General features: G+C 41.0%; 3 protein-coding genes across 3 annotated transcripts; 1 reads left to right on the top strand and 2 right to left on the bottom strand.

Annotated features, from left to right (window-relative positions):
• Positions 1-22,464: 22,464 nt before the first annotated feature.
• On the bottom strand, positions 22,465-54,189 carry dchs2 (dachsous cadherin-related 2). The gene is made up of 20 exons (XM_084931773.1): positions 51,943-54,189; positions 49,470-49,661; positions 49,151-49,382; positions 48,270-48,506; positions 45,403-46,425; positions 45,126-45,313; positions 44,042-44,141; positions 43,231-43,388; positions 42,095-42,938; positions 41,665-41,904; positions 37,802-37,936; positions 33,790-33,999; positions 32,346-33,206; positions 32,152-32,265; positions 31,364-31,575; positions 31,126-31,277; positions 29,645-29,775; positions 29,213-29,499; positions 28,585-28,726; positions 22,465-25,996 (listed from the first exon to the last, which is right to left on the bottom strand). Exons 1-20 carry the CDS (start codon positions 53,671-53,673, stop codon positions 23,400-23,402), a joined length of 9,786 nt encoding a protein of 3,261 aa, XP_084787899.1. The 5' UTR covers positions 53,674-54,189; the 3' UTR covers positions 22,465-23,399.
• A 426-nt stretch (positions 54,190-54,615) lies between these two features.
• On the top strand, positions 54,616-58,683 carry LOC146385805 (uncharacterized). The gene is made up of 5 exons (XM_084931772.1): positions 54,616-56,509; positions 56,601-56,801; positions 57,039-57,244; positions 58,038-58,178; positions 58,350-58,683. Exons 1-5 carry the CDS (start codon positions 56,373-56,375, stop codon positions 58,556-58,558), a joined length of 894 nt encoding a protein of 297 aa, XP_084787898.1. The 5' UTR covers positions 54,616-56,372; the 3' UTR covers positions 58,559-58,683.
• Positions 58,220-64,115, bottom strand: plrg1 (pleiotropic regulator 1). The gene is made up of 15 exons (XM_084931771.1): positions 63,960-64,115; positions 63,650-63,756; positions 62,605-62,741; positions 62,338-62,391; positions 62,160-62,253; positions 61,932-62,022; positions 61,748-61,846; positions 61,544-61,636; positions 61,094-61,243; positions 60,698-60,799; positions 59,872-59,974; positions 59,660-59,768; positions 59,113-59,252; positions 58,832-59,025; positions 58,220-58,737 (listed from the first exon to the last, which is right to left on the bottom strand). The coding sequence occupies exons 1-15, from the start codon at positions 63,966-63,968 to the stop codon at positions 58,678-58,680; spliced, it is 1,542 nt and encodes a 513-aa protein (XP_084787897.1). The 5' UTR covers positions 63,969-64,115; the 3' UTR covers positions 58,220-58,677.
• Positions 64,116-72,089: the final 7,974 nt, after the last annotated feature.

Below are 72,089 nucleotides of genomic sequence, written 5' to 3'. Positions count from 1 at the left end.
AGCATGATAGTTCCTCTGGGGTGATGAACTTCTCATTATACATTTGAATTTTCAGCATCATGTCATTTGCTTCTTAGGAAACAGCTGTTTCACTATGCTGGTTAATTTCTTTTTTTTACATCTTGATTTATGCTTTTGATTAAAAGTAAGTCAAACAATTTCTGCAATTTCAACACTCTTTTTTTAAAACAATGAAACAAAACCTTTGCAGTGGCACATGTTACATATTGCCTCCGTGGCCCAATGACAGCTGCAGCTGCGCAGTGCTGTGGGGGTTGAGGATTACACTTTCACCAGTTTAATAGCACTATGATGGATACATTTAACATTCATCCAGTGCCTGTTTGTTCTCATGCAATTCACCTATTCTTCATAGACAATATCCCACTTAGAGTAAGTGACCTAAATGCTATGTAATTTTTTTAATTTGGTTGAACTAACAAAGCAGGGAGACTTTTGACTTTGAAATTTAACACGATCATTAGCATAAATTCCAGAGACTTGTTTCGTAACCTGTTTCAGATTCTTCTCTTTTTAATTTTCTCTTATCACCAGCAAATTCAATTCAATTCAAGTTTATGTATATATCAAATCGCAACAAGAGTCACCTCAAGGCGCTTTATATTGTAAGGTAAAGACTACAATAATGCAGTAATAATACAGCCCCGCCATGCACAGACACCCCCTTCAGCAAGCACTTTGCAAAAGTGGACAGGAAAAACTCCCTTTTAACAGGAAGTGACCTACGGAAACACATTAACTTAAAGCCCAAGTGTGATAAGTATGGGTTTGCCCTGTGCTGATAGTAAATTTCAGTGGCAGACGTTAGTAAATCAGTTTGTGCACTTGATTTAAAATTTCTCCTCCCTTTTTTTGCACCTTGGGAAAGGAACTCCCAGAAACACATATGCATCAGGGTCAGTTGTAGTTCCCAGCTCTTATACACACTCTTGTCACTGCGCTCTCTTTGTAAGTATTGACAGTACTTTTTTTTCACCAAAGTGCAGTTTGCGATGGCGCAACGCGTTACTAAATCTACCCCCAGGGCCACTAAACAAGATCAGATTTAAGCAGGCTCATGATGCACTTTTGGCCCTCATATGCAAACCGTTATGGGAGATATGCTGCAGAATCGCATATGTAAAATATGTGGGCGAACAGACAGAGGAATGTATCGTCAGGGCTTCATCTCAGCTTTGGAAATTACAAGAACCAAAGTCTTAAACCAAAGATTAACCAGATCCAAAGGGTGGGGGATGGCCTGGATCAAGTCTAACAGTGTTTAAGGGTTTATCTCTCCAAACACAAAGCCTCTATTACAAATGCACTTTCACAGACATTTAAGTTTGGGGGCTCAGCGGAGACGTGAGCTGAGCGTTACCCCAGCAGGTTCTCATTACAACTCTGTGTAAAATCGAGAAGCAGCTCGTCATCCCATCTTTAAACTCGCCCCCATGCTTTGACTGTTTTTACTTAACAATGCTCCTCTCATTTCTTTCATTTTTTTTTCTTTCATAAAGACTCAAACTACTGACAGATATGATCACAGACTGGGGCAAAGCTCAAAACAAAGTTGGACCCTAGGGGCAAATGTTTCGAGACATCAATTTATTGACTGTTTATAAGACTCGTCTTAGTGTGAGGAGCATCAGCAAACTATGATGCAAACGCAGGCCTGCTGTTTTTCATTTGGTATGTTTTGTTTTACCATTTCCACACAGACAGGCTCATACAGCTTCATACATTAGCTTTCAGTAAATGAAAGGACAGGTCTGCTAATCATTTATATATTTTTGATTGTCAACAAATCTCATTAAAAAGCCATAAACAAAAACAAATTGATCCAAGAATGAAATTTGCAGCCAAAGGCAAATCAAGTTTCCTTCACTGTGTCACTGACATCCATTACTGTCTGTCTGAAACAGGAAACACATGAATGAGGCACAGCGCTGCACCAGGTGACATGTTTTTCATTATAATGAACAGTGGCTCCATGGTGTAAGTCTCCCCCACATATCCAGCTATAGTCAGTGCTCACTGATACACCAACTGTGTGTTGAGTTGAGGAAAAAAGTAGTCCATGTCATGCATGCACGCACGCACGCACGCACGCACGCACGCACGCACGCGCACACACACACACACACACACACACACACACACACACACACGCGCTCCTGCCTTTATAGCAGAGCTACTGTGACCTTATAACAGCAATCAGCCTCACTGATCTTCTGATTCGGGACTCCTAACTGTTCCACTCTCTTATTTTAAAACTAAAGGCAACAATGCTTTTGAGGTTGGAGCACTTAAACTTTCAAACTTCTTCAGCCTATCAGATCAGCTCAATCTGTGTGTTTTTATTTAATGACTGCAGAAAACTCATTTTTATAGTTTAGTGTTTCTTTGATCTTTCTCCTGTTAATTTTGACCATAATCTGTATCTAATGTGTGTAAGGTGTGCTGGACTGCATGTGTCTGTATTTAATGTGTGGCTTTTATTTATTTATTTATTTTTTTGTGATGCACTTTGTAACCACGGGATTTAAAAAGTACTATACAAATAAAGTTATTATTAATAATAATGATAATGAATAATTTTGCAAGCTGGAGTCTTTATTCATTTTTACCGAGATGGTTTTACTTGGTGTTAACTGTGAAACTACAAAATATGTTTAGTCCACTACAAAGCCTTGACTGATAACCTTTACTTATATTCGGAGGCACCAAACTGAGAATCAACTGTACGGCTCTGAACATTGTCTTGAAATGCACTAATGAGCGTGTCAACTTGAATCACTCTTTTTCTACACAAACATTTGGGAAAGAATTCATCCCATCCAAGAGGAATTAATCTCGTTAGAGCCCCTTGAGTTATATAGATCGTGCCTGCTTGGCGTAATTGATGTTCCTATTGTACAGGTCTAATTGACTCAGTATGGGGTTTCAGTGCAGCAGCTGGGACACAAATACCAGGCTTTGGCATAACCAAATCCATATTACAGATGCATGCATTGCACAGAAAAATGGGCAAATACGTGGAGGGTAAGAATATTCATTTGTATTTGTGTGATTTGACCAGTCGTTGTAGGGTGATTAAAGACAGCAATAACTCCACCATTTATGGAAATACATCTGTTTTTATCAGAATGTCAAATTAGTGTGTATGTGTATCCTACTCTTATGTCTGTAGAGTATCACCCAGCAACAGGTGTTAGCTGAGTTCAGCTAACCATAAGATCTGTTCAAAGGTTCAGAGTCTAAAAGCTTGAGGCTGAAGCTGTTGATTAGGAGCAGTACCTTAAAATAGCAAAAAAAAAAGGAATTACTACCATAGTCGTTGTTATTCCTTTACAGATTAAATAATCCAGATTTTAAAAAAGTTGCTTTCAGCTGTTTCTTTATTCATAAGGGATCAACCACAGCAGGTAGCAACACATGCTATATTTGTTAGATTCTTATGCCAGATGTATGGCCTTCCTGACACAACCTCACAAATGAGAAAAAATGTCAAAATGTTTAACTACTGCTCTACTGAGGACTAGTATAGAATCATGTAATTAGTACTTCTCACATGCTGGGTAAGAAATAATAACAGTAATAACAACAAAATGTTTATTTTTTACAACCAAAAGCACACAAAATATATATTTCTGGATCAGCACGGAGAGCAGGTCTATCTGTAGGGTCTCTCTCTTTGACCACTGACTCATACTGAAACTGGAAGACTCACACCGTGAAGGGCTCTGATGGAATATTTACAACTTAGACCAAAGTACAAGCAGCTTTGCGGTGACAGAACTGCAGTCACTAAAGTGCTTTCTAAATTACATGTACAGAATTTTCCATCCATATGGTGGAAAGCATCATAAAGTCCTGCCCCTCTCCAAATCACTCATTCCACAAAAGTTAAACCCCCTCAAAACTTCACTTTTTTACTCGCAAAACTTGAGTGCAAAATAATTTTTTTCTTATCTTATCTTATCAATAGCCACCATTTACTTGTCAAATCGGTTACAACGACAAAAGAAAGGAATGAGGTAATTTTAAATAGTGGAAATAATAATGCTTATTATTTTGTCCTTCACAGTTTGAGTCAGTTAAGAAATACATTAGCAGCTGACTTTTTTGGGTCTAGCTTCCTAAAGCACCTTGCATAACAATAATACTGTATTGCAGCTTTTTCTGAAATCGAGGCCTTTAAATTGTCATTGTGCTATTGTAGAAAGAAATCGCCTCCAAACAAGTGGTGACCACAGGGCATAGTGTTGCAGAAATGAGTGATAGCCTTCTTTGTTCAGCATCTTTTATGTAATGATGTTTTAAATCTTCAGCACTTTCTCTCTGCACTTCACGAAGTTCATTTTAATTTCTTGTGACTATGTTTTTTAAAAATCTTAGCACATTTAGCTCGCTCTTCAGTACTGTGCCCAAACCTGACTCTAGGTAGAGTTGCTTGATAAAAACATCTCAATGAAGAACTTTTTTGTTCCTTAGCTTTTTATTGTGAGCACTTTTTTAAATATGTAAAGTGTTTCCGAATGCATATATGTTTAATCGAATTCAATATTTTGATAAAATTACATAATTATAGGATGTTAAGTTGCTTCTTACAGTTCTCCAGTACACAAACTAATTAGTATGCTGGTACAAGTCATTGATCATTTGCCATTTGACAGTTTGGGTTGTAAAATATAACCTCACATTCATCACAGGACTTTGAGAGGCGGAAAACAGACATTTTAGTGATGGTGGCAGTAGGTTAGCAGCTGACCCACACTGACCTCCGGAATACCAGACATGGGCTCAAGTGTAAATAAAGGTATGGCATTCATTCACAGTTGTGACACCACAACAAGGACACATTTCATAGCTGAGAAAAATGAGATTTTACCCAGAATGAGCCTCAGCAGGACTTAAAAATAGTACCTTCTTAGATCTTAAGGATTAGAGAAAGTAAGAAGCAGGCAGAGGCTGCTAATGAAACACTCTTGATTAGCTGATCATCAGTGACTGTGAACACCTTTATAAAAGTATTCAGCGAGTATTCAAACCCTCCTAGAATGAAAAAGACTGTTCACAACATACAAGACAGCTGCCACGGTCTTCCCAGGAGAACTTCAGTCAACATGTTAAACTTGATAAACATTAAAATTCATGACAGTACGAAAAAAAAAAGTATGGTTTGTTTGGAAGGGTTGCCAGGAGAAAGCCTCTTGTCTTTAAAAAGAACATGGCAGCAGAGCTTAAGTTTGCAACGATTTATCTGAACAAACCACAAGACTTTTGGAACAATGTCTTTTAGACAGATAAAAAAAAAACAACGGAGATGTTTGGCCATAATGCACCAAATACAGCATAGCAGCAAGCACAGAGTCAGGCACAGTGGTAGAGGTGAGTCACTGAATCAACTTTTCTGTATACCAAAGTATTCTGGAGTCAAATGTACGGCCATTTGCCTGAAAGCTAAAACTTGGAAACAGGATAATGATCCCGAGCACATCAGCAAATCTACAACAGAATAGCTGAAAAAGTATCAAGGTTTTTGCAATGGTCCAGTCCAGACCTCAACCTGATTGAAATGCTGTAGTGGGACCTCGAGAGAGCTGTGCATTAATGAATGCCTGCAAACCTCAATGAACTGAAGCAACGCTGTAAAGAAGAGTAGGCCAAAAGTCTTCCACAATGATGTGAGAGACTGATAAAGTCACACAGAAATTGATTACTTTAAGTTCTTGCATCTAAAGGTAGTTCTACAAGCTACTGAGCTACGCTGTGTACACACCGCTTCCTCAGTTTGGATTCATTTTTGTTAAATGAATAGTGATACGGTGGAACATGACATGTGCTGTTATTCCTCTCAGTATTTAAGTAATTTTCAAACTTGGTAATGACCAGATGTCCTTTTTATTTTGTCCTGATACATAAAACATTACAAGTAAAAAGAGGGTTTACTTTGTTTTTCACGTAACTGTATTTTAATAGTTTTAAAACAAATTACGCCTAAAAGTTTAAATATGTTAAATATGTCTATTTTTAAGCTTATGTATCAGCGATCCTCTGTGCCTAAAAGTGGCTCAAAACCATGAAACAGGATTGGACTTGCTATTTGCTCTTGCAGTTTGAATACAGGGACAAAACCATTAAATTATAAAGATGTGTTAGAAAAACATACATTGTGCCAACATCCGCCCAACTTTTTTTCCCTGCCAAAAACTACAGGGAGTATAAACAAATGATATACATACAAATGTGCTGTAGAATAACACTTAAAAGCAAAACCACGTGAAGCACTTTGGCTGATATTGGTTTGTTTAGTTGATTTTTTTAATCAGTTTTATTATCGACATAATATTCAAACGAACTGTTACTAGAAGTGTGATGGAAAAGTGACTCGGTAACTCATGTATGTTGGAAAATAAAGGTAACACCTGTAACGCTTTTATTCTATGAATATGTAAGTGCTGTATAAATGGGAAATGGTTCGCAAGACATTTTACACAACACATAAAACAGTATCAGTGAAAAATGTGACAAAGTAATGGCAGGTTTAACAGTGACGCTATGGCACAAGCATCAGGGAAGCAGTCATGCATTGTGTCTGTTTTCTTAATAAATGAAGATTTAGATAAGGAGCTTTTCCCTCCTTTGGCATCCAGGTTTTTAAATTATACATTGTAGCCCTCAGTTTCAATGATGGTAGAAAAAATGTAAACATAAAGACCATAAATAGAGAATGAAGAATGCAAACAGAACTTAACAACCTAAATATCTTATGTTAACAATTCATTTCGATTTTAACCATGTTTTCCTCAATTCCACCAATAGTAGACAAATTAAAAAAAAAAAGTAATAATAAATTTAGCAACTGAAAAATGTAATAGTAAATACACTTAAAATAAAAAAAATAAAGAAAATTAATATACATAAAAAGGCCAGTAGAGGTTAACTAACCTTATTAGTGTGACGCACATGTACTGTGTGTGAAATACTGATCAACTGCTCAATAATTATGTGTCTACGTGTAGTTTAATAATTACATTGAATGGCTTTTTTTTTTTTTTTGAACTTTTATTGCCAAAAATAACAAGGCAATTCACATCAACAACATGACCTGAGACCAAATCTGCAGCATATAATGGTGAGGGTTATTCAAAAACTTAATTTAAAAGAAAAAACATATATACACATATACATATACATACATACCAATACCTAAGCACAGACGTTAAGGCTTGAGTGTCCTTTCAAGATATTTTATAATTAGTCTCCATTTTTTCTCAAAGGTTGGCACTTTTAGTTGTAGTTGAGCTGTTATCCGTTCCATCGTATAGACATGTCTACAGGGAGTGCAGAATTATTAGGCAAATGAGTATTTTGTCCACACCATCCTCTGCATGCATGTTGTCTTACTCCAAGCTGTATAGGCTCGAAAGCCTACTACCAATTAAGCATATTAGGTGATGTGCATCGCTGTAATGAGAAGGGGTGTGGTCTAATGACATCAACACCCTATATCAGGTGTGCATAATTATTAGGCAACTTCCTTTCCTTTGGCAAAATGGGTCAAAAGAAGGACTTGACAGGCTCAGAAAAGTCAAAAATAGTGAGATATCTTGCAGAGGGATGCAGCAGTCTCAAAATTGCAAAGCTTCTGAAGCGTGATCATCGAACAATCAAGCGTTTCATTCAAAATAGTCAACAGGGTCGCAAGAAGCGTGTGGAAAAACCAAGGCGCAAAATAACTGCCCATGAACTGAGAAAAGTCAAGCGTGCAGCTGCCAAGATGCCACTTGCCACCAGTTTGGCCATATTTCAGAGCTGCAACATCACTGGAGTGCCCAAAAGCACAAGGTGTGCAATACTCAGAGACATGGCCAAGGTAAGAAAGGCTGAAAGACGACCACCACTGAACAAGACACACAAGCTGAAACGTCAAGACTGGGCCAAGAAATATCTCAAGACTGATTTTTCTAAGGTTTTATGGACTGATGAAATGAGAGTGAGTCTTGATGGGCCAGATGGATGGGCCCGTGGCTGGATTGGTAAAGGGCAGAGAGCTCCAGTCCGACTCAGACGCCAGCAAGGTGGAGGTGGAGTACTGGTTTGGGCTGGTATCATCAAAGATGAGCTTGTGGGGCCTTTTCGGGTTGAGGATGGAGTCAAGCTCAACTCCCAGTCCTACTGCCAGTTTCTGGAAGACACCTTCTTCAAGCAGTGGTACAGGAAGAAGTCTGCATCCTTCAAGAAAAACATGATTTCCATGCAGGACAATGCTCCATCACACGCGTCCAAGTACTCCACAGCGTGGCTGGCAAGAAAGGGTATAAAAGAAGAAAAACTAATGACATGGCCTCCTTGTTCACCTGATCTGAACCCCATTGAGAACCTGTGGTCCATCATCAAATGTGAGATTTACAAGGAGGGAAAACAGTACACCTCTCTGAACAGTGTCTGGGAGGCTGTGGTTGCTGCTGCACGCAATGTTGATGGTGAACAGATCAAAACACTGACAGAATCCATGGATGGCAGGCTTTTGAGTGTCCTTGCAAAGAAAGGTGGCTATATTGGTCACTGATTTGTTTTTGTTTTGTTTTTGAATGTCAGAAATGTATATTTGTGAATGTGGAGATGTTATATTGGTTTCACTGGTAAAAATAAATAATTGAAATGGGTATATATTTGTTTTTTGTTAAGTTGCCTAATAATTATGCACAGTAATAGTCACCTGCACACACAGATATCCCCCTAAAATAGCTAAAACTAAAAACAAACTAAAAACTACTTCCAAAAACATTCAGCTTTGCTATTAATGAGTTTTTTGGGTTCATTGAGAACATGGTTGTTGTTCAATAATAAAATTATTCCTCAAAAATACAACTTGCCTAATAATTCTGCACTCCCTGTAGTTTTCAGAAGCCACTGGGCAACTGTAGGTGTTTCTGGTTTGAGCCAGTGAAGTGTTATCATTTTTCTTGCAGTCATGAGGAGGAGATGCAGGAGAAAGTGCTGCTCATAGGAGAAACCATCAGGAAAGATATCCAACAAAAAGATCAGAGGATCCATTGGGAGGTTGACTGACAATATGTTTTGTATAATGTTCTTGACATCCATCCAGTACTGTTGTATGTAAACACATACATATGCGTCTGGTCCCCCACAAACCCACACCCTCTCCAACATTTATCACTGACACTACTTTTGGATAGAAAGGTTTTCAGTGGAGTTCAAAAAAATCTTAATTTAGTAGTCAAATTCCTTCCACATTTGACTACCCACCCCTCTATGGCAGCCACAACAGACACTCTCCCATGTGACATCATCCAACATTATATTGAGTTCCATTTCCCATTGTTGTTTTATATGATAGGTATTATCAGACATGTCAATCAGCAGTTTCTGGTAGATCAAAGACACTTGGTTTTTCAATGTACCTGACTTTTCAAGCAGTTTTATAAACTGGTTTTCCAACCTGATTGGTTCTCTTCTAATATTGTCCCAGTCTTTATGCTTTGTAATGTAGTCCCTTAACTGTAAGTATCTATAATGGTCCCCTGGGGATAAAGCATATTTAGCTCTTAGCTGGGCAAAATATTTAAGAGTATTTTTTTCAAACAGCTGATTGACTGTAATCAATCCTTTCTCCGCCCACCTCTCAAAACTCCGATCTGACAAAGATGGAAAGAACTCAACATTTCCATTTATGGGAACCGCTCGAGACATGGTCAAATTCCCTTTTAACATTTTTAACACTTGGTTCCAAATCTTTACGGTGTGCTTGACCCATGGGTTAGTTATTTGAATCTTTTTCCGTTATTGTGGGTTGAGAAATGGGAGACTCCGAAGGGAGGTACCTGGTAATGAATACTCTTCCATAGATACTGCATTTCTGAATCATGAATAATCCAGGCAGCCATTGATTTTAATTGAGCTGCCCAATAGTACATTCTGAAGTTGAGCAACTTGAGATAAGCAACCTGAGGCCCCCTTTTTCCTTTCCAGACATTAACATTTTGAGTCTGACCCTTGGTCGTTTATTCTGCCAGATAAAGTTAGATGTAGAATGGCTTTTTTTAAAAACTGAAAATGTTAGCCTATCTTCAGAGGTCAGCTGTTTTATATTTCCATCTCCTGGTAATTGTTCATGGCTAATAGCCTCAAAGTGACCATGTCCATTTCACGTTTTGGAGAGACAAATCATGAAATGGACACGGTGGACAGGGGTCTATTACACGTTTTGCCGTGGTGCCGGGTTGGGATACCGCTAAATGACTCCAGTAGAGTTTTGATAGTATCTTAATATTAAAACTATAATCGACTAAAAATAGTTTATTTTTGAAAATCGAATATCTTTATAAAACAGTTAAATATATCTCATATGTGTCTGACGGAGGTGCACTGAATACTCACAAGGTCACAGCACAGCAGCTACGCTACTATATCAGCTGCTAACCAAGCTACGACAGCTGAAATTGTCTTCTAATTTACAAACATGTCTAAGCAATTATTAAAGTGTAGATGGATGTTAAATTTTTGGTTTTCTGGGTTTTTTATTGGTTTTTATCGTTATTTTTTAAAATCGTTTTTATCGTTAACTCTGTTTCCCCGGGTCTTTCCCTGTGTGTTATCAGTAAATCTTCTTGTTGGTACCGGCACTGGTTTTATTTTGTTGTATTTATCCGCGACACCTTAAAGGCCAGTCCGTGAAAATATTGTTGGACATAAACTGGTCCGTGGCGCAAAAAAGTTTATTTTGGAGACCCTTTCCAAAAGTAGACGTTTTCTCCTATATGGACGTAACCTGTAAAAGTCCCAGTGTTGAGTAGTCCAACGGACCCACCAGACAGAATCACCAGGCTGTTTATTTTTCCTCAGTGCACTCCCAGAAGAGAGCATGTTAGCCCTGACTTAGAGTAGCACCCCTACCTTGTGTCCATGTATGTGTGTGTGTTTCAGACTAATGGTGTAAGGAGGCAGATGGAACAAGCCTGAGGCGGTGCATATTAAACCTGCAGAGCCCTGCTGAGACGAGGAGGAAAAGACCCCGAGTTAGCCGAAAATGGGGAGACACACCACTGCACACATTTAAAGACTGGCCTCACATTTGCTAAATGATAGCACCCCTTTAAGGCTGAGGGCTTTTCCAACCTCAAACATCCAGTAAAACAGCCTCCTCATAAGTTCTGCTCCAACTGTTCGACATTCTGGTTGTTTTGTGTTTTCTGCAGTATCACCACTGCACCAAAAGATGCTACGTGACCAGAGAGAAACCATAGTCATTCCTGTTTTTCACTGTGATTTATACTTAAATGCTATCCACATAATTTCTTGACAGTCCTGGCTAAATTATGGCAATGGATTCCAGCGTTGCTGCCAAAACATTTCCTTGGCTCTGCCTCATTCTGCCAGAAGTTACGTATGCCCTATCAGATGACACATTCAGCCCATACAAGACTGAAAATAACATTTATTCTAATCTATTCCATGCATAATGTCTACAGCTAAAACTGCAAGCCAAAAGTGACAAACTTGCTCAGCGTCAAGATAATAGTAATGTTTTGATTGCCCCATTTCTGGAAATAAATGTTATTTTCTGTTGCTTCATCCAGGAATCAGAAAACAAGATATCCAACGGCTTAGGCTCTCCAAATATGCACAATTGCATACAAGTTCAAGTCTTTCAGCATTTAGGAAACCGCCATCTTTATGGACTGCACACAGTCGAATCTATCAGCCAGCATTAGTCTAGTATAATGGCTTGAAACAAAGAGAAACTACATTCACATTTTACTGAGATTTTAAACCTTCGCTTGAAATAATTCCTTCAACTATCAATTTAACTATCAAAAACTCACTCTATGGCTGGGTTTTGTCAGGTCTGCTTTGCTTTTTTGCATCACTCCTGCATTAAAACAGTGCAACGGTGGAATAACAGATAATATCTTCGTTATTTCACTGTATACAAATAGACGAAAAAATGTGGCTGTTAATAAACACCTAAAAGAATATATGACGGGCTACTGGAATAATTAACAACACTCACAAACACTCAAAATAAAAAATAGAGTTTTTACGCAGTCCTAATGCTCATCAAAAATATCTTCAGCTTAACTACATTAAATTATCTGCCCTTAAGCTAATTGTCTATGATATCTAAGACTTTTATTTGTAATTATTTGCTCTTTATTTAAAGGCGACTTGAGCAAAATTCCATCGTGGTTACAAATTTTGGTGACCGTTAAGTTATATAGAGGCAATGTACATTGCACATAGCGTGTGAGACAGACTCAAACAGCGAATGTAACATCGCACTGTGATGAAGAAACAAATATAATATACATTAAAAACAAGAGAATTGGAATTTAAAATCTTTTTAAACAAACATATATATATGTGAGGCAATGTGCGCACAAAGTTTCCTTGAGTGTGGCCGACCTGTTATGGAGGAGATGTATAAATCCTGTTTGGTTCCTATTCTTGCACTTTTGTACTACATCTTCCTTCTATGTAAAGGCTGCACACACACAGTATGTATGTCTTTGTTCGTGTGCTGTATACTAAAATAAAAAAGCACAGACAGAGACGCATTCCTTGTACATGCCAGTCAACTAAACATGTTTAACTGCGCAGATGCATTATGCTTCTACACTCTCCGTATTATCCGCAAAGTAAAGGGATAAAATGAACTCCACATGGAACATTGTTCCTTCTCTTGTACAGCCCTGGCTACCCCCAAACTCCCACCCCTTCCCCCACCTCATCCACACACACACACACACATTTGTGAGGCTTTCTCTAAACAGTGTCTAACATTTTCTACACCTAATTTTGACCCTAAAACTAAACCCTCACCCCTTTGAGGAGGTGTGGAAAAGTAAGGACCAGCCACAATTTGTCATTTTCCAAAATGTCCTCACTTTGATGGCGTAAACCTCAAACTGGTCCTCACACACACCAACTCCCACAAACACACAAACATAACACACACACACTCTCTAACCTTAATGACCACTTCTCCACTTCTTCTTATTGCTCAGCTAAACTAACCATGAATCGTATCTTTACCTTACATGTAAATGGTTTGGTCCTCATAAGGATTATAGATTCCCATAATGTGATTGCGTAAACATATTCATTCCCCCACAATAAGGCATTTCTGGACTACACACACACACACACACACACACATACACTGATTAATTCCCTCTGTCTTACATATCTGTGTCTTTGGATTTTATTATTTAATACCTCTGCCATTCAAACGTCTCTATGCGGCACAGACACTTATAAGCCCAACAACAAAAACTGACGGGTCTCTGATTCTGTTATCCTGAGCTAACCAATGAGTAGTTCTGTAGTCAGAGAATGAACTCATGGTACTTACCACCTGTGTTTATTTCACATGTTTGTTGTGGCTGGATTGTGCGTGTGAGTGTGTATAGAGGATGGTAAAGTGACCCAGAAAACAACTTGGGTAATGCCCACCACAGGGTAAGAAAAAAATCTTTGGCTGTGTTTGTTCCAGTCTGTCGGCCTGTCCTTAATTTATGAACGCTCTTGAGGAAGGATATAGACAAAAAATCCCTCACATCGGCTATCCTTTTTTGAGCTCTACTGACATAAGAAAACAAAACTGGCACCACAGGAGATTGATGTTTGTGCCTGTGTCATTTGCTACCTGTATTATTTTTAAGTTTATCTTCATGTCACTGGGTGAAGGACACCCAGTGAAAAAAGAATATGGCCCAGTTGGAAAAAACTTGACCCTTAACATTGTTTGATCCCTTTCATCCTCTTGATGTCTGCAAAGACAAAAATGGACCGACTCTTTTTGGACAAGAAGGAAGGAAAGCTGTCATTGCCGCCTCGTCTACACACCGTCAGACACTGCCATTTGAACCTGAGGCTGGGACATAAATCTCCACCCTCGGGCCAACCTTGACATTCTTTTCCCAGATGGTGCCTCCCCTGCTGTGGACTCTGCTCCATAGGGTCCTGGCATCTCAGATAGATCCATCCATCACAGGACAACCAGACTCTTATACTGGGAACAGAGGCGCACCAGGGAGCACCTGCCCTTAGGTTTTCACCTTGTGGCTAAAACCACCCCCAACAGTCCCAGGCGCCCCCCTTCCCCCACTGTTTTCCTGAGAGGTTAGAGGTCATTTGAGGGTGTGAGACAACTTTGCATGTCCAGAGACACTCTTTTAATGTGACATTCACACTTAAGTCTGTGGTTGAATCTATTACAGCTTGTATTACGGGCACGTTAGAAGCTGAGATTTTATTAATGTTAACAGACGGCCACACAGGCTACAGAAGAAACAGAACCTGAAAGATAATCACTGCTGGAGTCAAACTGACTGCATGCAAGGAGACAAAAACACACATAAATAAAAAAAAACCCACATGGAAAAGCAGATAACATTTAATTAAATATAAAGGAAAGCTGAAAAGTGCAGGTCATTTTTCTTTAGAAAGAAAAAGAATGCTATTTTTTTTTTCACTCCAAACAGCTTTTGCAACAAAAGAATCATACTCCTCCCACTTTTTGTCCATCTGTTTTATATATTATAGCCAAAAAACATCACTGATTTGATTGGACCCAAATGTGACGCTTGAGGCTCCTTCATACATCCAAAGTCTGACCCTCCCAACAAAGCTCCTTTTCCCTCTCCCCACTGGTCTTGTTCAAGGGGCTCCAATCCTAAATCTCTCTCTCTCTGTGTGTGTGTGTGTGTGTGTGTGTGTGTGTGTGTGTGTGTGTGTGTGTGTGTGTGTGTGTGTGTGTGTGTGACACAACTTCTGTCACAACTCCTGCAGTGACAGTCTGTGCAATTTTAAAGTCATCCAAAGACTTCTGGTACTAGTTGCAAATACTCCTGAAAAGTTGGCTTTGAAAATCTTAGTCTAAGGTAGATTCACATATAGACATTTTATACACATTGCACTGAAAGAACAAAACTAGCAGTGGAGCCAAATAGCAAAACTCCATACTTACACTCTCTATGTTGAGTGCATTAATGTTTACACTCTATAGACACTCATCAAGCTACAACAAACGAGAAATAAACACAGGTGGTTAGTAGAATGACAAAAATCAGAAATCCAAACAGTTTTTTGATCTGTACTGACAAGAAGCTATATGCTTCAAGCTAACCTTTGTTTTCAGGCAGTGATGTTTACGTGCATGAAACGGTTTTCACTGTTAACAGAATTATTGTGTGGGGATATTTTCAAAAAGCTGCAAATGATCACAACTAACAGAGCAATAACGGTTGGATTTGTCATACCTCATAAGCTAAGCACTTGCTGTGTGTCGAAATATTGCGAAGTTGATTGCAAAATCAGTGCTGCACCAAAACCCTCCTTATTGTTGCTTTGGTTGCTAGCAGATTGTCGCAGTTTCCTCTAGTTTGCATGGAAGATACTCTGTGCAAACACTTGCTAACTACTAGAGGTCGTAAAGGTTGAAAATTCTTCACAGTAAAAGCTGTGCCTCAGTACTACAGCCAACATGTTTGCCAGGGCGCAGCTTTTACTTTGAAGGTAAATGGACTCTGTTTCTAGTTATCACTTTTTAACAGTTTTAATATTGTTCAGGCAGTATTTAGTGAGTGCTGGGAAACAAGTCTGCGTGCTCCATGAGATTTTTTCCATCCGATCAATCAGGGTATATACATTTTCCCCTAGCAACCTTTGCTTTCCAGAGAGTCACCGACTGGGGACTGTGCCTGGGGCTTTAGCAGTCACTTTCCCAGTGCCTGTCATCAACCACTTGTCAACTGGTCAGCAAATACACATTTTTCTGGTGTTGCAAGATGGGCATGAACTGGTTTCTTGGCTCCTACAGTGTCAAAGTCATTGTCACATCCAAAACAACAGGCAAGTTAATGTCACGTGATTGCTAAACCTCAATAGTGTAGTGTTTTAGCTAATCGAAAACTTCAGCCGCCTAAAATCCTTATAATGGAACTCTGAAAAATATGTGAACCAATACAGAAGCATAACTGAAGATTATGGGTAAGTCTAAAACCAAACAAATCAATTTAAAACATAAAACAATCCATCTATATCTTTTACTCAAAGCTATAAAATACCAGCCTCATTGTGGTGCTCAAGAAGTTTTGAAGATGATTGAACCTTTATGACTTTTATGAATCAATGTAAACTAAATTTCTTTACCAAATGCCTTATGGACATTTCTATATATACTATTTTAGGCTGTAACTGGAAACAGACTGTACTAGAGAAGGTGATTGGAGTCCTCATAACAATCAATGCAAAGTGCAACATTTTCCTCTTAAATAACATAGAGTAAAACTATCACTTATTTTTGAATGGAGAATAGTGCTGCTGTTTGTAAGGAACCATTTCGTATATTTAAGAGATATGGATGTTTTCTCTAAAGAAAGTTTACTCAGTTCTCCATGCAATCCTGTGAAAACTCCCTTCTTAACATGAATGTGCAGAACAGTTCTAGTCTGTTTCTGCAGTTCTGCAGCGTGAACCCCATTTTCAACCTCTTGTTCCTGGCTCTGCTCAGCTATCCCACATCATGTCTGTATGAATTTTCATCAGGAGCAGGCACAGCAAGGCACTCTGGTGTATATCGTCCTGCACACTTGTCAAACATCTGAAAAGCATCGAAAGGATGTTCCACATGTTTCCGATAAAAACTGAGGTAAATATGGGTACAGAGTGCAGCTTACTTGTTCTGTGATTAATCCTGTATGTAAATAGCATTGCTATCATTTGTTAAGATTATAAATGTCTGTGGTAAAATCTCTGTATTATAAATAAATACTAAACGGCCCTCATTAATAATTAATCACGATGATTAACTTTTCTTTTGTCACCTATCAAATGCGTTGAAGCCTGTAAATAAATCATAGAATGTGCACTTAGTGTGACAATGTTTATGTAATCTTTCAGCAGCACAGCATGGATGAGCTTATAGATTTGTGGAAAAATATATCTAATAGATGCTGCGCACATGTTAATTGTCTGAATTTAGTGTCCCAGTGTGATTGATGATAGTGAGGACGATGATGTCTATTTTCTTTGGCACAATGTTGACAAAGTCCAAACAAAATCCATGACAAAAACACGTTCTCTCTGCTGCTTTGAGCTTATTAAAGCTCCTAGTAATCAGCAGGGTCAACAATTATTACCATTCTGCAAAAAAAGTTTAATCAGTCCCTCCCCAAAGACTATAATACACTAGTGCATCTAGAAAAAAAATAGAATATCGTGAAAACGTTTTTATTTTTCATTTTTTAACTGAAAAGGTAAACTTTCATATCCTCTATATAAATGTTTAGTTAAATATTTAAAGCCTTGGCTTTATTCTTGTAATAGCTTATGAAAATCACAAACAGCAGTTTGAGTTAAATATTATTTAAACAGTGTAAATATTGTGTGTCTCTCAGTCTAGTTCAGTACACAACTGCAGTCATGGGGAACACTGCTGACTTGACAGCTGGACAGATGACCATCACTGACATCCTCCACAAGGAGGCCATAGAAGGTCATCGCTGAAAAGGCTGGCTGTTTGGAGAGTACTGTAAGTCATATTAATGGAATTCTAACTGCAAGGAAAAGTGTGGTAGGAACAGTAACAAGCTTCACACGCAGTGCATTAAGACGCAGACAGTTTCAGAAAAAGGGGGTAACACCGTCACATCACAAATAGCACAGCAAAGCCACTCCAACAGCAGGAGCATCCTAGCTTGGTTAAAAGTGGACTAGTGGTCACGGGTCCAAAGCTTTCAGATGAAGGTAAGTTTTGCATGCTAAAGCTGCCACCAAAGAAATCTGGGCATCAAGAACATCTTAGCCGTTCCCAATGAGCTGGCCACACATGGTCTCCATGCCACCCAACACTGTTCACCACGAGTGAACTTACTTTTATAAAGATTGATGTTTCTGCATTGTAGATAATTTTTGGATTAGTCTGTGAAAATACTCGAATAACTTTGTTAGTAGCTTTAAATTAAGAGGAAATTAAGAGATTTGGGGATAACCAAAACAACAATATTTATTCATTCAAAATCTCCGTTTCATATGATATGACTGTGGCAAACAGGCACAAATTGGACGGGACTGTCGCAAATGCTGGAAAAAACACTGATAGACAACAAACCTTGTTTAGATAAACTGTATCATCGTGCCATGTATTGTGCTAATGGAGAACACTCTCTTTATTGTGATTTTGAGCTAATGCTCTCAGGATGATGTTACAGATGCTTCTCAGTAGTAAACACATGTATTAGGGATCATTTATGCCAAGTCCAAGTAATGGATATAGTCTATATTTGTGTATTATAAAATTACTGTTTCACAATATGTACTAGTATCAGCAGTAGTATAACTAGCATTACAAACTTTGTATTTTTTTTTCTTTAAATCCAATGTGTATGGCTAATAATATAAAGTATCAGAACCCTATGATTACATTAAACTGGTCCTTGCTCAAACTTCCTGATTAGCTAAACACAAACACAAACATATTTGTGAGGTAAAACACACAAATATGCCTCGCAGCATCCTGTATAGTGTCCTATATACTTGTCCATTAAATCGTGATTGTTTTGCCAAAAGGAGAAAAAAACCCTAACAGTCATCAACACCTTTAATGATGAGTATGTAAACAGTTTAATTATAACCTCAGCTGTATTCCTGATTGCTCCTTGACGTGAAACAGTTTCTCAGCCAAGTTGAAGTAACCTAAATTCTTTCAGTGCATCATAGGGCCTCAAGCCCCCTGTGATATGAGCCAGAAACCACAATGCAAAACTTGTTTAGAGGCCAGCATATATCTCAACAGAATGCAAATAGAGATAAATATGAAATCCAATCCAGGAGGAGAACACAGCTGGGTTTTATTTGTCAGTGCCTCTTATTCCAGTTGATCAGGCCGAACGAGCGTTTTTCTTCTTTTCTTCCTTTTCGGTAGGAAAACCTGGTTCAGGAGGAATAGTATTAGCTCGACCTGATCCGACAATAGAGGATCCAGTATAAGCTCATAGTCTTATATAAGTTGCCTTGCGTTGGTAGTTGTGGTGATGCATTTGTCAAAATATATAAACGACAAAAAAACCCTCCATGTAATAAAAAACAAAGAGCTTTGTCTCAGGTCCTGAGCTCAAATAAAATTAACCGCACAAAATGTTTCCTACCCAAAACACAGCTCAAGTTTCTTATAATCACGTATCCAGAGGAGCGCATCAGAATTAGGAACATTTTATGCCACCCTTAAATCATCTTGTAATGAGCAATAAAATGTACTGTGCTTTGCCTTCAGTCTCACCCAAAATACACAATAAACAGACTTTTCTCTTTGTGCACACCAGGAAACATGTCTGTTTCTGTAGCTGTTGGCAATATATATATATGTTGTTTTTACATGAGGCGATAGGCTTTTAATTTACACTTCAACCATCTGCACGTTACAGTGAAAATTAAAGAGTCACTCATTGAGCTGAATGCATACGTCTGACTTCTAAGAAGGTAAAGTTTGCAGAATTACCACCTTTGTTCAGGGAGCAATGCTCCTGGATCCCAAGACCCAAACATCCACCGTTCAAAACGTGTCAAACGGTGTGACGGGACAAGACGATCGGCTCTTTGAAGGCGAAACTGTTTATTGCTGCTCTCAGTGACTATACTTCAAGATGTGCTAAATGTTTGTTGCGAAGGAGTGAGCTCAGATGTGTACATAAGAGAAGTGTCTGAAGTGGTTGTGGAGTAGAAGAGAGGAGGAGGTTTTAGAGGCAGCTGTGGCTCTCTCTTTGTTTAAAACAGACTGCCTTCGTTTCCAGACCTCTCGATGGCCGAATCTTTGGAATTTTCAAATAGATCGAGTACTGCGCTTAATGACGCACAGCAGGAAGAAGTCAAGAAGAATCTAATGGCTGTAAAACATATGGCTCTTAAATCAGCCTATAGCAAGTCTTCAATTAACATGTCAAAAGCTGACTTACTTGCCTGACAAACTGCTACTACAGCTTCTATGGGTTATGGTATAACAAAGTCTCCTCTCAAACATAAAACAATAGGTTATTGCACAGAGTCAGTCTGGCCTTTGAAGTTAAACAGAATGAGACTATCATTGCGTCAGAATCTGACTTTCAGGCCTTCAGTTCAGTAAGACGATGCCGTTTTCTACACTTTCTAAATTCTCGCTGTCATAACTAATGGCTGTGAAGATAGCAGCACTATTTATCACTGTCTTTTGCTGCTTAACATTACCATGACTATGGTAAATATGACATGAAGTGACACAGGGTGGCTGTAGCTCATGGGATAGAGCGGGACATGCCAAAAATCCTTGGGAAAGATACTAACCCCAAGTTGCTCTCTCCTAACAAATCCATCGTTAGATAGAAAGCACTTACATAGAAAAAAAAATGCTTGTATGAATGTGGGAATGAGGCGAGTTGTCTAAAGTGCCTTAAGTGCGCAGATAAAATAGAAACGTGCTGCATAAGGACCAGTTTACCCAAGTATCACAAAAAATGTGATGCTCAAAAAGAGTCGTAGTGACGTAAGCCTGCTGAAACTCAAAGAGTGTTGCCAGACCGCACAGACGCTAGATAACAATAATAGCAGATAACATGATAAAAATAGACTTTGGCGTATGCTTATTGGAATGCTTTAGCGAGCGAGTTAAACCAAGTAGATTTGTCTTTCACATGCTGGACGCCAAACTTCTAGCCTGCAGTTTGTGAGATATTTCTGATTTTTTAGACCACCTTTTCAGCAGGACACCCCGCATTGTAACACACAGTCATAGTCTATGTGCCTCACATTTACTTTGTTGGGATGTGGTCCCCCTGTGTCCACATAAACATTTATGTAATATTTTAGCACACGGTGGATAAACAATCTGAACAATCTGGTCATGCTGATGATTTAAGCCAGCCTAATATGACGTTAACATTTCTCAAGCATGTGTTCAACATTATTCACAAACCTCTCTTTCTTTCGTGTAAGTACTGAAACATCTTAGTGTGGTTGAGACTTCTTGACCCTTCTTTGTAAACGTACTCATACCTGACTGCCTGAGTGATGGGCAGCGTTTTATAAAGATCCACTGAATAACTCTTAACATTGGTGCAGGGACTGCTGAGCTATGTGCTGAGACACACAAGCTTGCTTTGCCAGATCACCTGATATAGTTAGAGATATCTTTCATCACTGTGGTCCTGAGGCCAGAGACCCACTGAAATCACAAATACAGAAGAGTGAAAAGCTTGTCAAAGCCCTGCGATGTGCAGTAGAGAAGCTGGCTAAGTCAATAAATACTTATACATCTCTCACTTGGCCAGTATAGTTCAAGGCTCGACTGTTTATTATCTTCTGTGAAACTATCTGATAAAGACTTTAGCTCTTCTGCTTCCTCGGCTCATATGTTGCCCAAAGGCAGCACACTTGGATTAACAGCAGACCAAGTGGAGCCACGTTGAACCACTTTCAGATCATTTAAACAAGACAGGAGAGATGTGAGGTCTCTAAAACTTGAAATAAAAGGGGAAACATAACAACAATAACTCATTATTAAGGTTATAATCCATCGGTAAGTATTAGGTTGAAATATACTAGTGATGATATTGGCTTTCCTCTATTTTAATCAATTTGTTTCATAACCTGAATTAATGTTCACATTAGAAGAGCCAGACTCTGATGTTTTGAGGTTTAATTACCAGGCAAAGATTTGCTGCGGTTATATATTTGTAAACCCTGGAAATGGTTGTGTGGACAATTGAAATACTAAAGGACTGGCAAAGTAACTCCAATCATCCTTCTGATGCTCAGTTTGAACTTTAGCAGGTCATCTTGACCATGTCTACGTGCCTAAATGGACTGATTTGCTGCCCTTTGATTGGCTGATAGACACATATTTGCATTAAAAAACAGTTTAACAGGTGTACCTAACAAAGTGGTTCGAGAGTGTACACATAGTGTTGGTCTATAAAAAGCATCTATACAGGATGTAAATGTTTACATCAGGATCCTAAAAGTGAAGAATAAGAACAGAATCTGTGATAGCGCTGCACACCACCACAAGTGTTTACATAGTTTGAAAACCTTTATCCCATTTTTCTTATGTAAAGTATTATCAAAGAATTTAACCTCTTGTTGCTGTTCAGATGCAAAATATTGAAGCTGACCATGTGAAAGACCAGATTCATGAAAAGAAAACCATCTGAAGCGTAAAATGCAATATCCTGGGAAAACACATCATAAAAGTTTAATGTATTTGTTGCAAAAATGCCTTTAAAGAGCTGTTTTATTATTGCCCCACCACAAGAATCCTGTCTTTATTAGTGGTTCATGTCACTGATTCTCAGTTACAGTGACAAAAAAATATTTTTATCACTGTGTAATGAGGAAATACGTACACATGCAAATCAAATTACCCAAAAGAAACTCGGAAGCACAATATGACAAAAAAAAAACCCAAGAGAAACTTTTTTATTACAAATTATTTACTTACAAATGTTTTAATATTTAGATTATACATTTCTCTGAAAATTATACCTAAAGTGCTGTTTATTAACAGGGTGGCCAAAGTTTACAGACAGCACACAGAAACAATCATGAATATATATCATGAGAAAATGACATGAGCTGGTTCATGAATAGAGAAGCAGAAACGGTATAATCTGTACAAACTTCGTACCAGTGAGGAATTCCTGAACTGTATTTTGGTTTTGAGAGATAGCTGCACTAACCCAGCCTTTCTTTTAGCTTCAAAAGTATTGAAGTATTAAATTGAAGGAATAAAATGTATTCTGTTTCTCACTGGGATTTATTGAGAGATTATATGAAAAGGGGAGGCAAAAAGGCCTGGATTCAAAATACCATTTTTTATTATTCCAGGAAGCAGCTAACATAGCTAACCGCAGAAAAATATTGCCTTTCTTTCGTTATTAAAGTTAAATCAACCATGAAAAGGTTTCCATTTAGAAGCTGCAACCAACTGCAATAACAAAGTGTTTCATTTTCTGCTCATATACATGTTTACAATAAAACATTCGGTAATTAATTGCTGAGTAGAACATCTGCTCTTTTTCAGACATGTACATAACAAGAATATAATGCAAGACAGGTTTCAGTCCGAGTTTTCCAGATATTAATTTAGTATTTTTACTGAAGTGAGTTACGATTTCGCCCGGAATGCAAACCACTACAATAACTTCAATAGGATATTATTGTGTTGTATTACTGTATCACCCTTTAAAACCCTACAAGTGGACAATGGGGCTATTATGGAAATGATACCAGGAATATATCTGAATATCAGCAAAATCACAACCAAACTGTGCAGTGTCTCCTAAAAAAACTTCAAAAGGTGAATCGTAAATGAAAGTGATGTCACTTAAAATTTTTGGCTATACCTGTATTTCTGCCTCTAAAAGGCTAGCAGTGAGGGGTCCTGATTCTAGTCTGATCCCCCCAACTCCAGTGTCTGAGACAACTGGTGAGGCACTGGGGGTCCTTATAGTGAGTGAAGACAGTGATGGGGAGAAATTAGGTGTCATAGCTGAAGGGGTAAGTCCAGTGTTCCTGGCTAAGGGGGAATAAGCATATTTCCGGTAAGAGGGTCGTCTGGCGATGCTTGGCACACGCCCCGGCTTTCGTGGAGGAACGGTCCTTATGCCCGGCTGTGCTACCCCTGTTATAAGAGGTGGTGGGTACATGAGACAACTCGATTCTGCTGCTAAGTCCTCACGGCCACCTTGAAGTTCCTCATCAGGGAGCATCCCAATATCAGTAAATACGGAGGCTAGAGTCTGGAAACGGGGTTCCCAGTCCAAAAGGTAGTCCCAGCAGTAGCTACCTTGCAACTCCTCGTCTAGAAACACCAGTGAGGAGAGAGAATCTGCAGAAGCCTGGGCTTCAGAAAGGGGGACGAACCCTTTTATCCCCATGTTCTCCTTTAAATCTCTCATCCTGAGTATTCCAGGAAGTAGTCCCTCACCTCCTCCTTCCTCTTTGAAGTGGTGGAGACTTTCTGTGCTGGCTATCCCTGAGACTAAACATTTATTGACTGATAAGATGTGCTCTGGTCCTACATCGATAGAACTGCATGAGATATTATCTCCTAGTAAGGCAGAGTCTGGGATCTCTGTGGACTTCTGGGCAGATTCGTTTCTTTTACGGCAGGGGTATTCGTTGATCCACTTGATCTCCTGGTCCTCAGCTGTCTCGCCTTCCGCTGAACCTCGCCCGCTCGAGTCTGATGGATTATATGGGTTTGAGATGTCCATTTTAGTCACCATGATGCTTGGGCGTGTAATGTCATGCAAAGACATGGAACTTTGTGTTTGGTTATTATGTCTCGTGAGCGAGCTTGTGCCATGGCTCAAGTGTGTAGCAATGGCAGCAGCCTTTCTGATGGCTGCATCTTTGAGCTTACATCTGAGAACCAAGCTCACAAAAATGATAAGCAGAAAGAGAAACATGATTAATGAAACAGTCAAACTGAGCATATGAGTATCCAGGGGGACTCCAGTTAGTGCTTCAGCTGAACTAGAGATATTGACAAAAACCAGGCAGGTTGTAGTCCTGGAGCCTAATCTGGGACTAGCTGCAGAAACAACCAGTTCTACCATGTCCTGGCTGCCTGCCCTATGATACACAGGACCAGAGACAAAGATAGCCCCAATTGTTCTGTTAATGGAGAAAAAAGGTGATGAATTCACAAGTGAGTACTCCACCACCCCGTCCACACCTCCATCATGGTCCATTGCCATCACGTAACCGACCGTATCACCAGGCTTGACGTTTTCTGGCAACAGAAAGTGATACTGCTTCTGGGTAAAGACCGGACTAAATTCATCCACTCCCTTGATATTTACTTGGACTCTCACTGTAGCAGCTTTGTCACCTTTATCTCTGGCTTCCACTATAAAACAGTACTCACTTTCTCGTTCGTAGTCAAAGGTTTGTCTGGTGTGAATGTCGCCTGTCAGGGGATCGATAGCAAAGGCCTCCTTCCTCTCTGGGTTACCGCTGCCATAGTTCATGAAGCAGGAGGACATAACAGAGTAGGTGAGCTGCCCATAAGGGCCTAAGTCATTGTCAACAGCGTGAACAGAACATACATGGGTAAATGCAGGGAGGTTCTCCAGCACAGAACAGTTAACTGTAGGAAACATGAAATATGGGGTATTGTCATTCTCATCCAACACCGTGATGAAGACAATCGTAAATGCCACTTTATGGTTTTCAGATGATTTGCCACCATCCGATGCTCTGATGGTGAGGATGTATTTCGAGTCTTTTTCATAGTCGAGAGAGTTGTTGACTACTAAGAGGCCAGACTGAGGATCAAGCTTAAGGTGACCTTTACTGTTCCCAGAAATTATATCATACCGCACCAGGCCATTGGTTCCGAGGTCGGGATCGTGGGCACTGACCTGGACCAGTTTGGTACCTAACTGGCTGTTTTCACTTACTTGTGCATGGTACTCTGTGCTGGAAAACACAGGGACATTGTCATTGCAGTCTGTTACAGTCACCATGACGACGGTAGAGCTGTTCAGTGGAGGCATTCCTCGATCAGAAACGCTCACTGTTAATGCATAGCTCTCAGTAGTTTCACGGTCTAAAGCGTTGCAAAGAACAAGCTTTCCAACATTTTTAATCTGATTCTCAATCTGAACCATTTTTACTTCCAGACAGAATCTTTTCTCCTCATTTCCCCCGGTGATGGTATAGTCCAAATAGGTATTTTCAGGGCTCCAGTCTTGGTCCTCTGCAGAAAGAGTCAGCAGGGTAGTGTCTATAGGCGTGTCCTCCGGGACGGTGAGTGTGTATATGTCCTGGTAAAACGAAGGTTCGTGGTCGTTGGTGTCCAAAATCAGCACGTCTATGGAGGTAACGGTGGAGTGCACAGGATCTCCTCCATCTCTTGCTTCAACCAGAAGATGGATCAGGTTGCTGTTTGTGATGGCCTTTAAGGGCTTGTTAGTAAAAATAGACCCTGCAAAATAGAATATATTCCCATCAGTTAATGAGTTTCTTTAAAGGACCAGTTGATATTGTTGTATTGATAATGGTTCTAACATTCATGACTGTCACTAAAGGCAGTAACAGTCACAAACAGGACTATTAGCATATAATCATAGGCTTAAAATAAAGGCTAAATTAATATAAAGGCTTTATTCACATCTTTGTTTTTCAACAAGAGGATATAACTTTTATTTTTTTTACAAAACATGCAAAATATTGCAAAACTCTTCAACTCTTTGGAAGTTTAGCCCATAGTTTAGTGCTTTGGTTTTGGTTTGGCCTGCAGTCTTCCCAGCTATGATCATCTATAACAGAAATATATTGCTGCATCTAATAATGAGTTTTAATATATATATTGGCAAGCACGGGAACAAAGATAAAACTTCAGGTAGTCGGTAAGGTGACTCAAAATGTTGTGGATCCGAATGTCTGAAACCACATGTAAAAACCGTAGTGTTTTCATGACCAACAAATCTGGTAATAATCAGATATTTTGACAACCCTTAAAACAGAACATAGTGAAACAAGAGCACTGAGAGCACAACTCCACCGAAGGCCAGGGGCTAAACTAAAACTTAGATGTTTTTATTACAACATGCTGACGTCAGCCTGCTTTCATTACAATATGACGACATCAGCCTGTTACGGTGTCTTTGTGACATCACAAGGCGTTACATTGAAAACCTAAAAAGTAAGTTGTACAGCTCCCTCCATGCCCTTTCATACGATATATTACTCAAAATGGTTACTTGAAATTATTTTTCAAAGGTCAACTTTGATCTTTGGCGCTAACAACAAAGGTCAAATGTTTAGCCAACCAAGGCAGTCATGTCACCCAAGGTCTAATATGAGGTTGTGGAATTTGAAGACGATCTATAAAAAAATGTGGGTAAAATAAAGTTTTACTGACTTTAGTGTGACCATGAGTTGGAGCTGTTTTTGGTATCTACCCCTCCTCCTCTCGGTAGGGAGAACAATAGAATATTTTTGTAAAGCAAGATTTGTTAGACGAAAAGTAATCAGAAGATCACTACATCAAGCCCAACGGACAGAAAACTTCATCACAGATATAGAAATGACTAAATCAACACTACAAATCTGCAGGGAAGTGTAATCTGTAAAGCACCCATAGTGATTTCTAAACAAACTGTTCTTCTCTCAGCTTATGGTAGCAACCGAAATGTGTATACAAGAAAACAAAGACTAGAAATAATGACTCTGCCATGGAAGAAAAATCCACAGTGCAACATGCTGGTGGGAACTTTCAAGGGGTTTTTTTTGGTTATTTTGGAGTTGGTCACTTTCCCTGAATGGACTTCATCTGACCCAGGAGGAGCAGCACAACACCAGATGCTTCATTTTTCTTTGTGAAGATGGATTAACAGACTTAATGCAGCAGAATAATGATCCCAATGCACACTGGATATTTCAAGAAGCACTCGGAGACTAAGAAAGGTGAACAATCCTGATATGAAAAGAAGCTCTTTTTGAACAGTTCATGTTGAAATAATATCTCAACAAGCTAAAGGGGGTCCACCAAATGAAAATAAATACATGGTTATATGGTCATTTAGACCAAAATATTCTTCACTGAATTCAAAGACCTGGCCTTCAGTTTAAGAAATATACAGTTGAAGGATTTGCTCCTCTTAAGATCAGTGTATTGTAACAATCTATCAATTTATTAAGGGTTAAATCAAAACTGCCGTGCTGACTGGAAGGGCAATTTTCTTGGTGAAATGCAACAAAGTGTCTGTTCATCCAATTTATTATTCCACTTCAGTGCCACTTAAGGTTTTCTACAGGATGATTGCATTCACTCTGAGGCTCTGCTCTAACAGAGACACACCGTACCACAGAAAGCACCATACTCTGCAACATTGCTGCAAATTTCCATTAGTGCATCTCACCACAAAACAGGGCAAATGCATTTCTCTGATATTAAATTTGGGGTTCAAATCTGGTAAAAGCCCATAAATTACTCTTAAGTGAAAGAGAACTGGCCAGAACTGAGGGGAGCTGGTTTGGTTTCAGCTATGTAGGATTTATCTTCTTTCTTGGGTTTAGGGATTCTTAAAAGGGAGATAATAACACAGGCACGGCTCATCCAAAGCACTCTATCTTGCTGACTTCTAATTGGCTTTTTTTCGCTCTTGTCCAAGAATCTCACTAGCACAAGACTTCAAAAATATATTTCCACATTGCTAAAATGCTACTGGCAGAAGAAAAAGTCCAAGTATCATTTCCTGCTGTATCCTGAGGTGCTCCCAATCAGGTTTTCTGTGTGCCGTTGGTTAAGGCATGCATGACTTTAACTGTGCAAGTAAAGATACCTTCAATGTAGAGAGCAACTCCTAAATATAGAAATCATACCACCAGACAGTCATAACGTTTGATATCAGCAGAGTATGAGTATAGAGTATAGTAACTCTGGCATACTTAGATACTGCATGTGCCATATACATGTGCGCATAGAGTATAGAGTAATCTTTTGCTGTCAGTGTTCATACATCATGTATGGGAGCACTTTCCCTTTTCATGAGTTGCACCGTTCCTTACCATCCTCTGGCTGGATGTAAAAGCCTTGCAGGGGAGATGAAAGCAGTCTGTAGTTGATCTTGCCATTGAGTTCAGAATCTCTGTCGGTAGCTGACATGGACATGACAAACGTGTCTGCTGAGACCAGCTCTGATAACTCCACCTCCAAGAGAAAAACAAAGAGCAAATCACATCTGCAGAAAGTTTTCTGAATCTACTGAAAGATGTATTGGGTTTTTACTCTTTACATATTCCACCTCCTTTTCTAACTTTCATTCAATTAGGCCATGGGCTTTTAGGAAAATGATCCAATCCAAACTTTGATGAGTTATTATATATGTGGTGCTGGTATATGGTATATAAGGTGCTGTCCAGAAGAGCGCAGGCCTCTGCTAGAGGGGGGAATATTTATTATCTATCTATCTATCTATCTATCTATCTATCTATCTATCTATCTATCTATCTATCTATCTATCTATCTATCTATCTATCTATCTATCTATCTATCTATCTATCTATCTATCTATCTATCTATCTATCTATCTATCTATCTATCTATCTATCTATCTATCTATAGGGGAATATTTTGAGTACCACATAATTAAGATTATGCTTTCAACCATCTGACTGAAAAATCTTGTATCTGCACCTGGTAGGAGTCCTGGGTGAACACTGGAGCGTTGTCATTGACATCGAGCACTTGAACTTTAACCTCTCCATTGGTCTGGTGAATTGAGTCAGATGCCCAGACCGTCAGAGTGTACTCTGTCTGCTCCTCATAGTCCAGGGCTCGAGTCAGGGTAATGACGCCAGTATACCGGTCGATAGCAAAGGGAATATTGGTGCTGCTGTTGTCTGAGAAGCTGTAGGTGATAGTCGAGCTCAGGTCAACGTCATTTGCAGTCACTTGGATCACCATGTATCCTGCTGGCAGATCTAGGCAGAGAATAGCAGATTGTAGTTTAAACAATGAACTTGGATTTAAATCTTGTCCTACAAAAACTGTAAGTGTTGATGTACTGAAGAGATTCTGCCATTCAAAGAAATGGAAGAGCAGTGCATTGACAGGAGTTAGGCTTACTCTCAGTTATAAGTACAGGCTCCATGGGGGGAATGGCAGGGCTGTTGTCGTTGACATCTACCACTTGGACCCTAACGGTGGCGGTGCTGCTCAGTGGAGGATTCCCCCTGTCTGCTGCCTGTAGAACCAGCCTGTAATGTAGATAGGTAGGAAATAATACAACTGAGCTTTAGTCAAATTCTCAAATCCATTTTTCAGCTGAGCAGGCCTGTTGACTCAGAGTAAAACAGAGTTTCTTGGTTACACCCACAATCACAAAGATATAATCCTTTTTTATTGTAACCTCTTTTGTCTAGTAAGGATTTTTTTTTCTCAGGAGGAAAAGTTAGTCAAGTCTTATTCCTTTCTGCCTTTCAAAGAAATGGAAGACCAGTGCAGTGAAGAGGGTTAGGCTTACTGTCAGTTGTAACTACAGGCTCCATGGGTGGCTTAATTCAGATTTATTACGATGTCTTGGCCCCTTCTTGTAAGAGAGACAAATCAGTACTTTGTAAAAAAAAAAAAAAAAACCCTGCTGCTACCTTGAATCCTGAAAATCTTCACCTGTAGTCATGGTAGAAAAAAGTACGCCCTCTTTCAGTTCTAAAAGTTTACAAATAAAAATAAAATAAAAATAATCTGGTCCTTAGCAGGTCTTAAGATCAGATAAATACAACCTCAGATGAACACCAACACATTACACCATATCATTAGTTATTTATCAAAACTAAGCCAAACAGTGTGTGAAAAACCTCAGCACACTCCATCATTCAGTAGCTTGTAGCACCACCTTTGGCAGCAACAACCTGAACTAATCGTTTTTGTATGACTTTATCAGCCTCTCACATGGTAGTGGAGGAAATTTGGCTCATTCTGCAATGTTTTTTCAGCTTATTGAGGTTTGAGGTACTTTGTTTGTGCATAGCTCTCTTAAGGTCCTGCCACAGCATTTCTATCAGTATGAGGTCTGGACTTTCACTGAGTCATTGCAACGCCTTCATTCTTTTCCTTTTTAAAATATCTGACTGCGAGGTGCCCAGGTCCCAAATCATCACACCTCCACCACTGTGCTTGACTATTGTTTGTGCTAATATGCTGTGTGTGGTTTTCACCTAACAAGACATTTGCTCCGTCCAGCAGACATTGTTCCAGAAGCTCAGGAGGCAGAGTGGGTGTAATATGCCCCGTTTTGTGATTTATCTGATATTGTATTTATCTGAGCTTAAGACCTGCTAAGAACCAGATCATTTTTATTATATCCTGATATGTAAAAGCTTAGAAATGAAAGAAGGTGTATCTTCTTTTCACCAGGACTGTAGGAAGATTGTAAAATGCCACCAAAATAATTGCTGTACTACGCCAGTTAAAATGCTTTAACATTTACGAAGAAGTGAAGTAGAAGAAACATGCAACTGTAGCTGATTCCATTTTGGAAGTAGAATCAATTTTATGTGTGCAATAAAGTTTTACTCAATATTTTTTATTGAGCAGTTTGAGCATACTTGTATGATGGAGTGATCTCGCGGTCCAGTAAAACATTGGTCGCAAGGATTCCTCGTACAGAGTCCAAAATGAAAGCTCCATTAAGGTTACCAGAGAGAATGGAGTATTCAATCTGGCCGTTCATGCCGCTGTCAGCATCGGAGGCAAACACCTGTTCAAAATATGAGAAGCGGTCAGTATTAGAGGGATCACTGCATGCATCTCACATCAATGAGGGCGTTAATACCGAAAGTTTACCTGCATAATGTAGGTATTGTGCACTTGGCCCTCCCAGACAGCTGTCCTGTAGCTGCTGTGTTCAAACTGTGGTGCGTTGTCATTGATGTCCACCAGAGTGATGGAGACCCTGCAGTGAGCTGTCTGCAGCCCACTGTCAGCCAGCACCACCAGCTGGATGTGGGGGTTCACCTCAAAGTCCAGAGAGTTATCCTTCTGCACTCGGATTTCACCTACATAAGACGGTAACATGAAGGTAAAAGCTGCACTCAAAAGGAAGTACAGCTCAGTTAATATCAAGCCAATAAGGTTTATTTTTAAAAACACAAATCATAGAAATCATAATCTTAATTGACATTTTACTTCACGCCCTTCTGTGAACAGGGCCTTTTCCTCTTTGGCCTCTTTTCACCAAATAATAGAAAAGTCATGGTAAAGTAGTGGAAAGAAAAACACAGCTTTCAATCTGACAACAAAGGTGTCGACAGAAGTACTTTTAGGTTCAAGTTTTTGTGGTGAACGTTCAGTCCAACATCAGTATGAGATTGTGTATTTGACTTGGTGTGTCTGCATGGTTACTTTATGTAGACGTGAGTCAAAAAAAGGAATTTGGGGGAAAATATGATAAAATCATATATGGTTTTGAAATACTTATGTATTAAAAAATGCAGAAGGACAAGAAAAGCTGATTTTTTTTTGAAAAGGGGTAATTTAGGGATAATACAAAAAACTAACAGAAAATCTATATTGTGGGATTAGACGGTTTTATTGGTTAATAAGTTGTATTTAGAAATTAACATTTTAATTACCAGTGTGACGGTTAATGGAGAAAACCTGGTTCTCGTTGCCGCTAAATATGGTGTATGTTATTCTTTGTCTGCTGCTGCTTTGGTCGTTGGCCTCCACCTTTGCAATCCAAGTGCCTTTAGAAAGAAAAAGACAAAAACAATGACTGAGATGTTCAGTGGTATCAGTGAAAACAAGACAAACAGATAAAACGTACCAGCTCTGCTGTTCTCCTTGACACTGGCGTTGTAGACTTTGCTTGTGAACTGCAGTCCTTCGTGTTCTCCCTTCAGATGGATAAAAACCAGGCAGGTAGAGGTCAGAGCAGGATGTCCTCTGTCTGAAACGACAACTTGCAGCTTCCTCCCAGAGAAACCCGCTCTCACTCGTCTTCTCAGCGAAATCTCTCCAGTCTCTGTGTTGATGTCAAACAGATTCTCTTCGTCTGATAACGCATAATGTATCGTCCCATTCTCACCCTGATCCCCATCTGCTGCTGTCACTGTGGTAACTATCTGGTTCGGCAGCGTCCTCATGGAAACCCACGCGCTGAAGGGAGTCTGCTCACAGACCGGCATGTTGTCGTTCACGTCCTCCACCTGTATGGTGACCGACGCCAAAGAGCTCAGCGGTCCCTGAGTGCATCCATCGGTAGCGACAGCTCTGAGGCTGTACTGAGCTCTGCTCTCTCGGTCCAGAGACCTGGTGGTGCGGATCGCTCCCGTGAAGGCGTCGATTAAAAAGGCCCCTTGGCTGTTATCATCTGTCAGGGAGTAGGTCACTTCCCCGTTAGACCCTTCGTCAGGATCCGACGCACTTACACGCAGGACTTCAGCTCCAGCGGAGAGGCCCTCGCTGATAGAGGCATGATAGCTCTTGCGGGTAAAGGAAGGGATGTTATCGTTCTGGTCCATCAGCACCAGATGGAGCTGGGTGAAGGAGCTGAGTGGGGTGGGGCCATAGTCACGGGCCTGGATGGTGAGTGTGTAATTCTGCATTTCCTCCCGGTCAAGGACCTGTGTGGTGCTAATGGCTCCGGTGTGACTGTTGATGGTGAACCGACCTCTGTAGTCCTCACCTGCAGACAATCAGAGATGACATCAGTGGAAAGGAAATAAAGGATAATTCCACTTTAACTTTGGCCACTCGACTCAACAATGCACTTTTGATGTCTTGAAAGCAAGCAGTCAGACATTCATCCATTTAGAATTTTGCTTGCTTCATTTATCTGAAGGTCAGACTAAATGTATGCTGCTAATGGTCTCTCCAAGCAGAAAAATTATATGCACACAGCTCAATATTGAACCAAGAAGTTAGCAGATAAGATGTGCTTGTCCCTTCACTACAGACAGTTTGTGCAAGTCTTTAACTGTTAAATAAATGATATGCTCTAAAATACTGGACTACCCACAAGTTACGCACCTACAAGAGCTGCTCAGACTGCATCAGCACTCAACTAACCTGCTCTGTAACTTTGCCTGAGCTGCCACTTTATGGGAGCCAATAATGGACTTGTTGCAACGGTGACATCATTACAGTAGTAGCCTTGAATTCACTGAGCTCTTTAAAATGACCCATTCTGTACAACTTGAATGACAGCATGAAGTACAGGTAAAACTTTCAAGTTGCTTGAAATACAAAACAAGGTCTGATCTTCTCACCAACTATGGAGTAGTGAATGGTGCCATTTTCTCCATGATCTGGGTCAGAGGCCTGGGCGGTGTGGATGACCCCAGGAGGAAGGTTTTCCGGGATGCTGATGCGGAAGGATGACTGCATGAACTCTGGGGGGTTGTCGTTGTCATCCAGCACAGAGCACATCACCGTCGTCGTGCTCGAAAGTGGTCGAGCGCTGCTGTCACGAGCCTGGACTGGAGATAGGAACAGAAAGGAAGGACACAGAGGCTTACTCACCAGTTCTTTTTTAAATTATTTACTAAAATATTCAAATGCTTGACACCCACAGGCTTTATAATAAGTACTGATGTTTTAAACAACAAGTGCCTAATACTATTAGCATGTTCTTTAGATCCTTTTTTCTATTTTTCTTTGGCATGTTTTAAATAGCATCCAAATAGCACCAAAAGCAAAGTGTAGCTATTGTAAACCTGATGTCTTAATGTCTGAATGTCTCAGATATGCCACACGCTGTTATTTTAATAACTCATTCAACACTAGAGTATAATTTTAAAAAGCCATACTGTACACATTATATGTAACAATTTTATTCAAGATTCTTTCTTACAACACAGCAATGAGGCAATTATTGGCTGTGTGTCTGGACACTGTGTGGCCAAATTGGATGTTTAATAGCAGTAAAAACTCCAAAATCAGTCAACGGAAAATAATGAGACACAGCTTTTAACACATGCTGACAAGAATTTTTTTTTAATTTCTTTCCAATTCATTTACAGCCAGAGAAAACATATATTTCAGTGTTTCCCAATAAGCCCTGTGAGATTTGGGCGTGGCTTCTAAATATTCAGGCCTTCCTGTTATTATATTTAATTACTGGGACTTTATTTTTAATTATACTGACAACTGTACAAATATTATGGTAAAACATGTGAAAGCATTTCACCAAACGCTGGTGAATCTGTTGAACGTAATTACTGCACGCACCCATGTGAGAGCGAAAGCAAGCTCTCGAAAAGACAGAAGGGTGTAGCGGTGTAGTCAGAAGAGGTTAGATATACTGTAGCTCAGCCCTTTAAAAGTCTTCTGTTTCCTTAACATAAATCAATCTGCTGAATAACGTTGCTTTAACGGAGAAAGTCGACCTTAAATTCTTTACGGCTTTGCTGGTGAAGCGTGACAAAGGAGAAGGTACAGAATGAAAGTATTTGTATAACCCTTCAGATGCAGGCTCTCACCCAATTATCGTTGTGAGTGTGTGGCTAAGCAAGCAAGGTCGTGATATGAAAAGAATCTAATTCCTGTGTTTACACAGCTGTTGTCACATTAGCTGGGATGTCTTTGAAACCAGTTTTCCTCAGGACATCTTGATCATAGCCATTAGTGATGCAATAACAGGGCAGCTCAACACAAACATCACCTCCATACAGACTGCCTCATCAGCAGATTGTATCTTCTGCCTGACAGGCTGTAATTGAACAATTACAGAAATTTGCACTGACTTTAAGTACTGTGCAAAAGCCTTGAGCCACCCCTTATTTCTTTATATTTTGTATCTTGAGCAATAGTTCTCCAGGTCTTTCTGGAGGTTTTTCAAAGTCTTTTTGCTAAACATTGGCTGCTTTTTCATTCTCAGTTTCATTTTCCCTTTGTTTCTAGTGCCCTGCCACAAAAACACATTTCATCGTTGGTTATATCCACAAAAAATACCAAACATAACACATTTGACAGGAATAGTAATGTACAGAGGTGGGACCAAGTCATTGTTTTGCAAGTCTCAAGTAAGTCTCAAGTCTTTATCCTAAAGTCACAAGTCAAGTCTCAAGTAATGTCAGGCAAGTCAGAGTCAAGTCTCAAGTCACTGGTGTAAAAGTCGGAGTAAAGTCACAAGTCTGAAACTTTGAATTTCAAGTCCTTTCATATGCTAAATGTAAATATTAGACCATGTGATTTTTAAATCTCTGTTTTTCTCAACACATGACGAAATAGTGAACTTAGAAAATATACACAAATTGTGAAATTGCACCTCTATAAAATGCAGCTCAATTACACTTGGCTCCAAGAATAATTTTCACCAACAATTCTGAGATAAACTGCATGTTATTCTTGGATGCGCTTGTAGGACCGGCTTTAAAATAGCATGACAAAAATATCATACACATTAAAGTTAGTTGACATCACAAAGTTAGATGAAGTCAGCTATCTCATCGTAGCAAAAGAGAACCTACCGTTCTTTATGCAACTTCAACTGTCGGACAAAGTTGGAAGTTGTTCCATCTCTGTCTGTGATTCTCTTCTTGCATGTTTTGCATATTGCATTTCATTTTTTTGTTGACTACTTCATAGTTTATGTACCTGAAAAAAATGACTCGAGTCCAAGTCATGTGACTCGAGTCCACACCTCTGGTAATGTATTTTTGCACCAACAAGATGATTCTTAAAGACCTATTGGCTGAAAACTTAGTGTGCACCACGTTCTTATAAAATCGGAGGAAACTGGAGGAAAAAAGAAGAAATGGCAAGAGTAAGAAACTATCTGCAGGAGATGAACAGAATCTAAAAGTCATGTCCTTAACAAATCAGAAAACAATCCAGCAAAGACCTGACAAAGCACCTGAGAGATGTATCTGTCCCTTCAGTTGATCCATCTACTGTTCACTAAAGCTTCATCAGAACTGGTCTTATTGGCTTTCAAGAAGCCATTCTTAAAGAATAGAAACAGGAGAAAAGGTTGAAGTATCCCATGTTACACAAAAACTAGGATGAAAATCATCAGCAACAGGTCTTATGGAGTGATATGAAAATGAATTTGAAATCTTTGGCTCAAATCATCTTAATATGTGGGGAAGAAGTCAGAACAGAGATCCAACAGTGAGTGTCTACAGCCATCTGTAAAACACGGCGGAGCCTCAGTCATGGTCTGCGGCTGCATTCCAACCAGTTATGGACGTAGAAATGTACCGTCAGGTATTGTTCAACTATGCAATATTATCTGAAAAGTATCTGATTGGCAGCAGCTTCAGTTTTCAGCTTGACAATGATACCATTGGGGCGATCGTGGCTCAAGAGTTGGGAGTTCGCCTTGTAATCGGAAGGTTGCCGGTTTGAGCCCCGGCTCCGACAGTCTCGGTCGTTGTGTCCTTGGGCAAGACACTTCACCCGTTGCCTATTGGTGGTGGTCAGAGGGCCCGGTGGCGCCAGTGTCCGGCAGCCTCGCCTCTGTCAGTGCGCCCCAGGGTGGCTGTGGCTACAATGTAGCTTGCCATCACCAGTGTGTGAATGTGTGCGTGAATGGGTGGATGACAGGTTGTGTAAAGCGCTTTGGGGTCCTTAGGGACTAGAAAAGCGCTATACAAATACAGGCCATTTACCATTTACCAAACAGACTGCCAATGCAGTAAAAGCATACCTGCATAGAAAAACACACCATTAAACACCATCAGTCTTGGATTGGCCTCCCCAGAGCCCGGACCTCAACATTACTGAAGCAGTGTGGTATCATCTTGACAGAGAACCGAAAAAAAGGCAGCCAACATCCAAGGAAGAGCTTTAAATGTCCTTCAACAAGCCTGGAGAACTATTCCTGAAGACTACTTAAAGAAATTAGAAGAAAACTTGTCTTGTTTACACGTTTCAACAAACCCCTCCACCTATTTCCCAAGACTTTTGCCCAATGCTGTACGACTGACTGTCACGACACTTGACAAACACAAGATTTCCTTTTACCACTGTTGTTGTATTAGATTGCTCTGATTTATTACAGAAAAAAAATCCATTTTGGTGATGAGTTACTTAGTTTCTGAGCATAATTCTGATGTCTTCAGTGTTATCATTCTGGAAGTCATTAAACATGTGACTTTTACTGCATTGTTTTGCACAACTGCCGATTTTCCCTTGAGTTTGTTAACCCTGAACTTATAATTAAACTTTCAAATTTTTGTTAATAGATACGTGCTTTACTTCTGGCTTTTATTGTGGAAAACTGTTATTTAAAATGTTATTGCTCAGGACTAACAGATGTTTGCTTATGTGTCCTACCTCTGAGAGTAAAATGCTGCTGCTGCTCTCTGTCCAGGTAGGAGGTGGTGGTAATCAGGCCGGTGTACGGGTTGATGCTGAAGAGCTCATAGCCGGGACCCGGCAGCAGACTGTACCACACCACAGCGTTCTCCTCTGAGGAAATGAACACAGGAGGCGAATGTAAATGCTGTCACAGACCTCAAAACAAATGCTCAAGCAAAAACAAAAGGAAAATCAAGGTTAATAGAAAAAACAAAAATCAACTTGATCATATATCAGATGATGCTGCATAATTACAGAAATCCAGTGATTTACATTACAGATATGCAACCCGACAAACGATACACGCTAGTTTCTCTATTGAAAAAAACATTTCCAGTTTCAAGTAGATATAAATGGCCTTAACACTGGTGAGACAAAAAATGTGGCTTCTCTAATGAGATTATGGATGTCAAAAACAACACAGTACATTTTTATGCTCACGATCTCCAGAAAAATATATACCTCTAGTTGTTGAATCGTTATCTACCTCACACATTCAACTTTAGTTCAAGTCCATTCATGTTTATTGCTGCTTCTGTTTCAGGCAGCGCTTATCTCAAGGAAAAGAGAACAATGTGGCCAGTTAAAACCTCAGCGAAGGCCTGCTGCTTGCAGCTTTTATGGTTCTTGTGATACGAAGCAAACGCAGAGTCCACCATCCCTGGACTCGCACCAGTTTGCATACAGGGAGAACCGGTCAACCGAGGATGCGATCGCCACAGTGCTGCACACATTACTGAAGCACTTGGAACACAGGAACACCTATGCACGGCTCCTCTTTGTAGACTACAGCTCGGCTTTTAATACCATCCGGCCATACAAACTCCGTCCCAAACTCCACCAACTGGGACTTAACTCCTCTCTGTGCAACTGGATTGTGGACTTCCTCACTAACCGTAGACAGAGTGTCAGAGTGGGTAAGAACACCTCTTCCACCCTTGTGGTCAACACCGGTGCCCCTCAGGGGTGTGTCCTGAGCCCTCTGCTATACACTCACTTCACCCATGACTGTATTTCCTCCTGCGCGTCCAATCTCATTGTTAAGTTTGCCGATGACACTACAGTGCTCGGACTTATATCCAACAACGATGAGACAAACTACAGGACAGAGGTGCAACAACTAGAGTCATGGTGCCACGACAATAACTTGGTCTTAAACACCAATAAGACCAAGGAGATCATTGTAGATTTCCGGAGGAAGGGTCATAACAACCATCTGCCTCTCTTCATTGGCAGTGAGGCGGTGGAGAGGGTGAGTAGTTTTAAATTCTTGGGGGTAACTGTGACCGAGGACCTGTCCTGGGGCAACCATATCACCTCAGTTGCACGGAAGGCCCAACAGCGCCTCTACTACCTGAGGAGACTGCGGAGCGCACACATTCCCAGATCTCTGATGTTGAACTTCTACAACTGTGCCATCAGCAGTGTTCTGACGTATGGATTTCTAGTGTGGTTCCCCAGCTGCACCAAGGCCGATCAGCAAGCACTCCAGCGGGTGGTGAAAGAAGCTGGCAGAATTATTGGAACAAGTCTGCCAGAGATTAGTAATATCTTCCCCACTCGCTGTCTGAGGAGGGTGCATAGTATCCTGCGGGACCAACATCACCCTGCGCGCCACCTTTTCCACCTGCTGCCCTCAGGGAGAAGGTACAGGTCTATACAGGCCAGAACATCCAGATTGGCCAACAGCCTGTATCCACAGGCTGTGAGGCTTCTGAACTCTCTGCCCCCCTCTCACGGACAATAACCATATCCAACTCTTTAATAGCACTGAACTGGTCTGCATTGGTGCATCATATCTTTATTCTCTTTCCCCCTCCTGTCCCCCCCCCCCCCTTTCTTAAATAGATAACTATCATATCTGACATCATATCTCACAGTACAATAATATTGAATGGGTTGCATTGTTGTACTTTGTCATGTTTCTCAGGTCTTTGTCTGAATTTCTTATGAACATTACTTGTCATGTTCTCATGTTGTTGCTAAGGATTGTCTTATTGCACTGGAGTCACACTGGGTTAAATATTTACACTTGGGTTTTAAGGGGTATTTATTATTTTCTTTATTATTGTATTTATGGGTTGTACGGAAGCTCCAAACGCAATTTCATTGTTCTCTGACAATGACAATAAATACTTATCTTATCACTTCAACTTTACGTGCAAGCTGTGGTCTTGATGACCATCACAATAATGCACGTTTCACATCACGTTAGTTTCAGAAGATAGAACAAGGCGAGGAATGCGTATAGCATTTAAGGCTATGATTACTAAGATATCTTTTATGCTGATAGCAGTAAAACATTTGAATCACGGGGCATTTGCATGTTTTTGAAATTACGGTCTATTCACACACTTCTATGATGTTTTATAAGAGCATAACTTGATTACTAGACTTCTTCTGCTTAGCTTTGTTTGGTTCACTGATTTAATTTACATTGCTGTTAACTTGGTTTGCTTGGTAGGTGTCAAAACTACAAAACTCTGTCAATGTCTTCTTCATAACTCTTTTGGTGTAAACCGTGTCACTTTTGTCTCTTGTGCATAAACAACCATAAACAATTCCCACTCCGGGTACTAACAAACAAAAGTGTTCCATCAAAACATTTAAGTTTCAGCCAAAGGATTCCCAGTGCAACCCTGGCACAATGACCAAATCTTACCATCAAACCTCATTGTAAATAATCAAACTCTTCTTTTGAACACAAAGACAGCACAGTTACTCTTTAAAAAAAAAATCCTTCCCAAAATCTCAACTCTTGCTTAACAAAGTGAAATCCAGAAGGCTCAGAAGTTTAGCTGTCACACTCATTCACATTGCAGCTCTTCTGTGATTGACTCCAGCACATGGAAACTTACATACATAGATCATCAGAGACACAAAACAATGGTCATCTCTGGTGAGAGTTTGCAGGGAAAAAAGCAGCACAAATGATAATCAAATAAGACTGGTGGGAGAGCAGGCCGGCCTGCCAGAAGAGGCGATTTGAGGAGATGGATGAGAACACACAGCGCCTATTGGCACAGATGGCTTGGATTATGGAAATCATGATGATAGAGGACCTTTCAGATTTCCCAGAGGAGCTGTCTGCTTGCTGTTCTTGGACAATTCTCACCCCCAAGAATGTTAGTTCACATTGAAACCCCTCCTGTACAGGTCCCCCTGCCGCACGCCCTCCATCTCCAGTATTTAAAAAGAATCCTACTGTCAACAATGAGGAGACGAAACGGGATGTGGAAGGCCCCGTGCGCGATGTGTTAAAATAAACAGTGCAGATGTGTAGATTTGGGAATATGATTAAAGAGTCGGGTGAATGAGATTCGGTGGGATGTGCAATGAGCAGAGCAGACAAACCGAAAAGCATATGAGGAAAACAGCAGGGTGTGGTTTCAATTAAACTGTTAATGGAGTGAAAAAACAGCAGAGCTGAAGTTCGACAAGGAAGCTGAGCTGCATTACGGCACATGGTACGAGAAAAAAGTAATAAACATGGACTGTTATACTTTGTCTTGCCAGGAAAAGCTGTAGTTTTGCAATTTGGCTCCTACTTTATTTTGATGCCTTCATCTTTTCATGGTTAGCAGATTTATGGTTTTAGGCTTCATGGACATGTGCTAGTGCTGCCATCTAGGTAGCTCACAGGGAAACTGCCGTCTCCACTTTAATATCAGGGCAATTTCAAACTAAATTTAAATGCTGTTAAATATAATCAAAAATTAGGAATTTTTAAATAGTTGGAGCTCAAAATTAAATGTACACTACCTCAGTATACATGTCCCATTTCAGCCATTATTTGTTGGTATTACCTCTGACTTATTGCCAGTCAAATGAATTATTACCTGAATCCTCATCAGTGGCAGAGACCCTGATCACTGGTTCTCCAGGGTCTCTGTTCTCTGCCACAGTGGCGGTGTAAACGGTTTGACTAAACACAGGCGCCTGGTCATTCACATCCCCGACCTCCACTGTCAGAGTCTGGGTGGAGGAGAGTGAGGGCAGGCCTTGGTCCAGCGCACGGACGGTCAGACGGTGGAAACGTTCTGTCTCATAATCCAACGGGGCAGTGAGAAGCAAGAGGCCTGAAAAAGAAGGAAGGAAATAAAAGAAGAATTAATTTTCACATTTAAAAGTGAAATGTTTGATGTTTTAATTCACTGTGAATCAGCAGACGTTCATATGTCTGATATTCATATGGTGAGTCTGATGAGTTTTTTTTAGGTAAAATTTTATTTGGAATAAATTTTTCCGCTGTGCAAAAATCACAAATACCTGTCTTCTCCTCCAGTGTGAACAAGCCTTTCTTGTTTCCAGAAATAATAGAGAAGGAAACGATCCCATTTTCACCTTGATCTCCATCTATTGCCACAAAATGATGCAGCAGACTCCCCACCTCTGCGTCCTCCATCGCCTGAGCTGTGTCTGCCGATACGAACACCGGCCGGTTATCGTTCACGTCCAGCAGGAAGAGCTGAGCCGTCACCGAAGCCTGTTTGCGCTCATTCTTCTCCTTCGCCTGATCTGTGGCTGTTACAGTGAATGCAAAGCTGGGGGTGCTCTCGCGATCTAAAGGTGCTGCTACAGTCAGGCTCCCCGTGTAAGGGTCGATCCGAAAGGGGAAGGGTGATGATGACCCGCTGACTTCAGCGTCAAAGGCGAGCTCATAGCGGAGGGCACTGTTTGGAAAGGTCCCGTCAGCGTCTCTGGCATGAAAAGCATACGCCAGCGATCCGACTGCAGCGTCCTCCCTCAGACCAAACATCACCAGTTTATCAGGGAACCAGGGCGTGTGGTCGTTCACATCCTCCACTATCACACAAATCAGAACAGACACATTCACGATGGGAATGAGGCTGGCGTCCTCAGCACGAACCACGAGGAAGTACTGCATGGCAGCCTCGTAATCCAGTGGCTGGTTGATGTATATGTCACCGAAGGAGCTGTCGATCCCAAAGTGAACACTCCCGTCCCCCTCAGTGATGGAATAGTGAAATCTCCCTTTATCTGAAACACGTGCAGAGCCAATAACAGTCGCAGGCTCCGTGTCCTCCCGCACCAAAAATCGTCTCACAATTTGGCGATCGGAGCGGCCGTACGGATCTTCTAATCCATGAATCTGAAAAGCAAAGGACAAAGTTTTAGTTTTAGTTTGCTATAATTACCTTTTTTCCCTCCATTCGGGAAACCCAGCTTTACTCTTTACAGTTATTAATTTAAAGTTAGCATGAAAAGATACAAACAATAAAGCAATAAAATACTGTACTGTATAAAAATGAGTGTAAACTTCCAAAACAGTTAATGCAGTATTTTTGTAAAATCTCTTGAATTAAAGCTGAACGTTCATACTGCAATTAAATAATATGTCACTGTTTTTAAAGGTGTGGCCTTAACTGGAGCACAGCCCGTACCTGTACATGAATGACTGCAGTGTCCTCCTGAGAGATGACTCCGCTGTCCCTGGCGGTCACTTTCAGAGTGTAGTACGCTTTTGCATCTTGGTTGAAGAGCTCTGTTGTTGTGATATCTCCAGTTTTGCTGTCAATCTCAAAGTGCTCCAGATCATCATCTTTGAAAGCAGACGAAAAGAGATGCGAACAGAGCGAACTGTTAATAACACAGGTCTGCAACAAAAAAACGGCACAGGATTTTCTGACTGTTTCTTATAGATTTTTACTCACTGAAACTATGAAAAATATTTTTTAAATTCCATCCTCGTCAGGTTTGCTTCCACAACTCTTGTTTTTAGTCTAATTAAGCGTACGATGTCCCTTTTTAAACTGAAGTCTGGTATCATATACTTGAGTCAAAAAACCATATCCAATAATAATTTCTTACATTAATTTAATATTTCTAAGAGTGAGACTCAAGAGAAATATAAGTAGAAAATGTGAGGAATTGAGGACAGGGGGTCGGGGTGCGGTGGGAGGAGCTCAGATGATCGTGTCCCAACAGGTTTATTTTGTTCATAGTGAAAGCTAAGGAATCTCAGAAAAACTATGCATAGTTAATTGTAATAATAATATTTGTTTTTTTCCATCGCTGTTACGCTTTTTTATGTGAACTCACGTGATTACGTGATTGAGGGAAATGGAGATCATTTTTAGATTCAGCACCCTAAAAAACATAAATTTACCAAAAACATCCCATGCAGCTGAAAAAAACCCCATTTTTTTCAGACCAAATCTGTATAATCAGTCAGGACACACGTTTACAGCTCACCTGTGACCAGTGAATGAATAACTGTTCCATTCTCTCCTGCGTCCAAGTCTTTGGCAAACATGTTCGTGACCAAGGATCCTGACTGTAGACCAGCCCATATCTGAAGTGAACACGTAGAGAGCATAACTACATCTGACAACATAACAACACATACACTAAAGATATAGAGTACAAGTAAGACTTGCACAACTGTATCTAATCTTAGACACTAAGTCATATTTATCTCAAGTTCATTTATTCATGGCACATATATACGTTTATGTTCACAGTATATTAGCGCTTGAAGTCATTTATGATAAGAATACTTGCTGTTTTTTTTTTCACTTACCCAACCGCTAGTTACCAAGTACTTAACTGACAGGGTGGCATTTGCTCTCCTTATACTTGCTTTTCAATGTGTGCTGATAATACGTTGTGTAGTGATCATAGATGGTCCTTATTAGCATCTACACATGCTACAGTATTACTTAGATAAACTATCCCACTTAGATCATTTTTGCCTGGTACTAGGTCTTTGAGAGACAACATGATGACACCAAAATCTATAATATATCAATTTGTGTAGCATGTATTGATACATGTGGGGGATGTTGTGACGGTGTAATAATTTCTAATATTAAATAATGCTGGTATATGGGGAATATTGTCATGTCTTTTTGTATTAACTCGTCGACCTGTCCTTAGTTTTCACTTAGTTTTTCTTTTCCATGTCTTTAACTGCCTGCTTCATGAGCTGCTCTGTGTCTGTCTTCACTATTTCTGTGTCTTCTTCTTATTTCTGTTTTTTCTTAGTGTAAAGGACTTTTTCCTGCCCTTGTGCTTGTCATTTTGGTTAGGTATTAATCAAAACAACATTAAAGTACCTTTACAGACTAACAATTTGGTTTTTGCCTACATGTGAACTTCCTGAGTTTTCCCGCTAAAGTGACAAATGCATTTCCTGATGCATCAAAAGGCAACAACAGCTAAATGTTATTGAGAAGCATGTGCAGTTTGGAGTGCAGATGCAACTGTAATTTACCAAGACTGCTTTTGATTGCATCAGTAGTTGCATCACGTTGTGATGAAGACGCATCGTTCTTACCTGCACATTCAGCTCTTTACTGGCTGGCAGGTGAGTGAACTGCGGCGCGTTGTCATTGATGTCGGCGATCAGGATGTGAACGGTGGCGGTGGCATTGAGACGAGGGTGACCCTGATCTGTCACCATCACCTTCAGACTGTGCTGGCTGTACTGTTCCCGGTCCAGTGCCACCCAGTTGATGATTTCACCTGGCAGAAGATGGAGAAAGGTTAATGTCACATAGGTGACCACGGAGCACAAGGTAACTTTAAGGTGGTGTTACTTGATGTGTTTGTACCTGTTTTAGCATTGATTCGGAAGAATTTCCCATCTGAGAGCAGGAGATAGGACAACTGGCCGTTTTTCCCAGAATCCTTATCCACGGCCTTGACGGTTCCCACCAGACCTTGTGGCGATGACCCCTCCAACACAGTGAAGTAGTAAACGTCCCTGCTGAACACCGGGGCGTTGTCATTGATATCCAGCACCAGCACCGTCACTGTGGCCATAGCCGTGGTATTTGACAGTGAAGCCTCCGTAGCCAACACTCGAAAATGATACTTGGACTCTGTCTCATAGTCCAGGTTGGCTGAGAGGTACAACCATCCCGTCTTTGGGTGAATCCGAAACGGAACCAGAGGGAAGCCAGGTTCTCCTTCCAAAGAGTAGATGATGAAGGAGTTTGAAATGTGGGCTCCCTGGGTTCGGTGAGCCCTCACTTGGATGACCCGAGCATCTTTCCTGTAGCCCTCCCCAATCTCCACGTGATAGATCAACGTCTCAAATGCCAGGCTGTCTTCGGCAGTCGTTTGGTCTACGTTTACTGAGAGGGTCAGGGTGGAGCTCAGGGAAGGTTCTCCTTCATCTTTGGCCACAATCTCCAGATTGTATCCCTGCTGATGATCCATCTCTAAACTCTCATTTAGCGTAACCGTCCCGAGATTGTGATCAATAACAAACACGCCATTTTTCCTGCTCTTCAGGTAATACTGCACCCGACCATTAGCACCGCTGTCATAGTCATGCGCGTGAGCGATGAACAACACGGTTCCCGGTCGAGTGTTTTGTGACACCGTGATGGTGTCACTGTGTTTGGGGAAGATGGGGGCGTTGTCATTAACGTCAGCTACACTGATGTTGACTTGGGTGGTGCTGTAAACGGGAGAGGCGTCGGTGTAGGACTGAAGAACCAGAAGAGCGTACGGCTGAGACTCGTGATCCAGGGGCTTGAGGTTAGTGATCAGACCCAACTTTGGATGAATGGAGAACAAACTCTGAGGGTCTCCAGAAGAGATTCGATAAGATACAGATTCCATGGAGTCTGTAGAAAAAGAAAAAAAAAATTTTTTTTCCCTATGAAATAGTCATAAAAATTTAAAGGGCTTACATAAATTAGACATTTAAAGACATTGTTCTAGATGTCTTGGGATTTAATCAGATGTAACTTTGAATGCACACACACACACACACACACACACACACACACACACACACACACACACACACGCTAATACACTTTAAGTAATTAATGCACAGGCCAGAAGATCCCATTAATCCCCTGCAAGTGTTTGTTGTGCTTCGACTGTAAACTAAAAACTCCTGAAACAAGCAGAGAGCTTAATGGTGCTCGACTCCTGTCAAACAACCCCAATTCTGCTGTTTCTGCTTTAAGTCGAAGTGTTAATCTCTTAAGTGATTAGACAGCCTTGAATGACTGTCTAGTGTTGTTGGGGTGTTTAGCTGTTGAAGGCATTCGGTGGAAAAACAAGACTATGAGGAGATAATTATGAATCCCTTTACTCTTTGAACACCATCTACGCAGAGGTTTTTTTTAGGATACTGAGAATAAAATTATAAATGGCATCCACTCTTCTATTAGTTAAACTGTTGCCACCACAAAATGCTGTTATATTTAACAGAAAGCGCCCAATAAATAAGTTTAGAACAACAAGGAAGAAAAAGAGCAGGTTGATCTGTAACAGGATTGTTTCTGATGTAGATGCAGTACACTGCACAGCTACTCTTTATTATCTGTCATGTGTTCGTGAGACTCAAAGGGATTAAAGATTAAACTTTAGCTTCTTCATGTCTGAAAGGAGATTTGAGCAACTTTTATCGCTCAACCGTTTCTGTCGCAATCATCTGTCGGGATATTAATGCCTTTGTGTAACAGCCACCTATTCTGAATGTGTCTAAATCCAGTTATTATGTTTCAAGAGACCTATGAAGCACAATAATGTCAGTACTTACACTAATCCACCTCATATTAAACAGCTGTATAGGTTTAAAATATATATATTTCAAGATACAGATGTTAGCTTTGCTTGTTTAGCTTATCTTACCATAAAGTTCATAAAGTTTACGAACCATCCGAACTGAATTTCTTTGAACTGGAGGCCAAAAAGAAACTCAGTGATTTTCAGAGTCCTGCTCACACAAATGTAACTCTCAGCATAACGTGATTACAGCAGGACGCTGGAGCAGGACTAGCTTGAAGCTTTTACTATAGCTTTATTATGCAAGAACACTTTTACGTTTTGTTCCTTTTGTTTGCACTCATGACAAAAGCATAAAGAAGAGAGAAACTTATAAAATGTTCAAAATGTTTTTCAGTTTTAAAACTGATGTTTTATTTTGAGGGACTGATTCAGATCCTTTACTGAGAGTGTGAAGCTCTCAGAGTATAATTGGACTGACAAATTACACTATATGAACAAAAGTATTGGGACACACCTCTCTGTTATTGAACTCAGCTGCTTCAGTCCCATTGGAGTATAAAATTTTAGCATCATGGTGGTAAAATGGCTCGATGAATTTGAGAATGTTACTTCAACAATGCAACAAGTAAGTTTGTGGGATTTCGTCCCTCCAACTGATTCCCTGATCACCTATTAGTGGGATTACAGCGAAATGGAAGCATTTAGGAACCTCAGCCTCACAGCCAAGAAGTGGCAGAGCAGGTGAAGTTACAGGTGACCCCAGTGCTTTTTTTCCCCATATGGTGTATGTTGTGTCCTCTACAGTAACTCAACAAAATCTTAGTTGTTAAACTTCTCCCGTTGCCGTAGTGATGTTCAGCAGAGGTAGAGTCTGGGACCTTGTGATGACTCTCTCCCAGCTGCTCTAACATCAGTTTGGATAATAAGGAATAGATAATAGTCTAACCTGTTGGGTTGATGGCCCGCACCGTCCCCACAGGTGTCCCCGGTGGTGCGTCCTCAGGCACTGTGAAAGCGTAACGTGACCTCTGGAACACAGCTGGAGCCTGAGCACTGCGTAAAACATTGATCGTGACCTCTGCAGGTCTGGCTGAGATCGAGCCTCCTCCGTCCTGTGCTGTTATCAAGAGCTTTACATTAGCTGTGCCCAGGTGAGTCAGAGTGGAGGTCAGGAGAAGCATTCCTACAGAAGAAAAATACGACATAAAGAAATTAATTTAAAATGTTTTTATTTTTCCCCAGTTCCTTTCTGCTTTTCAAATGTGTGAAATGAGATTCACAACACTTCACATTTATTATATTGACAGATGGGAAGGACAGGGCTTGTTTTTGTAACCAAAATGCATCTTATAAGTGCAAGAGAATCAATATATGTCTATATAAACAAATGCAGGCAGAAAAGTGTCAGATTAAAGTTTTCTTTTCCTATAATTTATCCATTTCATGGTGTTAAATTTTGGCTGAGCACGAATCTTATATTACCCCTTAGCCACCTGGGGATCTAAGCCTTTTGGGGCTTTCTGCATCACCCCTGCTGAGCTGTGACATTGGCAATCATTTCATGGGGACTTACACAAAGTAAGCAGTCGTTTATCCCTGAATAATGGAGCCTGCCAGTCACATGGTTTACTTAAAGACTACTGATTGGATCAATGTGACAAATCAAGCTTAAGAAGTCAAAATGCTATCCTTTACCAAGACTGAAACCTACACAAAGCTTTATTTATTTCAATATTGGAAAAGCAACAGTTGGTTCACTGGAAATTGTGTCCACACACTTATGTTCAGACTATAACAGAAAGTGTTCTCACACCTTTACGGCCCTACCTGTTTGTTTATCCAGCGAAAACAAAGTGGACATGTCGCCAGGAAGGAGGTCGTAGGTAACCTGGCCAAACCTGCCAGAATCTCTGTCAGTGGCAATAACGCTGACGATCTCTGTGCCAGGCTGCGCGTGGCTGCTGATGCTCACGGTGTACTCCTCAGGGCTGAACACTGGAGCGTTGTCGTTCAAGTCCTCGATCTCAATGTGCACATAGGTTTGAGCACTCAAGCCTCCCTGAGGGAGAGAATTTTATTAGGACCCAGAAATTAGGGACAAATTGTTTAAATGAAATCCACTGTTATATATCTGTGTGTCACTCACTGGATCCTCAGCCTTGATCAGGATGTCGTGGACCGTATGTCCCGTATCTCGATCAATATCCTGGGAGACGCACAGCTCTCCGGTGTGGGGGTTTATTTGGAAGAGCGGATGTGTGGCCTGTTTGTCGAAGCCATCAGACAGAGAGTAGAGCAGCGTCCCAAACTCAGGGCTGTCTGCATCTGTAGCGACGACCTAAAGAGAAGAGAAATGCAGGCATGAAAACAGGAGGTGCAAAAATGAAAACATCTTAAATCATTTCTTTAACACAAAAGAGAAATTCAATTAAAACCAGTGCTGCAGAATAACTGGGAACAATTTAGTGTAAAACTTATATATTCATATCTAAGGTCATATGTGGGGAAAAAAACATTAAATAATTAATTTAAAACCTATCATCAGCCTATAATGTGCTATATGTACCGCATATGGTGTAATTATGATCATCTAAGATGATTTTCTTCACAACTTTAACAGGTAACTGTTACCTTTCTGGTACAAATGGTGCCCTGATCCTTTATTTTAATAAGCACATGTTAAAAGGGGAAACCCTAAAGAATTACACTGTAATGCTAAAAATAAAACAAAGGTAAAACATGTAATATGTTTAATAAAAATATAAAGAATTAAGAGAAACACTTTTGAAAAATGTCCACAGGTAGATTATTTGGTTTAGGTGAGGTTAGATTTTGTACCTGAAACTGCTCGTTGAAAACGAAAATAATAACAAGGCCTTTATTAATAACTCAACAATATAACTGAACTTATATAATGATGATGAAGCGAGGAAGAACACCTCCTTAGTTAGTGATGATTGAATGATTACGACATTTGTGTTCATCGCTGCCCAGTTTTTAAGTGATCTGAGAACGAAAGAGTTCAGTATGAAATGACATGGACGTGATTAATAACTGACTAATTATTATTAATTAATAACTGCATTATCGAATATATTGTTCTTGAATCAAAGCACACACTAGACAGTCTTTGTGGTTCATGCAGTTTGACATGAATTCATTCATGCTTTGTGTTTCAATTCATGTCCCTCATCTTATGAAGCTTGTGTGCACATAACTGCATTATATATATATATATATATATATATATATATATATATATATGTATATATATAGTAAATTATGAAGTGCTTCTACTCAAATACTTTATGTATAAATCAGCAGTTTTTGGTATGTTTAAGTGTTTATATATTAGAAGAAATATTCCTTGTAAAACAGCACTCCGATACTACAGTAACTGCCAGCTTTTAGATTAAGCTTTGTACTATGAATCATAATACGCGTCTTCCTTTGACAGTGAGAGTCAACATAATAAAAGGATAAAAAAAATCCCCACAATCAAAGGGCGAGGACCATCCCTGCAGTATAAAGATTATAGTAAAAACGCGCCTTATATCCTGTGCAGCTCCTTTCATGTCTGCCTGTGACTGCAGACATGTCTCACAGATAGAGCGCTCATTTTACAGTCATAAAGATGATATCACCTCCCAGTTTGTGAACTCTGATCAAAGGAAGTTTAAAGACACGGGTCAAGGTCTGGACAGTCACGCAAACACAGTCAGTTTTTTGAAGCTTGCTTCTTAGAATAAAGCATATGTGCTGCGTTTGCAAAATCATGCGACAGAGGAGGGGGGGGGAGGTTCCTTATAGATGACTTCCCAGATATTCTGGTTACTTCTGCTCCTGCTAGTTCTCGCATTTATTTTGGATGACATCTTCAGTATTCTGAGGCGTCGTAGCTAAAGTTCGAATCGGGAACTAAGCAACTAAAAGTCAGCCAGATGTTTAGAAATTTTCAGTCCTTATATATTCATTGAATCTTGTGTTTGCAGAAAATGTGCCCTTAAACAAATGTTCCTTTGTGATGGGATGCACTTTGTGCCAGCCTGCTGGAGTGTGGTACCAGGCAGCACATCTGTCATACTAAAGCCACAGAGCTAAGCTGGAAAGGGTGCATGTTGAGCATCTTTAGGAGGAACACTGACGGCTTTGTGCAAACAGACTGAAGGCTACTTTTGTCTTATAAGACGTAAGACAGACACAGCAAAAGAGCACGAGATGCTGGATATTTACTGTGAATCTTTCAGAAACTACAAAGATATCTTTATTTTTGTTTCTGTGAATCCATGTTAGCTGATATTTTACTGAGATGAGTGCCAAGTCAAGTGAAACGCTCCCCTGGTCTGTGTGTGGATGTGTTCTTGTAAAAAAATAAATAAATATGCATGTGATTTCATATGAGTGTCAGCTCCCCAAATTATAAAAAAAATATATATATTTGTTGCCTTGTTAATAAGCTTTTCTGCCTACTTCCTGATTCAGTGCCAATTATTATTATCATTATTATCATCTTGTGGATCCTTCTTGGATAGAAAATGTAATTGGAACCATTCAGAAACAATAATGTGTTGTTCTTTTAGATAAGTCACCAAAATGATGCTGAATATCCTCCAACATACTTGTAAAAAGCAGCTTCCAACATCACTCTGCTCTAGTATGGACACATTGTACAGCTGCTGCTTGAACACTGGCTCGTTGTCGTTGACGTCTTCCACGAGCACCGTGACTGTCGCTGTGGATGACAGAGCCGGTTCTCCTCCATCCACTGCCACCACCAGGAACCATATCTCCATCTGTGCCTCTCTGTCCAGAGCTGCAGCTGTGGCGATCAGGCCTGACTCCGGGTCGATGTCGATCAGGCTGTCCTGGTTGGACTTCAGAATGGAGTATCGGACCTCTGAGTTTGCACCCTCATCTGCGTCTCGAGCCTGAAACTGGATGAGGGAACTCCCCTGAGGAGCATCTTCAGAAATACTTATGAGATACGCATCCTTCTCAAAGACTGGGTAACAGTCATTCATGTCCGACACCTTCAGGAGGAAGACCGTCTCACTGCTCAGGGGAGGGTTGCCAAAATCTGATGCCTGCACCTTCAGCTCATACAAATCCTTCTCCTCCCTGTCCAGCTCAGAGTTAACACACAGTGCATACAGAAAGTCATCTGTCTGCTTCAGGGTGAACTTCCCATCACCTCCCTCGAGTGTGACAGTGATCCTCTCCCCCTCGAGGTCGGGGTCCGACACTGAAATCCGGGCTACGTAGTCCCCGACTGCTGCTGATTCCGACACCACAGCATCTCCTGTGTCACTGAGAAACAGTACACTGATGGTGGGGCTGTTATCGTTGATGTTAAGCACTCTGACACCCACGAAAGTGCTGCTGTACTCAGGCTGAACCCCGTTGTCTCTTGCGCTGATGATCAACTCATGAAAAGCCTGAGTCTCAAAATCAAGCGGCTTGTTGAGATAGACCACACCGGTGGTTTCATTGATGGAGAAAACCTCCTTTGGGTCGCTCTGCCTCCTGTTGATCTCATACATGAGTCTGCCATTGTCACCCAGGTCATAGTCAGTGGCCTGCACCTGACACACAGCAGACATGACTGGAGCATCCTCACGCACTGAGGTGTGATATTCAGTCTGGTTGAACACAGGCGGGTTGTCATTCTCATCCAGGACATGGATGTTCACCTGAAGAGTCCCGGTCCTGGCTGGGATCCCCCCATCAAAGGCCTCGATTGTCAGCGTGTACAAGTCCTGCGCTTCTCTGTCTAGCTTACTGTTAAGAACTAGATCCAGGCTGAGGTGGTTCTCAGATCCACTGCGATAATCCAGGTGGAATAAGTCACTCATCTCACTCTCTGTGATCCTGTATCCCTGAGTACCAAACTCGCCCTCATCCTGGTCTTTAGCGCCTTCAATCTGAAACCGACTCCCCGGTGGGCTCAGTTCTGATATTTCCAGCTCAACCTGCTCGGAGGGGAACACGGGAGAATGGTCGTTCACATCTTTCACCTCTATTGTCACTTTTATCATCTCGCCTGTGAGAGTGGCTGCCACAAATTCATACTTATCCCTGCTCTCTCTGTCCAGGACTACAGCTGTGGAGATGATGCCCGTGTCCGCGTCTATTTCCAAGTCTCTGAAAACATACGAGTCTCTGCTTTCTGAGATGAAAAACCCAGTGCTCGGCCTGCTTAGTCCCGCTCCCAGATCTCCAACGATAGTTCTGGCCGGAAGACCCTCTTTAACAGACAGCGTGAGGTTGAACACCTGTCCCAGCGACTGTGCGCACAGCAGGGACAGGACGAGCGTCTGAAGGAGCGAAGCTGAGGCATCCTTGCACCCCATTCCTCCTTTACGCGTGGCTTTGAGCTCTCGGTTTGTTGAGGTCGATGCCGGGCAGCATATTCTCGAGTCGAAGTCCTCAGTTTTGTCCTCACGTTTGAGCGCACTTTTCCGAACCGAAACGGACGAACGCGTTTTTGCGCGCAGGGCGACTGCGAGCGGTCATTCTCCTTCACCGTACTTCACTAGCTTGTTGCGTGATACTGGATACAAAAAAATCAGCCATGGCACAGTGCAAATCCCCCTTTGGCTCCTTCACATAACTCGACACCTCTGACTGGCACCAACTGTGCGCCGTGAACACTCCTCCTGGCAGGCGGCGCGTCCCACGCTGGTCGGCTCCATCTGTGGCCCTGATTGCTTAAGATTTAATTAGGCTGAGAGATTACCTTCCGTGCCTCTTGCTGACACGTGGCCTAGTATAGCTGACCTGTGGAAGAAGTCAGGTGGAAAGTGGAATAAATACGGATATCACACCAGTTGAGCCAAAACGGTGTCCTAAAAGGCCCCTTTGTGGTAATGTGGTTAGTATGAGCTTGAAGTGATTTAATAAAGTGCTCCCGTCTAAGCAAAGGAACATATAAGTGTTAGGGTGGCTCACTCTGCTGGTAAAAAGCAGAAACTGTACCACTCTTTAAAAGGAAAAGAAAGGAAAAATCAAGGCTATCCGGTCACTTAGTCCTAGGGGGGTTGGGGTGACGATGTCTCCTCAGGTCTAAGAATTCTCAATGTAACATCCACACGAGCTTCTCAGCAAAATACTGAAGTTTATCAGGGCCGTTTCTAGCTTTTTGAGGGCCCAATGCGAGATTCTCTTTGGGGATCGCTGTTTATAACACTATAACTGAGAGGGTGGGTGGGTGGGGGGTGGAGAGGTTACATTTTTTAAGATGATCCAATGATCCATGGTGATAATTATGTATCTCAAATTCAGATGAAAGACCTCCAATTGGTGCACGCAGTTAAAATCTACATAAAAGTAAATAATGAAGCTTCTTCGCACCATTTCCCTCCAAAATTTTCCAGATGAACATAAAATGAATGAAACCACTATTGCAAATCAAAACCTAACTGGCATCCACACCGGTGTGAAAATTACACCATAAGGTGAAAATAAAGTGAAATACCATATTAAAATACAAAGAAACTATAGCATCTATTTTAAAGTTCAAATAAGAAAAGCCCAACAACAATAAGACGAGTAATACATCCTCTTCAACTTCAGCTTTCTGGTTTTGTTTTTATTTTTTTATTCAAATTCTGGCTCCTCCTCCACAGAAGCAAATATTTCCTTTATCATGGGCATATTTCTGTAGATTTCTTCTTCTTTTCTTAATTTTATGCTTGAAAAATAAACACATTTTGATGCAATCCAGGTTTCACTGCAGCCTGGGCCACCCTTATTCTCCTCGTGAAGATGTGAGGCTGTCAGTCATACATCATACCTGTCAGCAGACTTCATTCACAACAAGATATCCTAATGGTGATTTTTTATTTTTTTTTAAAGATCACCTCACAAACACCAGCCACAGCTTCCCTGTCGTTGCAGCATAGCTTTGGCAATATCCCACATTTCAGTTTTAACCACATAAGTGTTTCAGTAAACACACAGAAGAGAGCAGCTGGCTCCAAATGAAGACAGGTCATTTAAATATTTTCCCAAATATATGAGGCTGAGCTTGCAGCTTGGGGACCCCCTAGTGGCTGTGTGGGGGTTGTGCATTTGCAAAGTCCATGAATAGCTGAGAACCAGCCTATTCATTTATGTCCTCTGTAATGGACATTTATTCTTGGTCTATATCTTTTGACTCATTTTAGCTATCCCAATAAGTCCCGCTGTACTAAATAGAGGACATCCTGGGCTTTACATTGATATCTCATGTTCAATGGGAAGATTCTTTCCTCAGGTCTCAGGAGCATAAAGCAAGCAAGAGCTCTGAAATGTATAAAAGATGATTACTGCATGGGAGCCTGCTTCCTTCACTGGGGGAAAAAAACAAAAAACAATTTTATATACAATTTTACAGTTTTACAATAATGATAGTTAATTTTTTCTGAATATTTCAATGTTTCTGCATAAAATATTTAAAACTTTTACAAACAAGATACTTTTTTATGATTTTCTCTTTGAAACAGAAACATAAAACTAACACATGATGAAAGAAACCACCCTGATAATAACGACATGATTGCAGTTTGTTGTTAGCAGCTGATACTAATGTACAAGGATTTCTGAATAAATGTAAATTTGTTTGTGCAGTTTGTGCTTCTTTAAAAACACTGTTGCATAAAAACCTAAACTAATTATATTTAAACCAGAAAAACATTACAATAATATCCGTCACAGCTAAAGCAAATGGTATCATAAACACAAATAGGGCGTTTCTTATTTCTTCATAACAGACTTCAGTCTGTCTGTTGTAAGTCTAAACTGTGCTCAGTATAAATAATAAATGGTAGGAATGCTGGTCTTACAGTTTATTGTCATTGCTGACCTCTCATTTGTCCTGCAGCTTGTAGTTGCCATCATGGCCTGCTGCAACCACGCAACAGGTGTAATCTGACCACAGTAAACAAGCAGCATAGCTACAGAGTCTCATTGTCTGGGTTAGCTTGCTCAGCAACTCAGAAACCACCCACTCCAAAGCATCACAGGACTTTTTCTTTCTCATAAATCTAAGTAAAATTTAAAAAACCAAAAAATGCCGTCTCACATTATGCTCTCCTACCAGTGGGATGATCAGCCTCTTGTCAAGAAGATATACGATCACCTGAAAGATGACGGGCTCCCGGTGTGGATGGACATCGAAGGAGGGGTGACGGGCAACATCAACGACGCGTGAGTGCAAAGTGACGTGGATAGCGTGTTTCATCTCTGATGGGCTTCATCACTGCTGTGTTGTGCATATTAAATCTGTGTGCGTTTTCAGCATAGCTGCAGGAGTGGAAGAGGCTGCTGTGATCTGTCCGTTTATGACTCCGGCTTACCAGGCATCACAGTGCTGTAAGAAGGAACTCAACTATGCCGAAAAACGGCAGGTCATCATTGTGCCGGTGATGCTGACAAACAACTGGGAGGCCAGTGAGTGGCTGGGACTGATCGGAGCAGGCCTGCTGTGGGTGGACTTCAGGTGAGGAGGACACGTTTTAAAACCTGAAATTTTAGCAGGATGGAAACTGCATTTGTTAGAAAGTGTCGTCCTTCAGTCACACATGTCCTTGAATTTCCTGGAACAATGTCACCATTTCATGTTGTCTTGGAAAAAAATATCTTAGCTAAATAAAATATATTTTAGAGATCATAGAGATCACAAGTGCACCTAACTGTAGCATCTGAACTCTCAACCATCAATGCTGTCGTCTCCCAGAAATGCAGAGGAGGATGAAGAGCACTTTGACATGTGTCTCAGGTCTCTAGAAGAGGAGATCATGTATAATGCGGGCCACCTACTGACGGTTGAAGAACCTCCGAAGGAGGCGGAGGAGCAGCCAGAGCCAAGAAAAGCCCGTCTGAAGAAGAAACCTGGCCGAGCCTTCTGTCATTCTCTCTCCAAGCTCTACATGCAGGACTCAGGTAGCCATGGAAACATTAACAAACAACACCATGTGCCCGACAATTCAACCAAATTACTCTTACTTAGAGCAATATCGATAATTTGACAGAGGATCCTTCCCAATTTTCCCACTTTGGCTTTAATAGATGATGATAACTAAAATCTTATTTCAAATTCTTCTTCATCATGCCTGGAACATATACTCACACCCACTTTATTAGGTACACATCTTTAAATGATTTATTAAAACCAGCCAGTTACATGCCAGCAACTCATCAACCTGCTAAAATTCAAACCGAACATCAAAATATGGAAGAAAAGTGATTTAAGAGACTCTGAATGTAGCACGTCTGCTAGTGTCAGACAGGCTTGTCTACTGGGATTTCCCCACACAACCACCTCTAGAGTTTACAAAGGATGGTCTCAAAAAGAGAAAATAACCATTGAGCAGTTCTCTAAGTGAAGATATTTCCAGAGGTCAGAGGAAATTTGCCAGACTGTTTCGTAGCTGAGCCACATTTTCATAAAAAACTTAGTTGAACATTGTTACACAACAGGAATAATAAATCCCCCTCAATAGAAAGGTTGTCTGGTAAAAACTCGCTTTAATGAAAGCAATTCAATTACTGTTAACTGGGAGAATAATATGGAAAATTATTCATAGAATAATCCTGTTGTACACAGCATGAATACATATTAAGCATTACTAGGCCTTTAATTTCCCAAGTCTATTGATAGTCAGCCACTTAATTACGAAGTGGCAGCCACTTTAGACTCATCTAACATTTCTGCTGTTCCAACTTGACCTCACAGGCGAGCAGATAATGCGGAGAGCTGCTGAAAGCAGAACCACAGTGGAGCTCAGCGAATGCTGTGGAGATCAGTGCTACTGGGAGGAGATCAAGGGTGACGGCTGTAAGTACTACAGGAACGTCTTCACCCACGGATACCTCGGTGAGTACACAAAACCCACCTCAACTGAACAAACGCAGCCATGTGAAAAATGTGGTCTTTATTCAAATGGAGCATAATAAACTTTCCATGTCTGTACAAACACCAATTCTGCTGAAACAATACAAGTTTTTTCTTTCTTGGCTAAAACTTCCAAACACATTTCCTTTGAAGGGTTTGACTTGAGCAGGGAGCAGGTCCACTCTGAAGTCTGTCCTTCTGAAGGTGAAGAGTGGCTTCTGTTGGTGGACGAGTCGGATCAGAGCTATCGGAGAGCTGTTATCATCAAGAACAAACGCTCGGGGAGGTTCCTGGCAGTCCGTAACGGCTGCTTTATCGGACTAACATCATACAACGAGGACTGCAAATGGTTTTTAGAATAAAGAGGGATGCTTCTGTGAAAGCTGAGAGTTTGCCTGACAGAAAAAGCACGAGCAAACAAAAGTTGGTGGAAATAAAATTCACTGCTGTTACTGTGGCAAGAAAAACAAATAAAAAATCTCTAGAATCTTTTTCTCTTGAGGATTTCTGGTTTCCAGTTGACTGGGTGGCTTTCTTCTGTCTGCAAGAAAGAAAACATGGTTATTATTTATTTTATTTCCTGCTGCCTAAGAATCGGCACAGAAATACAAGTTGAGTGTAACAGTGTAGCGTACAGCGGTGTCATCCTCCTTGTAAACTTTAATGGTCTTGTCAGCCTCTGCCGTGATCAGTCGGCTTTCAGAGTGGTCGAACACGCAAGCGAAGATTCCCGACTCGCTGTCCAGAGATCCGGGCTGCACGGCTGCGTGGATACGCTGGAAATTGTATCCGGTCCTCCAGTCCCACATGTGGATAGTTCCATTGTCGGCTGTGTGTAATGAGGTCAACATTAGCCTCAATAAAATGATTTAAAACAAGCAAACAAAAAAGGCAGACAGTTAAAGCTCTTTATTACCTCCAGACACCAACACGCCATCAGAGTTAACAGCCAGAGTGTTGATGATGGCGTTGTGGCCCGACAGGTTCTGGATGAAGTTTCCATCTGGGAACATCCACTGCTTGATGTTATCGGCAGATCCAGAGGCAAAAGTATATCTGCAAAAGAACAAATATGACATCGATATCTGAAGAACAACTCTTAATGAGTTCTTGTAATTAATGTTATGAACAAATGTGCTCCTGTAATCCTAAATCATGACTTGAGTATTAATTTATCTTCATTATCACTCAAAACTTCATTTCTTTTAAATTACAGGATTCACTTTGGCATGAAACAGGTAAACAAAGGTGTTACTAATCACATTAATTAGGCTTACAACTAACTGATGCAATTAGTAACACCTGCATTTACCTGCCTCATGTCGAAGGAGCTTCTGTAAAAACATTATATTTATAACAACTACAAAGTTTTACAAACTAATTTTGAATATGCATTGTTTGAGGAGTCTGCATGCTGCGTTTCCCGCACTCCAACCAACGCTACCTTATAAAACACCACTTACTGTCTGGGGTGCAGGACCAGAGTTCGCACAGACTTCTTGTGGTTTGTAAGAGTTGCTCTGGTTTTCCCAGCAATCAGGTCCCACAGCCTGATGGTTGAATCGTGGCTCCCTGCACACATTAGGGACAAGAGTGAAGAGAAACCACTTTAAAGCCTGTCTTACTGAGGGGTTTATACTGCTGTTGTGAGCGATTTGAAAAAACATAATTGTACCTGTGATAATTTGTGGTTCTGCTGCTTGACATCTCACCGTGGCCACAGTGTTTGTGTGTCCGGTCAGTGTGTGCACGTTTGCCTTTGTCCTGATGTCCCACACCTGCATGGACCGGGAGGACAAGCAGTTAGTGTCATCTCATAACCCACATCACATCTGAACACAGCCCTTTAGTGGAAGAGTCTGCCCCAGGGCAGCTGTGGCTACAACTGTAGCTTGCCTCCACCAGTGTGTGAATGTGAGAGTGAATAGTGGAATTGTAAAGAGCTTTGAGGGTCTCGAAAAGCACTATATAAATGCAATCCATTATTATTATAATATAGTACTGTGCAAAAGGGTTGAGCCATCCCTCACTTCTTCATATTTTCTCTTCTCTCTTTGAGACAAGCTTTCTTGTAATTTTAAGTCTTTGAGCTTTGTGGTGGACAATCAAAGCTCTTCTTTGGATGTTGGCTGCCTTTGGTTCTCTCCTCTGTGAAGATGATCCCACACTGCTATAATAATGTTGAGGTCTGAGCGCTGGAGGGGGCCGATCCATGACTGGTAAGTTTCTTTTCACTAGTACCTATGTGCCTTGACTCTACTCTGTTTTGGTCATTTTCCATTATGATTAACAACCACCTCAATATGTGAGGGGTCGTTATACCAACGCAGTTGAAAGTCCCATGATGACACATCAACGGAGAACATTTAGATGACGGTATACCTGCTGCTCAGTCTGTGGCTGTTTGTCACACAGTTTTCTGCACTGTACTGCTTAAACCTGATCAATTTAAGTCATTCCATCAATCTCATTCGCTGATTCAACACAAAGTAAGCGCTTACCCTCGCTGTGGCATCTCTGCTGCACGTCACGAGCACGTCGATGGTTGGATGCAGATCCAGATCATACACTGCGCTGAGGTGTCCGTGATAGTGCCTAATTACCTAAAATATAAACCAATATATTCAAGAAACATCCACAACATTACAAGGAGAGAAAAAGAAGAAAATGAGCCACAACAGAAGCTAGTTAGCTAGTTTCAGTTGCACCTTTATTCACCAGGGCTGTGCCTGTTTTATTGGGAAAAGCTTTTATGCCAGATGCAGCCCCCAAAAAACATTTGTGTCACCTCCCAAAGGAACTTTCACAGGTGAATGTGTAAATCATTACAGCATAAAGCCGCTAAATAAACTGTTTTGAATGACACAAACCAATAACTCCCTTGTTTGAAAGTATACCTTGTTGTACTCCAGATCCCAACATTTGACCTGCTTGTCCTCCCCGCAAGAGAAAAGGTAAGGACTGCGGCTGCTGACCGCCACCCCACGCACTGTGCTGATGTGTCCAGTCAGAGAGAGTTTCAGTTTTCCACTGGCCAGGTCCCAGATCTGTCAAGACAGGCAGCCTTCAAGTCAAATTAAGATAATCTGAGATTAATTTACAAACATAGTCAGTTTAATAGGTAAAAATTGGGCTTTTAGTATAACTTAATCATCTGTGAAGCGCAGGGTATTAAAGTTGCAAGCAGGCACTGTGGCATGTTGGAGCCTACAGAAAACACAATCTTTAAAACAAACAAAGGTAACGATCCCGAGGGGAGACGACTCAGAGGAGAGCTAATTTAGTCAGTCCATGTCAGATGAGCCATTTTTAGTTTGTCGCTTACTGTTATTTCCTGCTTGACTCACCTTTATAGTCCTATCAGCAGAGCCTGTGACAAACCACTGATTCCCAGGCTCTACAGCGATGGACCTCACCCAGCCAAGGTGGCCGCTGATGACCTACCAGACAAAACAAACTACAGTTAAACAAAACACAGAACCCAGACCTTGCCCACTGTATCGTGTCGAGTAAAGCTTAAACTTAGAAAAGTTGAAATGATTTATAGTTACCCGAAACAGTTTCCATGGCGGATGCCACTGAGGTTTGGGCATTGTGGGCGCTCTCCTCATGAGGGCAGAATTTCTGGTCCCACCTCCCTCCAGGAGTGACTGAAAACACACGGATGATCAGTTTTGCACTTCTTTCTTTCAAACCGATAAGCCTGAGTAAAAGTAGGAATAAACTGTGACCTACCACTGCAGATGACGGAGGGTGAGATCGCTCTGCTCCTCCTGCATGCCGGTGGATGTCAGCAATACTGGCTGCTGTGCGACTCGCGTCCTGCCTACAAATGACCCACAGAGTAAATGATGGTTTATGTGTGAGTAAGCATCATTTTGTTATTAGTGCTTTTATGCTAAATTACTACTGGTGACTGACTCCCTTTGTACTGTGTTTGTGTGTGTGAGGGCCAAAGTTTACCTAGCTTGCGATGGGGGTAAAACTAACGCCATGGAGTGTACTCCGGTGTCACTGGGATTCCTGTGCATCTTTGTGTCAGCGGTCAATGCCACCCCTGGCGAATAAAAAATACTGGTTATAAACACTCCAATTGGGATGATGAAATTAAATTAAAAAGTCACAAATTGAGAGTATTTACCTGGTCCAGACGGGTAGGCATGTGTCCCAGTGATCAGGTATTCTGGGTCCTCACCTAAAACATAAATAATATTCCCAAAATGTCTTTAAATCATGTAGTTTTGAAATAAAAGGTTTCAGAATAACAAAGAAAAGCTAAATTTAAAGACAAACTGAGCTTTTTGACAGCAAAACATAATAAAAATCTACATTTCCACATATTTGTTAATAATAAATTGTTGGCACACTTAAGAGTGACTCTGACATGCAGTGACACTTTCATCCTCACCTGGCTGAGCGTAGTTCTGGTGGCCTTCCATGCTGTCCGAAAGGTGTGAGGCTCTGTCTTTCCCTTCCCTCAGGATGGGCAGGTGTAACACTGCACCGTAGTCTGCTTTCAGTTTAACCCCCATCTTCAACTTGTGGCTGCAAGCAGATGACATAATGATGCATTTCCCCTTAAAACATCTAATGTTTGATTAAATTAGCATAATGATATTCAAACACATGAACAACACACAGTAAATATCCTGAAGTTTTTACTGGCGTATTAAAGTAGATATAATTTACATTCTGGGGTTCAGCAGCAGAGATTATTGTTTCTTTGAGCAGGAAATTGATACAGCTTTAACTTCCTACTTATTACCATAATGTCAGTATAAATTTACAGACAAAAGAGTTGTTGGTAAACTGAAAATAAACTCCTGACAAATTGATGCTCTTTAGTGTTGCAGCTACAAATCCTTCTTTGTTGACTGCTCCCTAACAACAGCAGAACATATGCCTCCTTCTCACCCTATCCTGAACATCGTCCTGTGTCATACAGTCTGCATGTCCTCCTTCGTCTTTCTCTCCTGCTTGGGAGGTCAATCTTAAACACCCTTTGTCCAAACCCTCCTCTGCACATGTCCAAAACATCTCCGCCTTATTTCTCTACATCTAGCTCTCTGTCTTCAAAGTACTCGACCTGAGATCTTCCTGCAATATACTCATTTTTATCCGCCCCAGTCACGCCCAATGAAAAGATTAACCTCTTCAGCTCTGCCACCACCAGCATCAGCTCCTGTTTTTTGTCATTGCCAATCTCTCCAAACCATAAATGATAGTAGGTCTCACTACTGGCAAAGATTTTTTTATTTACATGAGATGCCCTTCCTGAGGCAACCCTCCTCATTTATCTGGACTAGCGAGCAATATTAATACAAAGCGCTAGTACAAAATTGTTCAATAAAACCTCTACAACAATTTCACATGACATTAGAGCTTGCTATGTGAATTTAATTTACCCCAAAACACAACTTCAAATCATTAGAAGGTAACACTGTGACGTTTACCTTTCATCATCCAGCGCGATGGACTTGGCGTGATCAGACACAAACATATCATGAGTCCTTTTAAGAGATCTGAAGACCAGAGTGTGGACTGAGTGCTTCTGAACATCCTGTAGATGATAATAAATAGTAAAACGTGTGTTTTAAACGAGTGCAACCACGGCAAACTTTGGGAGTAATTACTTTTTACTATGTGTAATGCAAACAAAACCATAAACGTGTGGTTGCAGTTATTAGCCGAGCGGGGCTATGTGTCTGCTGGGCGGGCGGAAGCACAAAAAAGACAAAAAACGGACTTCAAATATCTTCTTACCTCAGTCATTGTGGCGGTAAAAATAAAGCAATATTATAAAGAAGCGGAAAATATCCCTTTTTTCAGTAAACAAAGCACGCTCCCCGAAAAGTATCACGGACGCAAAAACATGACTACCGCGACGCTCCAACGACCGAATACCCCGGAAGTAAAGAGGAAAAAGGACAGCTAGCAGTTTATTAGCGCCACCTATAGGCCAGGAGGTAAATTGAAATGGAAAAAAGCCAAATCTTTAACCTCTACTCTTCCGAATCTCGTTATATTTCCTGCGTGAAGCGAGAACACAGCATGTCCTTCTTTTCTTGACACTAATAATAATAATAATAATAATTTGTGCTCTCCAAGTTGCTTTAACCAGTTCAGTCTGCGCTCTACTGCTCCTTTCTTTCTTACCACTCCTGCTAATTGTAGAAATAATGCCCTATTTCCATTTCTGTGGCCACGATTTTTTTGTTTTTGCACTTAAAAGGTTTATCATTAATAGCTGCTTGTTCTGGATTAGCATTGTTTCTTTACATCCACAAGGTCCAGGGATCAAATCTAGCGGTGTCCAGCCATTTCCTGACATAGTCCAAAAGAAAAAAAAATGCATGGGTTTATCAGTGCTTCTAAATTGCGAGAATGATTGTCTGTCTGTTCAGTGTACTGCCTCTCGCCCCATAGCACAGGCTACAGCTACCTGTGTGACTCTGAACTGGACAAATGGTTCTGTCTGTTTACTTCTGATCACCTTGACTGCTTATTTCTGGCTAACTGACTAACCTCTAACTGATGAATAGTAGCTCATAATATACCAGGTCTTGGTGATTCCCAGAGGGTCCTATTTTAATGGATGGCGACAGTCAAATTATTATCATGTTTAATGTTCAGTAGATGAACAAAGAACTGTTGGGACATAACCATATCACACAAACTTTCATTTGCTCTAGTCCTTGCCTAGTTAGCAGTGAATGTTTCTTATGGAGTCAAAGTGGCATTTCTTCAGCTTCCACTCAGAATGTGTCCCTAACTGGCCCTAATGAAATCCTCAATATAAGAGCCTGAACAAATCCACATTAGCAACATTGGGTTGGCTGGAAGACTCTTTACTTAGCCTAGCAGGGCGAAGGACACTGTCTCAGCTGAACTCTGGACACGCACACACATACATATACACTGATATGCACACACTCATCCCCCCTCCCTTTCCAAACGCCTTCGATGCTTGTTCCCTCCTGGGAACACGGCGGGTCTGAGCCCGCGCTGGAATGGTAGCACTGGGCAGGATGGCTGCTGTGTTTGCTTCGGATTACTCCTCACCCCCCACCCGACCCTGTGGCTTGTCACGTGCTCCATAATGTTGTGCTGTGGACATTTATGTGCTTTTTTGTGCAGAGGAGTTTTTTTGTTTCCTGTTCTCATGCTGTCCTCCCAGGAGCCCAGCATGAGTAGAGGTCTCTTTTTTTCTTCTTGTACTTTCCCATTGTAGTGTATATTTCAGTGTTTTTTTTCTGTAACGCTACCGATCTCCGACCTGTATCCCTATGTGATGTCTGTGTTGTGTGTGTAAGGTCGGGGGGTCCTATTTCACTGCAGGCCAACGTGGCGAATAAAGCCTTGATTGATTGATTGATTGATTGATTGATTGATTGATTGATTGATTGATTGATTGATTGATTGTTTCTATGCCACACAGTCATAAAGCTTACTGAGTTCAAGGCTGTATGTATATTTCAACGACACTTTTCTTCATCATTTTCTTGATTTCCTGATTTGGTGTGCTTGAGATTTGGTGGGAGGACAGGGCCAAATTTGGTTTTGCTTCCTTCTGTGCCGGATCATGTTTGCCCAGCAGAGTACATCTATTAATGGTTATCCATTTCGAATTTGAACCTAAATGGTGCAGTGTGTGTGTGTTGCGTTATTGTGGCAGAGTAAATTTAAACAGTCATGTTTATATCAGTGTTTTTCAAAAAATTTCTGAGGCCAATTTAATAAAAAAAAAAAACAAACTGGTTTTTGAAAGAGTCACTGGCTGTACTAACATAATGTTGTCCTGTTAAGAAGCTTTAGAAATCCACACATTGTTCGGCAAAATCACATGCCAATAGCTGGGCAGAATTTGGACTCTGACAGAGATTATCGATGTGAGTCTGGTGATGCACGGGGACAAGTACTACAAGTTCAATGCAAAGTAAATAAACTGTGGCTCAAAATAAACAATTCAACTGAGATGCTCTGAAAGCTCTGCAACAATGTGACAAAATGGTTTTCTGTCCTCAAAGATTTAATTTCACAGTTTGTTCAGTTAGACATTTTTTTAAAGATAGTTTATCTGGGCGACCACAGGAAAAGAAGATAATATTTATTAAAAGTCAAAATTTCTGCAAACTAAAATCTAAAAGTCATAAGTAATATAAGTAAAAAGTAATAAAATGATTAAAAGACTGATTATCCAAAGCAAATTATTATAATCATTTAATAAAACAAAGTCAGGGGCCATGGATGGCATCAAGAATATCCTTACTAAGCTGCTGCATTCAGAATCCGGTACAACAACGCTGAGTTACTGTAACTGGAGAGTGATCTAGTTACATCTCTTGTATCCATACAGGACTGTTTCTAGTGTGACATTTATATCACAGTGCTTTGAGGGTCACTGGCAATGCTAATTAATTACAATTAATTTTATGAAAAAGAAAGTATTGATGAAGTATGTTTCTAAGGAAGGCATGCTGAACGTTGGCATAACAGTTGACAACTGCTCTCTCTAAAGAGAGTGTTTTAATGATTTCTGGAAATGTTCCTGAGCCCATGGCTGAATCATGCCTGTTTTTAATGCAGTGCTACCTGAGGGCCTGAAGATCACCAGCATACAATGCTGATTTTCGGCTTTGTCTCTTACAAACAGAGATTTCTCTAGATTTCCTGTGCACTGCAGATGATGATGAGATATTAAAAGTCTTCCATATTTTACACTGAGGAACATTATTCTGAAATTGTTCCACAATTTGTAGCCTCAGTTTTTTGCAGATTGATGAACCGCTGCCCATCTTTACTTCTGAAAACTCTGCCTCTCTGAGATGCTGATTTTTTATACTGACCTGCTGTCAGTTAACCTAATTAGTTGAAAATGCTCCTTCGGTTGTTTCTTGTCAGTACCACTTACTTCAGTACCAGTACCACTTATGTTCAACCTTTTGTTATCCTGGTCCCAGTGTTTAAATTCAAATTCATACAGAGTTAACATCTTTCAAGAGGAGCCGGGTTGCAAGGGCAGCAGCTTAAGCAGAGGCGCCCAGAGCTCCTTCTCCGTGGCCACCTCCTCCAGCTTGTCCAGGGAAACACAAAGGTATTCCCAGGCCAGCCGAAATATATAATCCCTCCAGCGTATCCTGGTTCTGCCCTGGAGCCTCCTCTCAGTGGTAAATGCCTGAAACACCTCACCGAGGAGGCATCAGCAGGTAGCCTTGTCAGATGCCCGAACCAGCTCAACTGGATCCTATAGATATGGAGGAGTTGTGGCTCTACTGTGAGCCACTTCCGGATGGCCGAACTCCTTACACTGCCTTGTCCCTTACGAACAGAGGGAAGGGCCAGCTACCCTTCTGAGCTCATTTCAGCCGCTTGTATCCGAGATCTCATTCTTTCGGTCTCTACCCAAAGCTTGTGACCATAGCTGAGGGTGGGGATGTAGATCAACCGGTAAATCAAGAGCTTTGCTTTTACACTCAGCTCTCTCTTCACCATGATAGATTGGTACAGTGTCCGCATCGCTGCAGCACAAATCCACCTGTTGATCTCCCGCTCCACTCTCTCCTCACTTGCAAACAAGACCCCAAGATACTTAAACTACTCCACTTAAACTTGTCCCGGACCAGTAGTGAGCTCTCCATCCTTTTCTGGTCAAGGGTCATGGCCTCTAACTTGGAGGTTCTGATTCTTATTCCCGCCACTTCACACGTGACTGCGAACTGCTCCATTGTGAACAGTGAGATTGATCATTGAGAGGAAAAAGGTCTGGTCCAGTGTTGCATGACTGAAATGAAAACCACATTGTTCCACCTGTATCAGAGGTTCAACTAACGGTCAGATTCTCCTTTCCGTTCGGAGCTCTGGGCGCCTCCATTCAGATTCTCCATCGGTTCCAGTTCCATCAGTTGACAGCTCAGCACCTCTCTTCACCCGAGTGCCCAGAACATATGGCCACAGATCTAATTATACGATTACAAAATTGATCATCGACCTGAGGCCTAGGGTCTCCTGTTGCCACATGCAGTTATGGACACCCTCATGTTCAAAGATGGTGCTTGTTATGGACAAACTGTGGTTTGCTTCAGTAACAAGTCCAGTAACAAAACACCACTTGGGTTCAGATCTGGCCCAATCATACCCCTCCAGGTCTCACTGTTATTGCCCACATGAGCGTTACAGTTTCCCAGTAAGATGACAGAGTCCCTAGGTGGAGCACCCTCAAGCACCCCACCCAGGGAATCAAAGAAACCTGGTACTGTCGTTCGGTGCAAAGATGCAGATGACAGTAAGGACCTGTTTCCTGACCCGATCAAACCCTGCCATCTATGTTGGAAAACTCCACCCCCTCTCTAGGAAACTAGTTCTAGAGCCCAAGATGTGCGTTGAGGTGAGCCCAATTATATCTAGCCAGTACCTCTCGACCTTATGCACTAGCTCAGGCTCCTTCCCCACCAGAGAGGTAATGTTCCATGTTCCAGTTGCTAGTCTTGGTTGTCGGGGATCGGTCTGCCAGGGTCTCTGCCCCTGAGCGCAACCAGCACACAGTGCACCTGACCCCCAACGGCAAATCCTGAGGGTGGTGGGCCTACAGGAGGGTGGGCCCACGTCCCTTATTTGGGCTGTGCTCGGCCAGGCCCCATGCACTGAAGCCCGGCCACCAGGTGTTTGCCCTCGGTCACCCTCCCTGGGCCTGACTTTAGGGCAGGGCCCAAGAAACTCTATATCAGGGAGGGTGAACTGCTCCCTGGATTATCTTTTCATAAGGGTTTTTGAATAGCTCTTTGTCAGGTCCTTCACCCAGGACAGCTTTGACATGGGAGACCATAGCAGGGGGCAAAAGCCCACCAATAACATAGCCCCTGTCATGGTTCTGGGTCAGTTTGACCCAGTATTTTGAGTTGTTATGTTTTGGTGTGTTTTTGCATTATGGATTGTTTTCTTATTCTCTTGTAGTGCTTGTGTTGGTGATGATGATGATGATGATGATTATTATTATTATTAATCTATGTTTCAGTTATTCTTGTTTAGGGATTAGTTCTTAGGTTTTGTGTTCTCATGTTTATTGCAGTGTCTAGTCTGTCTCTCTCTATCCAGTCCGTGTCTTAGGTTAGTGTGTATTGTTTCCTGTTTTATTTTGAAGGATTGTGTCTTATGTCAGTGTGTCCAGCTTTGCTCCTCCTGTCTCGTTAGCCCCAATCTCTCCCAGCTGTGTCTCCCTCCTGTTTTCCATTCCCTGATTACTTCCCTGTGTATATTAGCCCTGTGTTTGCCCTTGCTCAGTGTCGTGTCACACCCTCAGAGTCTGCCTGTGTGTTTCCGGTTCTCAGTGTTCATTGTTCTGTTCATTGCCAGCAATAAAACTGTGGTTTTCTGTTGAAATTTGGCTTCACGAGTCCTGCGTTTGGATCCTCACCTCCGCCTGCCCGCACACAGAGCCCTGACAGCCCCTGGGATTCCAGGGATACACAATCCCCCCCACCACAATAAGCTAGTGTTTCATTGAAGGTATACAATGTGTCAGTTTCAAGATTTGATATGTTTTCTATGTTCTGCTGTGAAAATCTTATAGGTTATGAAATATGCACACTATTTTTGGGGTTTTTTTTTTTAGAATTGAGAATATAGCAAGGAACAGTGTTTATTTAAAGATCTGAAAACCACTGAAGAGGAAAAAGGAACTCAGGTATTCTGCAAACAGAAAAAAAAAGAAAGTTATAACTTTTCTATGGAGGCATTTTATTTAATCTGAGGAGTTTTCAGAGCTGTTAGTGAGAGCATTAAAAAATCGTCTCTCTTTTAAGCATCTCAAGTCCACCAAACTGTTTAACTCCAGCCTGCTGTCAGCCTGCTGTGATGCGGCTGAGGGGAATGAGCTTCATGGTGGTCTCTTTCAGGGAGTACCAGCGGTTGTGCCACGTGACCCAAATGATGCTGTTGTTGAAGCCATATTCACCAGCATCCTTTTCAGTGTACCTGCCACCTGCATAAAGATAATGCAAACAGTTTAGACCTCACATTAATTAGTACATTTGTCTCTGTCACAGAATTGTGGATCTAAAGTTAGTTTTTGGTAACAACTGTTGAGTCATCTTTTTTCTTCTTATAAGTTAACCTTGCTACTAGAGCGGTCATGTTTGTCTTGTCCCCAATTCCTGTCTTACATAATCTGTTGTCGTGTGTGTGTGTGCCTTTTGTTGCCCTCTCAGTCAACAAGCTGTATCCTGAGCACAACTGGGAAGTTAGAGCTAGTAGTGAGCAGGTAAACCCTCTCATTGCTTAACCAGAACTCTGTGGTGAGAGATAACCGAAGCCCTCCTTGTACTGGGCCCAATTCTTGTGGAAGTCCAGACTGCCATCACGTCTCTGTAGGCATTAAGAAATGATCAGAGACAAGAACCATTTGTTAAATTCTGATAGATTTTTCATCAAAAACCGACGACAGAGGGAATTTATGAAAAATTATTATCGAAGATCAGAAAACAAATGTTTTTACACCTGGGACAGGCTCCAGTCTCACATTAGGTCAGGAATCGCTCTGTTTCTTTTAATGGTTTTACATAGTAAAGACCACTTTTGGTGGCTCTCTTATTTGCTCTGTCTTGGCAGTGTAAGGAAAACCAAAATAAAAAAATCAAGTAAAAAACATGCAGAAATTAAGGCCTTAGATGTAAGTCACGTAATAATTTGCCTTGTGTGCTCCAGTAGGTTCATTATGATCAATTGACCTATGCTACTGCAACTCAGGGGGACAATTAGCTTCCCTTTTCTGTAGAGAAACAGTGGTGTTGTATTATTACAATATGGGTAAATTACTCTCCAAGTGCATGTTTTTAGAGGCAGATCCATTAAAATCATCAGGATATAACTTCAACCACTTTTCATGTGGTTTTGTTTAGTTTTGATTCTGACAGCAATGTGTGGTATTTTGCATGATTTTGCATAATTGAAGGTAGTGGAATGGCACACTTTAAACCTAGACAACACCAATATTGCTATTTACAAGAACGGAACGTAAATGAACAAAGATTTGACCTGAGTGTCTTAAAATAAACATTTTGCTTGTACTTTGGTCCACAAAGGAGTGCTTAGCACTCATTTGCCAACATTTAAGAACCACTATAAGGGAGTTAAGGAAGAATTTAGTGCTTCCTAACATTTACTCACTTCCGCCCCCTGCTGGTTGGCACATATCAGGCAGACAAGAAAGATTTTAGTTTATAGTGCTACAGCTAACTTTCAAATCTGCAAAGATGTGGGAAGAAAATAAACTTTACATGGACGGGCCATGTGGTTCCTGGGACACTTACAAGGAGGGCAGAATTTCTTTATAATTTTTTTTATAATAGCCAAAAAGAAGAAAAAAATTCAGGAGAGGGAAATGTAAAGTGTAAGAAGACAAATAGATCCTACAGGAGTAAACAGTGTAAAGACTTTCAGATAAGCAGAAATATTCTAAAAGTATGTTGTAAAACATGTTTTATGTTTTAGATTCTTCAACATAGACAACCTTTGCTTTGATTACTGCTTTGCACGCTCTTGGTGTTCTCTCGATGAGCTTCATGAGGTCGTCACCTCCATCTCATCCCAAACCATCTCGATGGGATTTAGGTCAGGTGATTGTGGAGGCCAGGACATTGTTCCCCTTCTTGGTCAAACAGCCCTTACGCAGCCTGGACGTCCAACTAAACATAAAACGGATGGCATGTTGCTGCAGGATGCTGTGGTAGTCATGCTGGTTCAGTGTGCCTTCAATTTTGAATAGATCCCCAACAGTGTCACAGCAAAGCACCCCTACACCATCACACCTCCTCCTCCATGCTTCACAGTGTGAACCATGCATGTAGAGACCAGCTGTTCACATTTTCTGCGTTGTGGAAAGACATAGCGTGTGGAACC

This window comes from Perissodus microlepis, chromosome 6 (genome assembly GCF_051167445.1).
Source record: "Perissodus microlepis isolate ML-2025 ecotype Zambia chromosome 6, ASM5116744v1, whole genome shotgun sequence".
In the NCBI taxonomy this organism is placed as follows: Eukaryota; Metazoa; Chordata; class Actinopteri; order Cichliformes; family Cichlidae; genus Perissodus; species Perissodus microlepis.
Note: the sequence above shows the minus strand (reverse complement) of the source record. Positions and strands in the feature narration are given on the sequence as shown.

Bases quoted from the DNA above. Each gene is read 5' to 3' on its own strand.
- plrg1 (XM_084931771.1), bottom strand. The intron at 62,023-62,159 runs GTAAACTTTGGC...GGTCATTTGTAG, and splicing joins TTACCCCCATCGCAAGCTAG to GCAGGACGCGAGTCGCACAG. The intron at 59,026-59,112 runs GTAATAAAGAGC...CATTACACACAG, and splicing joins TGGCGTGTTGGTGTCTGGAG to CCGACAATGGAACTATCCAC.
- dchs2 (XM_084931773.1), bottom strand. From the start codon at position 53,673: ATGGGGTGCAAGGATGCCTCAGCTTCGCTCCTTCAGACGCTCGTCCTG. The intron at 48,507-49,150 runs GTAGGGCCGTAA...TTTCTTCTGTAG, and splicing joins TTCGCTGGATAAACAAACAG to GAATGCTTCTCCTGACCTCC. The intron at 31,278-31,363 runs GTAAACTTTCGG...TATTTTGAACAG, and splicing joins ACAATACCTACATTATGCAG to GTGTTTGCCTCCGATGCTGA.
- LOC146385805 (XM_084931772.1), top strand. From the start codon at position 56,373: ATGCCGTCTCACATTATGCTCTCCTACCAGTGGGATGATCAGCCTCTT. The intron at 57,245-58,037 runs GTAGCCATGGAA...TTGACCTCACAG, and splicing joins GCTCTACATGCAGGACTCAG to GCGAGCAGATAATGCGGAGA. The intron at 58,179-58,349 runs GTGAGTACACAA...TTTCCTTTGAAG, and splicing joins CTTCACCCACGGATACCTCG to GGTTTGACTTGAGCAGGGAG.